This window comes from Centropristis striata, chromosome 12 (genome assembly GCF_030273125.1).
Source record: "Centropristis striata isolate RG_2023a ecotype Rhode Island chromosome 12, C.striata_1.0, whole genome shotgun sequence".
Taxonomy (NCBI): Eukaryota; Metazoa; Chordata; class Actinopteri; order Perciformes; family Serranidae; genus Centropristis; species Centropristis striata.
Window position 1 is genome coordinate 33,914,754 of NC_081528.1, and position 62,664 is coordinate 33,977,417.

At 41.3% G+C, this 62,664-nt stretch overlaps 2 protein-coding genes across 3 annotated transcripts; one reads left to right on the forward strand and one right to left on the reverse strand.

The window, feature by feature from the left end:
- Window positions 1-44,320: 44,320 nt before the first annotated feature.
- gpr101 (G protein-coupled receptor 101) lies at window positions 44,321-48,349 on the forward strand. Its single transcript, XM_059346196.1, has one exon. The coding sequence runs from the start codon at window positions 45,096-45,098 to the stop codon at window positions 46,437-46,439; it is 1,344 nt and encodes a 447-aa protein (XP_059202179.1). The 5' UTR covers window positions 44,321-45,095; the 3' UTR covers window positions 46,440-48,349.
- A 1,436-nt stretch (window positions 48,350-49,785) lies between these two features.
- tm9sf5 (transmembrane 9 superfamily protein member 5) lies at window positions 49,786-60,556 on the reverse strand. 2 transcript variants are annotated; one of them, XM_059346656.1, is made up of 18 exons: window positions 60,273-60,556; window positions 59,617-59,684; window positions 59,415-59,508; window positions 59,184-59,311; window positions 58,888-59,017; window positions 57,996-58,123; window positions 57,734-57,848; window positions 57,517-57,596; window positions 57,296-57,401; window positions 56,674-56,724; window positions 56,188-56,320; window positions 55,103-55,222; window positions 54,950-55,007; window positions 54,604-54,763; window positions 54,351-54,502; window positions 54,146-54,257; window positions 52,446-52,617; window positions 49,786-50,480 (listed from the first exon to the last, which is right to left on the reverse strand). In XM_059346656.1, the coding sequence occupies exons 1-18, from the start codon at window positions 60,408-60,410 to the stop codon at window positions 50,413-50,415; spliced, it is 2,013 nt and encodes a 670-aa protein (XP_059202639.1). In that variant the 5' UTR covers window positions 60,411-60,556; the 3' UTR covers window positions 49,786-50,412. The 2 variants fall into 2 exon arrangements, with proteins under 2 accessions (XP_059202639.1, XP_059202640.1); XM_059346657.1 differs by lacking the exon at window positions 56,674-56,724.
- Between the last annotated feature and the right edge of the window lie 2,108 nt (window positions 60,557-62,664).

Genomic DNA, 62,664 nt, shown 5'->3' on the forward strand with positions numbered 1-62,664 from the left:
ACCCCGGTTGTTTTAAATGTGCTCTATAAATAAAGTTTGACTTGTCTTGATAAGCTGACGACTGAAAATAGACACTTAATAGGTCAGGGAGAGGGCAGAGAGTAGAATGGCTCTCCTGTAAACCTTAACCTATTAAACCCAATCCGGCAGCTGTTACCCAAAGTATTTTATATGAATCATAAAATACAATTAAAATTGATTAAAGGAATAGTTCAACATTTTTTGGGAGAATTTATTCACTTTTTTTTGGCCAAGAGCTAAAAGATCAACATCACTCGTGCCTGTGTGTCAACTACTGAGCTAAACTGGTAGTCAATAAAGCAAAAAGCTAAACTTGCTCTTCATGGTGAGTTCACACTGGATGAAAAGCAAATTTTTTCAGGTGGCAAGTCAATGCAAAGCCCCGCAGGGCGAGGCAAACGATGCAAATCCAGTAGCACAATTTCAGGATACAAATTAATCACCTCTCTTTGCAAAAATCTGTTCATAAAACATAGAAAAATAACAGATGAAGATATAACCTCCTTAGGAGAGAGCTGTCAAGTAAAAGTGGGGTAAATGTTTAGATATTTATAACAGCAGAGCAGCATATTCTGTGTTAAAGGAACAGCTCAAAGCACAGCTGTAACTTTGCTACTGTGGAGTTGTATGACAAAGGCAGGGGACGGGGGTGCATGACACCTCTATCTGTTGACTCTACACGTGTGTAGTGTTTAATTAGCTGTAATCCATTTGAGGGATGCGGCTTCCTGTTAAAAGAGGTGCAAAGGGTTGAAATAAACAGCTTACAAGACTATTAAACACTAAAGATTCAGCCTATAGGAAAACAAACCTCTGACCTTACTAACACACTGAGCCAGTCCTCAGGTGTGACCTGACCTCAGGAGCTGCTTCGTGTTTGTGCTGCTTTAGCTTTGTTACAACTATGAAAGACTTTTTCCTCATTATTAAAGCAGAGAAAATAGGAAGAGAGACACTGAGAGAGGAGGGGGATTGAAGGATGAAGGAAAGATCTGTCGCATCTCACTTTTATTGTATCTTCTCAAGATGGTGGGAAATAAAGCAAGATCAAAAACTATGTCTGGCATGTGTTTCCAACTAGAACCCCAGCGTGTGAAAAAAACAGTGTTATTAGGTCATTATGATAGTGATCTCTTTCTCTCATCAAAGCCTCTGTTTCAAAACCACCCATGAGCCAAAGGTGTCAGCTTGTAAAGACTCTCTCCAAAGCTCATCCAATCAGGCTCAAATCATCATCCAAGCCCCATATCCTGCAGATAAATGAAATTCAGTATACACATGATTTAGAACAATTGGTCGGAGAGGAACAACAGTTGGTTGATGCAGAAGGCATGGGCTTTTTTGAGGAATAAATAAAGCTGAGTGGTCAAAAAAAAGACTGATTGGAACATGGCTGAAAACCATGGCAACAGACTCCTTAGTAAACAGTTTATGGAAGCCCAGTAGGAAACCCGGTGGTTGGGTAAAGACAGCCTTGTGCTAATCAGTGCATACCAACACCTCCAGCGCCCAAACCTCCATGAATTTCTCAGGAACAGATGTGTCAACTGTGCCGGCCCCTACACTGTGTTGCTGCAGCCTCTTATTCAATCAGAACTGTCTTTCTCAAAGAGAATGCTTGCATAAATGATTGTGAGAGTGTGTGTGTGTGTGTGTGTGTGTGTGTGTGTGTGTGTGTGTGTGTGTGTATGCATGTACACATATTGGTGTACAGTAAATTTTAATGTATTCAGACATTCTGTCAGTATCAAAAGTTACCCCATATCAGTTGAAACGAAATAGGACAACTCCTGTATTTTTTGCAGTCAGTGATGCATCTTAAAGGGACAGTTCACCCCCAAATCAAAAATAGAATTTTTTTTATTTGACCTGCAGTCTTATTCATTATTCTACCTTGTTTTGGTGTGAGTTGCTGATTGTTGGAGATATCACCTGTAGAAATGTTTGTCTTCTCTCAAATATATTAGTGCTAGATGACACTTGGCTTGTGCCAAAAAATATATTTGAAATACTCAACTGCAATGTTTTTTTTATTTCTTTAAAAATCATGACCGGGGGGCCTGTTCCACAAAGTAAGTTTAGCAAGGCTTATTTCGGTTAGTCTGACTCATTTACAGTTGATTCGGTTCCATAAAGCTAAATCAGCATAGGCAACCTATACTGTGAACTATCTTGAATTTGCTTTATGGAACCAAATCAAACTGAAATAAGCCTGGCCCCAGGTTACTCAAGATAATCCACAGACCTTGTTGTGAGCCGTGTAACTATTTTCTTTCTGTATCACCACGCAGGAGGAAGTGTGCATCTGCTCATGGACAAGAGCATTAATGTAAACATTAATTCATTGGCTCAGCTGTAATTCTAGTTAGCTCAGGTGAGCTTACAGTATTGAAACTTTCCTTCTGTGCAGTGATGTGTTTGCTGGGTGTAGTTTGGTAAAAAAAAAAAATAGTTTCTACATTAAACTGGTAACAACGAGGTCTGTGGACTATCTTGAGTAATCAGGTTATGACTTCTGGAAAGAGACATTCAAAAATACTTTTTTGGTCTTAGAGCACAACAAGCCGAGTGCCATCTTACTCCATTGAGTTTGGGAGAAGGGAGAGATCTCTAATGCCAATATCTCCAACACTTGGCAACAATCTAGATCTAGATCGATAAAGAGCAAAACAGGCAGAGGAAAAAGATGTACTTTTGATTTTGCCTTGAACTGTCCTTTTAAGTCTGCAATGGCAATTTGTGCAGGTATCATCTAGAGACAATGTCAAGGATCTGTACAGTAAGCTTTGGCATAATTGTTGAATTTGAATTACAAAGAAAGCAGAAGAAGAAAAAAAATCCCATATCAAGTAGTTATTTTCTGTCTGCAAAAATTACAAGAAAAGCAAATGGATAGGAAAATGTGAGAGGTACTTAAAAGCATATGTTCAAAGAAAAATGTAAGAAAAAGAAAAGTAACTTGACCTATCTGCCTATAGTGAGCAGTCATGTCGTTAAATGTAATATTGCCACTCGCTGCGCTGTGATCAATAAGCCAGCAGCAAGACCGAAGCAATCTTACAAGGTACACTACAAACACAACTCATCCAATCATCTTCAAAGTTTTGCCGCCCAACACAAACCCTGAGACCAGCCCTAAATCAAAGACTATCACTCTCCAACAACCAGGCTGACACAACATCACATGTGCATCTATGTACACACACACAGACACACACACAGACACACAAACACATGCAGATGTGCACATAGACATGCACTCACTCATGCAGGCACTCCCCTCCCTTAGCTTTTGGCCTGCTCTTTATTCAACATAACCCACAATATATAATTCACTCCTATCATCTATCAAAATAATCATCCCCTGGTGCAACCGGAGAAGCTTGGCGGTGAAGTGACACATCTGAGGTCAAGGGGAATCATCTTAAAGGGACTGCTCCGCGCTGTGGGTTGTTGCCAAGCCACCGCACTGGATGGTGAGGTGGCCGTGGATGGGAAGAGGAGGTGGAGGGGGGGGGGGGAGGCATGGTGGGGGGGCTGCCAGTGCAGATGCCCGCAGACAGACCGCCTTGCCTGAGAGACACAAGAGCTGCCGGAGCCTCAGACAGCTCTCTCCATCACCCCCTCCAACTCCCCCTCCCCTCCCGTTGCCATCTGTGAAGCACACACACCCGCACACACACACACATATAAAAAAAGACGGCACCACTAACTAAGAGGCCCAGGGACACTTAGCCACGTTAGCAGCCTTACTAAGACCGCTGTGCCCGGTAACTGCTGACATGCTTTAAAAAGACTAAGAGAGAGTGAGAGTTAGTAGAGAGGGAGGGAGAGCTGCTGAGGCAGATGGTTGGTCTAAGCTAAGCTAAGCGCCGAAGAAGATTGAGATACCAGCCAGGTGAATTCTCCTCTCCATTTTTTTTTTTTTGACAGGTGGGCAGAGAAGAGCCGTCTGGGGTTCACAGTGCTGCCATGTTTTCAATAAGCAGTGTATGTGTGTGTGTGCGCGTGTGTCCTACCGTGTGGCATGTGCAGCCGCGCTGATTGTGCGACCATTTTTTGTATGTGAATATGTATGTGTGTCTGTTATTCTGTTTCTGCGTGTCCATATGGGAAGTGTGTGTGCGTGTATGGTCACATTTTGTTTATTTTTTTAATGCATGCGTGTGTGTGTGTGTCATGTATGGTAAACCTTGGTGGTTAAGCCCTGCACTTGCACCAATTACAGCGGATGGTGTTGACAAGTGTAATGACAGAGTTAGGACCTCTAATAGACCAGACTGTGTCACGGAGAGGAGAAGCTACTGTTTTCAGCACTGCTCACATCTCCTTTCTTCTCTTCTCTGTGCCATTTCTTACGTTTCCCTCTCAGCTTTTCCACTATTGGCTTTTATTTTTACTTCTCTCGTCTGTTGTCGGGTTAAAAAAGGTCACATGGTGAAAACAGGAGAGAAGAGGTGACAATTTATCAGGATTCTATTTAAAGGGACAGTTCACCACAAAATAAGAAATACATGTTTTTCCTTTCTGCCTTCTCTCAAAAATAATGATATTTGATGGAACTTGGCTTGTGATGCTCAAAGCAGAAAAAACATTTCCAAAAACATTGACTGTAATGTCTCTTTCCAGAAACCATCAACCTGTTACTCAAGATAATCCACAATAATAATAATAATGTAATTCCCAGATGAATCAGATCACAAGGTCTGTGGATTATCATGAGTAAACTGGTCAGGACTTTTGGAAAGAGACATTGCTGTTGAGTTTTTTAAATATATTTTGGTGCTTTGAGTACCAAAAGCCAAGTGCTATCTAGTTCCATTATATTTAAAAGAAGTCAGACATCTCTAACTATACTCGCACCAAAAATGATCTAGATTGATGATCTACATGTAAGAGGAAAAATGTGTAGTTTTGATTTTGGGGTGAACTGTCCCTTTAAGGCTTGTTGAGCTTTTTTTGTCTCACTTTCAAGGATGAAACCAAACTTTTTTTCTTTCAAAGTCCTGATCTGGAATCAACCACGCTGAATCTCTTTGATGGTGGGGAAGGTAATAGAATTTCACTTAAAAGTAAGTGGAAGTATGAAATGTCCCTACACTTTGATATATTATTCAATCAAAGGAGTATGGCATGAAAACTGTTGCAGACAAATCAACAACAGCAAATATGGGTTAGCTTTAATCACAATTTTCTGAGTGTGGGACATCAAAGCTCAAGGTACTCTAACCCCTGACCTTTGATCAGTTTCTCCATCAGTGAGTCTTTTCTCGACACAAAACATTGAAAAATGACATTAGGAAAGCTCACTTTGAGCTAAATGAGCTCACAAACTCAGCAGTAAATCTTGTAGCGATTGTCAGCCGTTAACATAAAGAATTTTCAATTGATTTTCATGTTTGAAAAAGAGCATTCTTAATCGCTAACAGTGGGTACCTACTGCATTGATCTGGGATGCCGAGTCAAATCTGCCGTTAATAATTAATGATTAGTCTGAGAGAGACAAATGCATTTCGTGATCACTTTGGAGAACGGAGACAGTGCAGATTTGTTCATAGAGGATAAGAGTGCTCTTGCACAGATGAGCAGTGGAGACACACACCAACAGACAGACAGACGCACAGACACACACACACACACACACACACAGAGAGACACACACGTTTCTGTGCACACAGTTGCATTGGCTCTAATCTGTAATGCATCCAATATGTGGAGCTATTGGCCAGCGCTCCGGTAGGCAAAGCTACATGGCACACAGAAAACCTGCACGCTAGTCTCCATACATGTATCCAATCAGCATTTTGCCTGGCTCCCGTGCCAGCGGGCCAATGAGATGCCCCAGATGCAGCCCACTCCCCAACCCCCCACGGAAATACACACATATCTACAGTAAACACACATGCACACACATCAATCCAGCTGTGATTCTTGGACATAATCCAAGTCGGCTGTCTGGTGTTTGGTGCAAGGTGGCGTCTGTGCACGTGAAAGAGATGATCTTCCGTCATAAAAACAGAGGAGACTCATACCGGCGATCACGGCAAAACAGAGAGGAGGTGAACACTGAGAGAACCCAGGTCACCCCGCAAGATGGCAGAACAATACACATAAAAGTGAGAACAAGAGAGAGACAGTAAGGGAGGGAGAGAAAACGTGACTGAGAGCAACAGAAAAGCAGGCAGTCATTGAATCATTCTCACACACAGAGCTTTGGCCCAGATCAGCCAGAGAGATAAAGGAAAAGGATTACACTGGCTGAAAGACTTGGAAGTCTCCTCTGACTCTCTGCCACTTCTACAAAGTCACCTCTGACAATGGAACTATCTGTTTGCACAGAGAAGGATCAAAAGCACACAAGTGCATTTGCAAAGTCCACTGTATTGTGTGTGTGTGAAGATCCTTCAAAGTTCATGCTTCAAAAGATGAAACATAAAGAGATGTATGTTACAAAATAGGCATATGGGCAGTGTTTGTGAGGTTGACTATATATCCATAAGGAGATGGGAAAACGGGAATTATTTGCCCACGATATGGTCAGTTTACAGTGTGGACAGGACTCACCAGTTCGATGGCATCCAGAACTGTCCGTGCTGCAGGGAGACAATCAGCGTCTGTCAGGATTAAGGACAAAAAACAATTACAGTTATTTTCACCTTAAAGGGATTATTTTGCAGCTTGGTTATTATTTGCATAGCTTTGATCAGAGGCGTAAATATAGACAGCACAGGTAGTTTTCCTCCCCAAGAAACTTGCGGGTCGGGGGGCCATAGAGAGAGTAGGCCCCTCAACAATGTGTTCAACAATAATGTGGCTCCTGTAAATTATTCAGATTGCCACCCCAGCAATTAGCCAGTGCTCAAGAAATAACTCACAATTTAAGAATGGTGCAGTTTGCTATATATGTCCTCAAAAAGGTAAACCCATCTCCTTCGTGGTTTTATTTTTGTGTGTGTGTGTAACATAGTAAATAACAATCTATAAGACAATTATACACCTTTTCTACATAAACTGTGGAAACTTCAATTAGATGAACATTGAGTTTAATTTCATCATATACAGATATGCAATGATGTTTGTTGGGTAATATGTAGGTGGATGTTGTCCAATGACAAGTCTCTAATTCATGAGATGATATGACACACTAGTAGCACAATGGCTAGGCACAAAATCTGTGCTAACTAACATGCACTTAAGTCCTTGATAATAGGATTATTTCGGGCCTGTTCCAACTACCTTATGCCATTGGCTTTGGCCATTATTTTGTATCAGTTAGGATAACATGAATTTTATCAAGCTTATTGCTGAGATTTGGAAATAAGACAACTTTTCCACAACAAAGTTTGACAGGGCAACATCCCTTATTGCACAGGAAAACAGTGTTAGCTGTTGTAATGGAAAGTTTGTCAGTAAACTACGATGGGCAGTTTCACCTTCATCCAAATAGGTTTGGCTAATTTGGTTGTTTGTTTATAAGCATGTGTTTCTTGAGGTTAAAATCATTATGATTGGTAGCCATTGTGCAACATGTGTTTTATGCTAATGGGTGCTGATTGTGACTGTTTAAGGCCTCCTGACATTAGTGCGTTTGTATGTTTGCACAGTGTCAAACAAACATGTGTTTCTTATACATCTGGTATATATTAACATCTTTATTTAATGAGCATGTTTGATATTCTTACCTCTCCTTTAGACAGCATTTCAACATGCTGTTTTACACCCAGGAAGTGGCAAACCTGGAGCAGCCTATCTGGGTTGTTTTTATGGGGGTGTTCCTGAGGGAATGCACCAACTGTGGTAAAGGTGGAGGGGGAGTTGTAATGTATTTTGAGAAAATACTAGAAATGTTTTGTTCTGATTATACTTTTTAACATGTTTAGTGTGATTTGGTGACTATCAACTGATTATATTTATCAATTTCCAAACAAATAAATGACTGTTATGAGTTCATTTTCTTTAGACAAGTGTTTTGCCTCAATTTAGTAAATGTTAATAATTCATTGTAATGGCTGTAAATTTAATAACACCATTAAAGTTTATATTAGTTACCTGTGAGCCTCTATTTCATTACACAGTTCTGTCTGCCACCAAGTTCGATCTCCCAGGAAAATGAAGGCTTGATTTAGGACACAAAACAGGATGAGAACAGCGCTTGAGTGGCACCTTTTCGTATGAAGGTAATGAAATAATAACACAGAGGCTCCATAGTGTGAACAGAGAGCAAACTCTTTATTGCCACCCACATTGTCACCTGCAGCGCATTATACAGCTTCACTCCTTCTGTTCTTACCTTTTATAATAAAAGCCCTAGACATATACACTGCATCACTGCTTACAAGAGAGCATTTCACAAAGTGGCAGCTCAACAAAATAGCTTTCAACTCAACGAAAGAGCTAACGATAGCTATCCCCAGGTAGTGGAAAGGTTGGAGTACTGTGGAAACTTAACATTACCCAGCAAAAGAAAAAGAGCCCTGTTGACAGAAGTAGCAAAGCAGCGGAAGAGGGAGACTGATAAAAACTGTTATTACAATTACTACTACTGGGTGCTTTACTCTGCCTTTATTGTAGCACTCAAATCAGTTTTCTAGTTCAAATAGGGATTCTAATGGTTGCTTCTTGCTTGAACAGTAGCCAGGCTGCTCGCAGAAGTTAACTTTATATGAATAAGTAGACCACATGACTGGTTCGATCTACTTGTTCATGTGAAAACCAACCAACAGAAAATAATATATCACCGTCTTTCTTGTTTGGAGACATACAGTCCAGGCCAAAAGTTTGGACACACCTTCTCATTCAATGCGTTTCCTTTATTTTCATGACTATTTACATTGTAGATTCATCAAAACTATTAATGATGTGGAATTATGTACTTAACAAAAAAGTGTGAAATAACTGAAAACATGTCTTATATTCTAGTAAGCAAAGGGTGGTTACTTTGAGGAATCTAAAATACAAGACATGTTTTCAGTTATTTCACACTTTTTTTGTTAAGTACATAATTCCATATGTGTTCATTCATAGTTTTGATGCCTTCAGTGAGAATCTACAATGTAAATAGTCATGAAAATAAAGAAAAACGCATTGAATGAGAAGGTGTGTCCAAACTTTTGGCCTGTACTGTACATGTGCTGGTATCTCTGAGGGAAACTGAAAGGACATAGTTGTAGGGACAGACCATCAGTGCCAACCCATAGTGCCACATAACTGGTGTGGCTAAAAATAATTTCCTAAAATTGGAATTTCTTTGTGCAGGCTGTATATATCATTCTGCAAAGTGATCCCAATTTCACTATTAAAGTACTAGAAGCACCTGCTCACTGTGTGTAAAAACCTGAATTAATTAGCTGCGAGTGAAGATTTGCATCTTTTCCAAGTCACTTCTTGAGGCGGCAGTAAGAGTTTTTTTCTTTTCCCTCCAGTAGCAGCTGGATGGCAGTGATGCAGCTTTCTGATGACCTTAAATAGCTTATTGATTTCTGCACAAGCAGGAATGGACAGACTGCAGTTTTTTTCCTGCCCACCTCCTTTTGTGTTTTTTTTCTCTCTCTTCCGAGCCATTGGAATTATCAGGGTCAGATTTATTGTGGTATAAAAATACTTGTTTACTCACTCTGCCTTCTGCTGAAAATAAAAACAAGAACATACAGGCGTAAACAACCCTTGCAGTGGTGTGTGTCTGCTGTGTGTTTAAGGGCGGCCGTCGAGTTACTTATCCAAAAAGGTCAAAGGCATAATGGGTTATAATCTCCTTGTGGACAACCTTCTCACCCAACAACACTGCTACTTGTAACAAAGAGCTTGGCCTCGGCCCTCAGCTGTCGCTTCCCCTCCACGGTTTCCACCAGCAGACCTCAGACGACTCGTCCATTGTCGTATTGCCTATCGACTTGTTAGATGAATTCAAATTTCACATGTCAATTAAATGAGTGTTGCCCTGGTGATTAGCAGATCCCACTAATTGTCGCTCCCTCGCTCCCTCCTCCTCTTTCCTCCACTTTTTTTGCCTCCTTCCCCTCCTCCTCTTGCTCTCCTGCCATTTTCCACATGGAGGAGCAGGGAATGGGTCTTTGTGCCGTCGGGCCCCATGCCCCATGTCAAAGATGGCTCCTCAGCCTCTTCCCCCAGCCACGCTCCTCCTCTGAGACTCCCTTCTCTCAACTCGGAGGTGTAAGGACAAGATGGACATAAAGAGTGTATATGTGTGTGTTTGGGGGGCACATATAGATCACACAAGCGTGACGGAGTATATAGGGTTGAGTGGCTATGCATTTCATCCTGTTTGGGGCTACAGCATCAGGACGCAGGGCGGTATGCTCAGAAACATCCAGAGCTTAAATCCCACGCGCACCTCACAGACATGAGCAGAGAGACGAGGCCGCTCTGACACACGTGCACCCTGGCAGATAATTACCCCAACAGCCTCTGGAGAGCAGAATGCCCATGTGGGCCCCATAACCGCTTTAGACAAGGGCCATGGCACACCCAAGAACCTCCTTCTTTGTCTGTCTCCAAAGCCATGTGTTTGTTTTGCTTGACTCAATGAACTTGATCTGTGGATCTTCACAGCATTGTGTTCCCTGTGCATCCCAGTTGTGTTAATAAATGTTTAAGCAAATCATGGAACAACTCTGAAAATGCCATAAGCCATTTTTGAACTACTTCAATTTGGAATTCCCGGCTAGGGACACTGAGACTACTACTTAATTGACTCACAATCTCTGTAATGGATTAGAATTTGTACTCTTTACTTTTATTATTTATCTATTTTTGTTTTGTTATTGTTGTTTTTACTATTGTTATTATTATCATTATAATACATTTTCTTTTTTATACGTATATGTTTATGTTATTGTTGTGGCTTTATTTTCCATATATTTGTGACTGCTGTTTGCGGTCTTGTTGATTGTGTTGTATGTGTTTTCAGCATAAAAAGCCAATAAAAATATTTGAATAATGAAAATGCCATATGCAAATGTTTCCCCTCTCATATATATCATGTTTTTCTATCTTTTTTTCTAAGATTTGACCTTCTTGTGTTTTCAACTCCAAGAAAATGATATACCTTCACTTTTATTTACAGTACAATCCTGGTCCAAAAAAGTTGGGACGTTATCGAAAACATATCGACATATTTTTAATTGAAAACTGTACAAAGACAATATATTTAATGTCCAAACTGATAAACATCTGTTCATCTCTGAATTTGTATTTTATTTTTTACATTTTACACATCATCCTAACTTTTTCAGAATCTGTGTTTTGAAAAATCCCAATTTTATTCTTAACCAAGGTATGTATACAAATGTCATACTATAATAAGTTAAGTCTTAATGTGTTTTAGAGCCCAATGTACTTATCGTTTTGCCAATTTTAGTGGCCAATATTACCCTATCTATATATGTATTTATATATCTATTAAATCCATTCATCTATATCTATTGGTATCTATCAGTTATATTGTATGTGTTGTCTGATATGCGCTGATATGAACATTTTTTATAGAACATAAAATGCTTGGGTTGATTTAGAAATAGCGTTACAGATTGATTTTATTTTTAATTTCTTCCTTATTTTCTCCGTTTTTTTCTTAGAAATGTATTCTAGTTTTATTTATTGTTAATTTTAATGGTCAGCATTTGACTGATGTAGAACATGTAGTGCTGATGTTAATTTATTTAATTTTTATTTACTGTTTATTTATTTTTTATCTTTATTTTTTTTTCTCCATTTTCATTTCTAGAAATGGTTGGCAATGTAATATGTCATATACATACTATATAATGTATTCTTTATTTTAATGGTCAGCAATTGACTGATGTGGGATACATATGGTACTAATGTAAATTTAGCTATTTATTTTTATTTCTGTATATTTTTAATTTTCTCAGTTATCGTTTCCAGCATTGGCTGACAATGTAATACACTGTATGTATATTCTATAATGTTTAATAATGTTAAGTTATTTGATTAAAAAAACAGCTTCTGAGTACCTTTGCATTGTCATATTGGTGCAAAATCTGTGCCCAATCCACATAGAAAAGGCCTATTTTTATTCCAGTAAAAGAAATTCACTGCAACAATCTGTAATTGGTGAATTTTCTCCCTCTTATATCACTATCGGTATCGGTGCAACAATCCCATATCAGTCGAGTTCTAATCCAATTCACAACATTTTTCTTAAAATGAACACACTATTTAATAATATTTCCATACTTCACTCCTTGGAAATGTTTCACCACTTCATCAAATAAACTCTTAAGGTCACGTTCAAGTAGATGTTTGCTTCCAGCTTGGCTTCCTCAAATTCTAGGAGTATAAAATCTTCACCAAATTATTGCATATTTAGTGAGTCACTCTTTTCATTTCCAACGTAAGTAGTTACTGCAGGTGTTGGATGAATGCATTGAAGTAAAAACTGGGCTATTTCCCGCATGAACATCAATACACCCACTCACATATGCCCTGCTCTGATCACTTTGACAAGTGTGTCATGTTGGCGCTGTCTGAGAACTCTACAATATTGGGATTTTAAAACCTTTGAAAGCAAGCAAGACAGAAAACTCTCCTCCAGTCTTAAGCAGAGCTCTAATCATCCCTCATCACAATTAAACACAGCGGACAGCAGCTCCAAACACTGGGTGACATCTTAAAACTGTGTGAATGGTCCCTACCCCCAGCAGTCCCCCCCCCAATCACCTAATGTTCAACACTAACCAAGCATCACACAGACCTACATTCACAGCTACAATGGAAAACACTGCAGCAGGCCAGTGCAGCCCAGACGGTTTCGTTTGCACTTTATCAGACCATACAAAACAGCAACGCCTCATTGAGCCACAATTTGCTGCTAGTTTCCTACAAGAAGCAAAACAAAGAATGGGGCGGCCTGGCCTTCCTTTTTGTGCCAAAGCAGCGGACCAGAGAGAACACACACACATATACACACAGCCAGAGTAGAGGAAGTACAGACAGAGAGAGAAAAGTGAGAGCAGCAGAACAACACACTCCAGAACACGTCAGTCACATCCTTCAAAGCACAACATGAGTAAGCGGCTGAGCTGTACAGCCTTTAAACAGCCACTCAAATTAAAAACAGTAACATTACACACCTGCGACACCATCAACAAACATCTCATTTTATTCTTATTAGTGCACAAAGTTAGTAAAAGTAGACGTGGCATATAAAAATGCATGCTTTCACTTTAAATGAGAAAACTACTACAACTTTTATTCCTTCCATGGGCCTTGCTACAGGAGGGAACAATGGCTTGTCCTCATGACTGGGTCACGGATATGGCAGCGTTTAAAATCGCTTGGGGACAAAATACTTCTGTTGGGGCAATTGCTCTCCTTTTTTTCCTCCCCCGTCTCAGTCTATCTTTCCCTCTCGTTTCCTCCCTCGCTCTTCCTCTCTAGCTTTACTACCACGATAATTCCTGAGTGAGTAAGCGAGGGTGTTTTGTGTGCGTGAGCCAGTCAAGGCTGAAGTCCTGTTTGTGCATTTGTGTAGTCATGCGAAAGCGCGTGTGAATGAGCGCGCTGCTCGTGGATGAGTGCAGCGGCAGCGAGTGTGCTGAGGGAGACAGAAGTCTGCGAAACCAGACGGGCTTACTTACAGTCAGGCTATCAAATAGGCAAAAACCCACAGTTAGGAGTTGGGCTGTTTCTGCCCCTGCAACACACACACAACACGGGCAAATTAAAAGGAAACTCTGCAACCGCTGCAATTATCTTTGGAATGAGGATAATGCAAATGACACAATAATGTCTGAAGGATAAAGGCTCCACGTATCTAAATAAACAAAGGCAAGGAGTTGCTTTACAATGCATACATAAGACCAGATTCATTAGCATACAAACTGAGATCAAAAGGCTTTCTCAAGTTCAGTACATCATAGCCTTCTCCTCAAAGAATTCCTTATCAGAGTGCAGTCAAGTGCACCCCCCCCCCCCCCTTTACTGCCAACCACCACCAGCATTACAGTGCAATTTGAAACAGAGAAGAACAGCCCCTCTGGAGGAGAAAATTACGTCGCTATGACAACGCTGAAGAAGTTCAACTACTGACAAGAGGGTGCAGATGATGTGCTGATAGTGTGTTGTGTGTGAGAGTGTGTGTTGCCCTCCCTTGTTCCACCTTACACCACCCCAACCTGCTATACCCTCTTCTCGCTGGCAGCTGCTGGTCCTGGTACAGTTTGGGCGTGTGTTGTTTTGTCTGCCTGCGTGTGGATAAATAAATAATGAGAGTGTCGATCTATAAGACAGGGCAAGGCTGTTGGTCTGTCCCCGTGCAGCTTTTCTGCCCGTCGACAAGGCGGAAAATAAAGGCCAGAAATGGCCGCTAATTGGAAGTGGCGAGGTGATCTGATGACACTGCAGGGATACTTTGGTTTGTCAAAACGTGTAAAGGCCCTCACATTTCAAGGGTGGCTGCTTTCAAGGAGGAGTTAATCAATGCACAGCTTAACGCAGATTACTCTGGACAGAGCAAAGTTGCTGGACCCGGTGCAACTGGGGTTAAAATCAGCCAGACGTTTCAGGAAGAAGACCTTCACTTCCCCCGCTGACTTTGAAGTTATTACTACACAGAAACTATACCTTCAGCAATACATCACACAAAAAACTGTACCAATATATTATGTCAACACTGTCATTAAATTGTGATTTTGGTATTTTACCTCAGCCATAACTGGATAGCAGACAGTACTACATCCTGCAGACAGCGATGATAGAGAGGCTGTAAAAGAGAAGATAAAAATGCATAAGCTCGGAGCATCAATCATGGTCAGAAAAAAAGTGATTCCGCACGCAATCGATTTCCATGGTATCTTCACTCCCTACAGCACATATGATACTAGACTTTCTTCACACAAGCGAAGACATTTGATATGGGGCACAGGGAGATGAAGGAGGAAAAAGGATGTGTGGGTCTGGGTACATGCCTGCGCCCAAAACATGTCATATATTCACATCTAATTCCCTTCTAAAGTAAAGAGCATCAAACATAATATCTATGGTATGTCTAAACCTCTCGCTCTCTTTCTTTTTTCACTCGTGCTCTCTCCCCCTCTTTTACACACATGCACATTAACCGCCACCCTTTACGGTGCGATACACTGACTTGTAAAGTTGTGATTTACACTTGTGTACTAAAAACAGCTTGAGACAAACAAACACATTAAAATCACAAATGCTGAGGTCTTCAAAGTGTGCCAGCAGTTGGGCTAATTTATTGAGGCTCCCTAAAAGTAATAGTGAGGAAAAATGTAGTTGTTAAAAGCTATTGCACTAAACAAGGTTTTTTTTCACATAATACACTTTAACTTCAAGTGGAAATCTTAACTGAGTTTCTAAGCATCTTTCGACAACCCTCTATCATACATGTCACCTGGCCTGGGTCTCATGTATATGCTCCCAGACCACCTTTGGTGCGTCCCTTGGTGAAATTAAGACCCTTAGAAACCAATTTACATTGTAAACACACCATGCAAATCTTGTTTACCATGTTGGGGGTCTGTAGGCCAACTGTGGTGGTTGGTTGTATGTCTGAGGATGGAGATCTAGGGAATCTAGGGAATCTCCCTGGACCACCACACAGATAGGAACACACACGGTACTCACCCTGCACCCACTAACTGCATGCCCCCCCGGGGAGAGCGCCCACCTCCTGACCTCCTCCAACAGCGGGGTCAAAGGGAATTTAACACAAGGGTCCCACATTCCTCCAAGGTGATAATTGATGTAGCTGCTGGCAGGGGGTCACCAGGCGCAGGGTAAACAAGCAATGACTTTCAATGTGCCCTCCCCTCCATTCCCACCCAGCTAAACAGTATGCATGACTGTGACCTGGGTAAATTATGCCATCAAGCCTGATGTGACAGCGTGTCACCCATTACAGTGAACTGGGTTTGCTTGGTGTCTTAGCACCCGGGTGTTTTAGTTTATTATAAGTAAACCGTCAACCAGACAGGCCACTTCACACATGCTGTCTAACCTAGAGGCTCAAGGCTAGCTGCATTAAATAGACTTGACTTAGACAGCCTAACCACACCTCTACAGCTTCACTATGGCTCTGTGATGGAGAGATGGAAGCAAGGAAACACTGCTCCATCTTCCTGCTCTCATGGTGCCTTGCCCTCACCACCAATATGTTACTAATTTATAAGAAGAGGCTGACATTTTTATTTATAGTGTATATTCAGTACCTTCTTTAGAAAATAAAAAAACTAAAATCAAAGTGCTTCAGCACAAAAATCAAAGAAATATTTAGGGATAAGGCTGGTGATATTATATGTTTTTCTTATTGTCACAGAGTATTTTCTGTAAGGGTGTCACAAAATACCTGTATTAACATGATATTTTAATAAATAATATTGATATAATGTAAATACTACATATACAATAGCGTCAAAAAAAGGTAGGGGTTAGGTTTTAAGCACGGCATATCAGTTCATCACTATCCAGTAGGTGTAATTGTTCCTTTTTCACGCTTTACTACAGTTATGGTGACAGACTCTCCCTCAACTCCATACACTCTTATTTTGAGTGATAAAATACAGAAAATGCATGAAAATGTTAATTTAAAGACACCTTTGACTGATGCCATTTTTTAAATTCTCTATAGATATCACAATAATATCATTACATCAAATTATTCTGGCCATGATAATCATGTCGTGAACATCTGATATCATGACAGACCTAATTGTCTGTGCCGCCAAAGCCTGATGTATCTTATTCCTCTGAGCCACAGACCTCCATTGTTGCCAATAACTATTAAAAACACATCAATGTGCCACACCATTGCATTGAATTACATGCTCCATGATTATGTTGAACATGGGCACTGTAGTTTAATTTGAGTGCCACATACATCCTGCTGCTGTAAATACTCACTCAAGTGCACCAAATGTGTATTCATCCATGGACGAAAATAGTCCCAAAAAAATTGGAGTAATGTTTGCTGAAAACTGCAGCGCCCGGCTGTTTTAGGACATTTCTTAACCTTATACCACATTATAAGAATATTATTCATTTAAAATTTGTTTTTTTAAAAACAGATAATATATGTGCTGGTGTCCTGTGCATTGTCAGTTGTGGTTAGTTTAGATAAAGGGGGGGCCTGGCAGAGCGGTTATTTCCTGGTTTCTGCCCACATGTGGTTCCCCCCCAGCCACACACTAAGGCTTGGGGAGGTTATAAAAGCCGAGGGGGTGATTAAGAAGCAGGAATAATGGCCTCCACAAAACTAGGAATGTGTTTAACTGCTACAACGGCTCCGGAATCGTTCTAAAATCGGACTGCCGCCGTTAATATCAGGAATTATTCTGCTGCTCTTGAGCAGAGAAACGTTACAGGGGTTTTAACATGATTTTCAAAAGGAACTGGCCCTGGGAAAACATGAGAAGCATAGGCAGGATGTACCGAAGGTTTATGATTTATGTCTGAGGGTGACCCTGGAGGATTTAGGGAAGGTATATCTAGAGCTATGCCGACCGACCCACCAGTTCTGCATTGTTGGAATTTGGTGGATCCTTCTAAATCCTGGATTAGAAAAGTCAAATATACAAACACCTTCACCTCTCCTCTTTCTCACATACAGACACACCAAGAGGAGAGAGAGGTAGAAAGAGTTAGCTGCTACCTGCCTGCTAAGCATGCCCAAACCCCAAACCCCATCACTTTCCTCATTACTGGAGCTTCATGGCTTTTTAGGGCTCTGTGCTTTATCTGGGATTTCACATTTCCCAGCCTGCCACTTGACATGGCTCACCCAGCTGCCAGCAATCAAGTAGCAGAGGGCAGCAGTTGGGGCCGGCTGAGTCTTCAGGGTGCACCTTGATTTGAGAATTGCACATCACAGCCACTGGCCCCGCTAAGCTTCGGTAATTACAGGCCACACATCCCATCATGCCTCCAACCCTGTTTCTACCCTACATCATACACTGACCTGGCATAATGGGTGGAGGGGAAGAGGGGGTGCATACAGAGAGATAGAGATGGTCACGGGTCAGGGGTGATTCTAAGGATGTGGATCTGCGCCTCAAAAGGCATAAAGTGTGTGACAGTGTTGGAAAAGCAGTGAGAATATGCTCCATTAGGCATCCACACTGTCAATCTCAGATTGTTGCGTGTATGAAACATCCTCCTATGTGTATTTTTATGTGTTTCTGTGTGCATGTACATGTGCACTTGGATCTACAGTACACACGTTGTATGTGTGTGTGCCTAATTGAGAGGTAAGCAAAAAAGTTGCCTTTAAAGTTGCCAATAAATATCCTGCCAGTAATGTTAAACACCTGCCCGTAAAGCCCAGAGGAATGCTAAATGAAACCAAGTTGCAGAGCCTGTCTCCTGTCTGGGGTCTCAAGTCAAGACAGCAGGATTTGTAATGGCTGTATCCAGGATTATCGAGTTCAACCAGAACAGCCAGGAAGGAAGAAAAAAAAAACATGACAAGGTCGGCAACACTGCTTTTCCTCTAACGGCCAGTGCAACGACTCATGTGTGTCCCCTTTTACTGTACAGAACAGTCTACATTATTCTTCAATGTGATTCCACAGCAGAATCAATACTGCAACTTTTGGCATCAAAAAAATGTCAAAACACATCATGGCAGGATTTTTTTGCCACCACTCTCACAGCTGAGTGATCAAAGCTCCTCATGGACTGTTGTATAATACTAGTGGACATATGGGTGTTTAAACAAAAAGTGTTCCCAGTGTTCTTTGTGCGAGTGTGAGCTAGATAAAGTAAGACAGATGATTACCGCAACTCAAAACATGCCCCCCCCGATCTTCTCGCCCCGGTGTCACACAACCATAAAACACTCCACACACACACACATACACACGAGCGCGCGCGCATTTACGCACACATGCCTGTACACGCACAAAGATAACCGTGAACGTATGCACTAATGCACATACATTCACAAATATATAGTGTCATGGCAGGAAGAGGCTCTCGCTGTGCTGTGGAGCCTCCAGGGGTGAAAGGGAGCATCTGACCCCAGAAGCCAGGGACGTTGCCGTTTGGCCTCTTCTCTGGTTTCGATTCCCTAAACTCCTGACGCCTTCCTCTCACTGCACCTGTCGAGAGCCAATAGACCCCCTGCCCAGACCCTTTCACCACAGAGAATATATGGCCCTGCTCCCTGGTCCAGCCTAGCTAATTGCTACTGGCCTCAATCTGGCCCCAGACGCTGCGATGGGGACGGGGCATTTAGCTGCTGTTGCCACCCTGAGGCCCTGCTCAGGAGTCCTGCCGCTCTCTGGTGCCCCTCCATTCCTCAACAAGGGCCAGATAAGGCTGACCAAGCACAAGCATTTACTTCCAGAGTTACAGGCTGCCCCATTCAACTCAGAGATTAAGCACTGCTGTCTACACGCAACCATGAATAATGAAGCTATCACTCCAGACAGGCAGGCAACAGCAGCGTGAGTTATATACACCAGTAATCCCATAGGCAGCTGCACACACGTGCCCGACGTATACAGTAGCAGCACAACTGTACAGCTCATGCATTATTTCACATTGCAGAAGACTTGTTTAGAGCCAATTAAAGATCTTCAATGGCCTCAAGCTTGAGAATAAGATCTTCATCTTGGCTTTACGATCATGGTACAATAGGACAATTCATTGACGTGAAGAGCCAAGGGGCCCAGGTGCAAAGACGGGTTTCATGGCCCCACTGCACGCTAATTTTACACAAGTGCCTTTGGAAACTACACCAAGTAACAGCATCCTGTATTCTCAGAGCCTGTATAGAGATTTATGCGTTACTATGCTTGCTGAGTTAGCACTGAATGCATGACTGTTTTGAAAGCAATCAAGACCATATAACTGTGGAAACATGTGCTGCTATATCTATAAACATGTAATTCCAAATGTTACATTTAAGATGGTTATTTGAAAAAGAGAAACATAACATCTGGCCAGTAGCAGTGATATCAATTAGACAGAAATGCCATGGTATAGTTACAGATGTGTCTGTTTATTATCATAAATAATATTATCTGTAAGGCTAACTATGACCTCTCCACCTCATGTCAGGGCAAGTCCTGGCAGTCAGGACAGCAGGTGGCGAGGGGTTGGGAGCAGCTTGTTTATCATCTTCAAAAATAATGTCCATCTGTTCATCTGGCTTTGATAGGCGGCTTTTTTGTGATAAGACATCTGAACAGGAGACTTTTAATGTAGTGTAACACACTTGGCTGTGCAGTAAGGTGTAGCCTAAGTTTCGTGTTGCACATTTATCAATATTAATCATTTATTTTTCTGGGAGTGAAGTTGGATTAGAAGTGTGTATATTATAGCTCTATTTATATTATATTACATTATATTATATTAAGTTCTTTATATTTAGTTTTTTATGTCCAGTAACAATATCAACATGGTATAATATTATATTTGAGTTACATGCAATTTTCTTATCTTTCATTGTGTACAAAACCCTCCCTCATGCTGCCTCTTCACAGCAGTAGGCAGTACCTGACGTGAGGGTGGATAATAGCAGACAGCACGTGACTGCAGCACTTTCTGTCTGGACGCACGGCAGGTCTGTCAGAGCCTCCCTGGTGAGGACGACACACACACGCATTGGACGGATAAAAATAGACGCCATTCATGTTTTGAGAGGACGCTTACAAAGCTACACGATACACATCCAACTTGGTAAACTTCATCACAGCCGCTTGTTTTTATTAGTGGTAGCGAATAAGCCTTTTAAACAATCTGTTTATTGTATCAAAATGCGCAAAAGCGCACAGAGCAGCGCAGCACGGATCTCTCTCCTCCCTCCTGCACTTGCCATTCCAGTCAAAACAGTGGTGTTTTCTGTTCCATCGCACCACACACCTCTCCCCCGTCTCACAAGAGCGACACCGACGCGATTCATTCATTCACACAATAAGTCGTATCGCCTCTGCTATGAACTGCGTCACTGGCTTCAGACAGGGGCAAAGTATGGCACCATATCTGAACTTGCATGAATGAAAGTGACGGAATTACAGCACTCAGTCAGCAGGCGACTCACTCAGCCTCCAGTGCGTCTGTCTGTCTCGCCTGTGTGGCGCTCTCCTGCATCCTTCAATGAGCATCACTTTGTTGGAGCTGGTGCGAGGGATCCTTTACAAACACCGGGTCCTGGACATCCTAGACAGCCCGTCCTGCGACATATTTTTAGTTTGGACCCGTTGATGTCACTTCCTGCTTGGGTAATAGCCTGTACAAATGAGCACAAGGATGTGGAGGGGTGTTCGGGGAGCCGTTAGAGGGGAGATTTCGAGGTCACGCGGCAGGCAAGTTCACAAGGTCATGCAGAGGCGAGATTTCCAGACGGAGACAAGAAGCGCGTTAGTTTTTAAAATGACAGCCATCATCCCATCTGGCTCATTGCAACTGTGCCCTATACTTTTATATAACCAGTCACATCCACATCATCCTACCCCCCTGTGATGCGCCGGCGAGTTTCATTTCCTGGTACGTTGTGCGCATTTACGGCCACGGTTATGCAATGATGTAGACGGCATCATCACTTCGGCTGTTTTTACTGTGCATCACAACCGGTGAGGATATGATAAAGCACATACAGCTGCTCTAAAAGCTATAGTTCAAAACAAAGTCATGGGACACCTGTTGAAGTCGAATTTTTTTCTTCTTCTTTCAAGTCGTAGTTACATTCAGGTTTCCTGTTCTTATTCACTTTAGCTCACAGTCCATAGGGACTTTATTGCACACTGCGGTGTTTAAACTTCAAGCCAATTATAACTTTAACGTCTCTGTGTGCTTTGACACACATTAAAGATTACCTGGAATAGTCATAATGAGGGCACACATATTTTTATTCTGGCTGCCTGGCAATGACTGATTGCTTTTGTGTGATCAGAGGTTAGGTGCAGGATAGGTGATGGAAGCCGGTCTGAGAGTCAACTCTAAGAGCACTATCCTCTTTCCTCACCCAGGTCTCTCCTCTTTACCTTTGAACCCAGGCCCAGCAGCCCATCTCTGATCTACAGAGGGTCTACTCTTACCCCCGTCCCCTCGCAGGCCCCTGTGATAGATGACCATCAGCATGCCAATACGGCACAATATTTCAATTTCCTGCCCAGGAAGAGGAATTTAAGGGGTTGAGTGAAGTTCAGAGACACAGTGTGGTGCCTTCAGCTCACAACCAGCCCCCAGCCTCGTACCGAAGACCCAAGATCCAAACATTCGGCTGAGAACATTCCAGAAACCAGGTCCTCTCTGTGTCAACAAAACAACCCCTGCTGCCATCATTCTGCCTGACAGACAGCAGCGCAGAGGACACTGACGGGAGACCCGACAGCCTCTGTGAGTGCAACATTACAAAAAGGAAAGATTGTTTTATTCAAAAGTGGATGTCTCCAGGGTTAGGCTGGTTTGCCTAGTAGTGGCCTGTTGTAGTCAGATATGACAGGTTTCAGAGAATTCTGGATCAGGACAAAATTTGGTGTTTTCAATTTTTATTTTTTTTAAATTATATTTTGGGGGAAATTGTGAAATTCGAGCAAAAAATATTATTATCCCAAAAATATTTTAGCTCTCACCAATGTCAGTAAAAAAACAACAACCTTAAAATTCCTGACCTACTTAACCTTGAAACATTTGTACTTTTTGTAATGGTCACACTGCAATTATTGTCACTTCTGAATTATTATAACACTAGACACAATTTTGTATTTGTTGAGTATAAAAGTTGAAAGCAACAGTTTGATAAATAAATAAAAAAATCCTAACTCCAGATCCCTTTTAATAGCTTGTGTTGGAGCTTTCAACCACATGTCATACTTGTTTTTTGCCTATTTTTTTCCTGCTCCAAAAAAAACAAAAAAACAAAAAAAGCTCATGACAAACAACAGCTCTAAAATAAAACCATGAAAAAAGAAAATAATGAAGAGAAAAAGTTGAATATTTTCTTCTCTTCTAAGTTTTTTTTTCCATTTACAGTAACAATATTCTGAATGAAATAACACATACATGTTATGTTATATTTATATGCCACGGAGATTCAAACAAACAGGATTATGAACATTTATCAGTGTGAGAAAGGCGGGCATATATCCAGTAAGTGTAGGACTGTGCGGGTGCACGCAGCCTGTACACAAGTATACATTCATGTGTGTAGTGTAGTATTTTTTGATAGGAAGACTCTCTCATGTGGCTCTGTTGTAAAGGTCTACGATTGGTTGGATTAGTTAGAGGGCAGTGGCAAGCAGGAGGAGAGGCAGGCAGTGCGACCTAGTGGTGGAAGAGGAGTGTGTGGTGCAGAGGAGAGTGCACTTTGCATCACACAGATACACTCAGAAAAAAATACACACTCCTTATCTTGCTCAAAGATACACACCAACATGCAAACATGTACTCACAATGAAACCCCCATGCTTTGTTAATTTGCTATATAGTAATTTATCTCTTTGAAACACATGCTCTTAACCTCTAACCCATGTATTTGATCTAATGTCCTCAATACCCAACACAGTGTTCCGGGTTTAAAAATAACGCATAATTCCTTGCAACCCACCCACATACCCGACTTAACGCTCTCTAACTAGGTTTGTACGCATTTGTTATGTCAGCCCACCATTCCCTCCACCTTACACCCCCCTTTCCTACTTCTGTCCTCCCACAGCCAAGCCTTGCTCTTCAACCAAATGGCACTGATGGCAACTTCAAAGTCAGAAGCTCTGCGACTACCTAACCTTCAAAAAGAACATCCCTTTGCCTCTGCCATGAAATATTAGGGAAGTGCAGCCAGACCAGCTGACTGAGCAGTGGTGTCCGCTTTTTTTTCCTATCAACCAGCTGACACTTAACCAGGCTGTTTTTGGAGATGTTGGGCCGAGGATAACACTTTGCCCCCCCAACCCCCCAAAAAATTACAGATTACCCAACCCTTCCAGATGTGTTTTTTTTTTGTTGCAGAGATTGAGGGGGCCGAGGGAGGAGCTTTGATAAAGAGGGGGCAGGGTGGGTGGAGCTGGTCAGCAATTTTGGGAGAAAGAGCAGTACAGCGTGGACAAGTAAAGTCCCAAAAGCATGGTTTAGCAGGGGCCCATCTCTACCAGAGCCACGTCCCATTTTTTTTTCTTGAAGGGGATTAATAATGAATAAAGACACTCCCACTCCCCTTCTAAAAAGATATTCATGCATGCTAATGCATCCATTATTTATAGTGTGCATAGAGGCTGGCTAGTGGTGGCCACATGCAAGTGGGAGGGATGTAAGGATGGAGTGAAGAGGTGGGGGTCTCTTCCCCCCGAATGAAGCTTCGAGGCTCTGGAAGCAACATCCGCCCATTGTGGCTGGGCTGGAGCTGGGTGGGGATGGGATGGGGACTGGATATGGACAAGTAGGAGGAGGTGGGGGATGAGGGGGCCTCGTTGCCAGACAGGCAGCTCGTGCATAAGGAGAGGGCCGCCAAGTGTTGTGGGGGGAGGGGTGGATTAAACAAATAAATACATGATAAGAAATAATCATGCCAGGGAGGGAGGGCGCGATGGAGACAAAGAGGCTAAGAGGGACGAGGCGGGGAGGTTATTTAAGTCAGACAGGATTTACTGTCTGGACGAACCCATTCTTGACCAAAAATGATGCTGAAGACATGACAACTTTTAAGGAGGTTCTTTTGATTTGACGGTTTGGTTTATTAGTTTGTTCTGATAATACCCTCCTAGAGAAGCTAACTAAAGCTTTTATACTTTGTCAGGATATCAGAAAATTAAATAAACTAGATAGAATCCCATTGAGCTTCTTCTTATGATTTCAATGCCAGGTCTAGCACATACAGTGTTACAGTAAGGCAGCAGTGGGTGATAATTTAATAAAGCATTACAGAAGTTGATGCGGTGAAAGCAAAAGTTGAAATGTAAAAATGTGAAATAAAGAAGAAGTGTGAAGGTGAGAGATGGAGGAAGAGTGAGAAGAGGATGTGCTCTTTTCATGTGCCCAGCATGCCAGGTATGTTGTGATGCAGTGAAGAAAGGAGCAGGGCGAGTAGAGTGATAAGATAAAGCCAAAGCACGAACCAGATGAGCTTTCTACTCTACTGATCCTCATATTAGCATAGATACAGTCATCGGCATAGCAGGGGACTGGTGTTGTAGAGGTGACACCAGGGCCGTGACACCCCCACTCATCTCCATAGATATGACTGGGGCCATGCAGGTAAATCAGGCTTATCTATGATATGACTAGTGCATGACATTCTGCCAATAAGCTGCCACCTTAAGTTTCTGTAATCCTTGTAAGAGATTCATTTCTAACATTACTTCGGTTGTCCCCAAAACGCAGAAATGAAACCCATTTAAAAAATCCTGGTGAGGCCTAGAGAGTTCAGTGTTTTTTGTATTTGCTTCTTGCTTGCATGAATACACATCTGCTCGAGATCTGGTAATATCTGGGGTAAGAGGTTATCACTGTGGTTTTGCAAAATCCTTTTTCACTGGGATTGCCCTCCCATTTCAAAGTGCTGGTGTGCCATTATATCCATGACATGCCAGTAAAGTAAATCCCCTGATATGATGGGTGTTATAAACGGTTGTACCATAAATGCACCAAATATTGTTACATAAGCCGTATGATTCAGGAACAATGCAGGTAACAGCCAGACATCCATTAATAACAGACATGCAACATGTTTCTCAACAAGTAGCACCGGAGGCAAGACCTCCCAGAAGTGACAATCTGCATTGTGCAAACATTGCAACCTTTGTTCCCCCAACAAACACAAGGTGAGCCACTTAAGTGTTTTTTAATACCGAAACCTCAACCACACACAGGAAAATCCATAAACATTGGAATGATGTCAAAACAACATTGTGAGGTTTGACGGTTTTAATTTTCCACTGCTCAAAGTAAAAAATGGCTCCTGCAACATTTCCTGCACCCCCGGTGGTTTTTATGACAAATACAACAGCAGCTTAATTATACATGCGACCACCGCCATAAAAGCAAAACCATTAACTACCATCTTGTTAACACAGAGGACCTGCCTTGAAAGTGCTAGAGTCGCATTTTAAAATCTTTTCACTCAGCGCCTGTCTGTTGTGGCAGATTGGCACCATTTAGAGGAAACATAAAAATGAACGTGGCTGTATGTACACGCCTCGTGCATGGGTATCTGGTTTGAATGAACAGGACAGTGACCACAGAAGGTACTTTTACAGCCTAGTCTCCAGCAAACAATGTTGGCATTGTACTTTTCTGCAAACCATAGAAATGTTAAACCGCAACCTTTTTTTTGTCAGGTGACGAAGCAATATGATGTTAAAAGCCTACGTGGAGCTACGATCGGGCTGAGGAGAGTTGGATGGCACCAACAAACCCCAACTTTAAACTGGAAGACTAGAGTTTGCATCCCTTTGTTAGAAGTTTTGTTCCAAGGCATTGCTTTTTAAGCCTGGTTCTGATGCCTGACCATTACCAAATTATTTTTAAGTGTTTCTAAATTGTTTAAAACAGCAACCTTCTGATGTTTACAACTTGTTGCAATCATCATGGGTTTGCAGCGTGTCTAAATCATTGTCAGTCATGTGTCACAATGAGAACAGGCTGCAGCTATATGCATATATATTCCACATATCTGTGGTTCAAATTTAATGTATCTGTGGTTTGCAGTAAGAACAATGGCAACATTTATTTTGGCGACTGGGTTGTGTTGTCATTTTAATGACTTATTCTTGATGTACTGGCTGTCAGTCGAATACCCTCTTAACACTGACATATCCAAAGAGAAACACATATACTTTCACTGACTTTGAGTTCATCCTCCAGCTGCATGGATGCAGAAACAAAGGTGTGTCCTGGTGTCCCTGACCTACCCCAATGTGTCCAAGGAAAACGCTTTGGAGTTTCCAAATAAGAGTGAACTTCTAACCCTCTCCTTTGGTTAAATTTCAAAGGCTTCCTGGTTTTACGTTACTGGCCAAACACGCCCCAGCTGTACACAAAGTGGCCACTCTCAATGACACCCTATGGAGGCAAAGGGAGATCAGACACCCCGTGACGTAACCAAACATCCCAGTTAAAAGCAAAGTGAACAGAGGGAATTCCATTGATGTTATTGCTTGCTTAAAGGGGTCAGATATTACAGAAAGTAATATCATACTTGTTAGCAATGGTTCATGCCCAGGGGCCTCTAGAAAGAAAATCCGAAGTTTGTCCCTGTCATAAAGTAGAGCGGTCTTCTGAATATTTCATACTCAGTTCTTTAATCTACCTTATCCTTAAAACGTCCATATGGTCTTTATAGAATGTGTCAATCTCTTGAGTGATAGAATGTAAAACCCACAAACACCCCCTAAATGCAATCCCATCAAGCAGCATTCACCAAGAGATGTATAGCCCTATGTTAAGCAAATGGGCAGAGAAATGGTGACCCACTGAATCCATTATTTCTCCTCCTATCTGCATTGTCTTAAAGCCTGCCTTATGTGCCCGAAGTGCCTTTAAAGACATGTTAAGAGAAAGGAGCTCTCTGCCCTGGAATGAGCTAACTTAATTATCATAGCAACTGGCAATGCTCTTTAACATGTCAATGGTACTTGGCCTGCATGCATAATTTTGCTGTGTTATTGTGGTGGCCTCTGCGTTTTTCACTGACAAAAAACCCAAACCACAGGCACGGGGGCCTATTGTCATGGGCGCATCCATCTGGATCAAGGCCATTAGAGGATATTTGCACTTCCTCTGTGGCTCCTGGCACTTTTTGACATGCGGCAGAAGGAGCAGGCATCACCCACCAGTGCAGGGCCAATTGAGGTGCAGATTGACCAGAGGGACAGTGAAGAAGGGCAGCCAGCAGGGCAGTGCTCCTGTCAAATCCAGTGATGGACACCCACGTGGGGGCTGGTAGTTGGCCTGCGGTTTCTGAAGTCTTATAGCAATTGATGGGACATGACGAGGCAGGCGCCCTGGTTTCATTCTTTTGTCCCTGGGGATGTTGTAGGGTGTACCAGAGTGTCAGAGGCTCTTGGCTACAGCACACTTCTGGTGTCAACTGCCTACGATATACAACTGCCCCTTGCCTGCCCACACATACACCGACAAGAAAAAAGATATTCAAGAGGCTGTGACGTACAGGTATACCGTGCCTCAGAAAAGAAAGAAAGATTTTCTCTTTTGTTCAACCTCCATACATGAATAAAACATGAACGTATAGATCCTATATGCTGTGAACAGAGCACAAACAGTCTGAACACAAATGCATAAGTGATGCCCTTTGAAGCAGTGGAAACATGCTGATAAGGCACGCAGATGGGTCTGATGTGGTTAACACCACGGCATTAACAGAGACCTCTATTGCGCCTTCCTGTGTATAGGTACAGTACATGTGTGTGCGTGTGTGAGTGCACGCGTGAGAAGATTAATAGTAAAAGCACAGATCTCTATAAACATATGGGGAAACAGCTCTCAGAAACATATCAAACAGAACCAATTCAGATCCAACACATAAACACCTCAGCTGTCAATCCATATCTCCCCACATGTAACTTATATGCTTGACGCTGCATACGCAGCCCCTCTGAGCTGTGCTGGAATGCTGACAGCACAGAGATATGAATCTTGATTTGATTAAGAGTCAGAGTTGAGGGTCTAAACGTTGGAGTCAATATCAATTGGAGTGGGTGGGCAGGGAGACTGTTGCGAAGGAGGTGAGGTGGAGGGGAAGGGGCAGGGTGTCATGGCAAGGAGGGGGGGGGGGGGGGGGTTACCTGTGGCCTTGGCTCCAACTGGGAGTAATTTGGAACAGACTGCTCCCAATGTGTTCATTAGGTTGTGATTGGGCTGAGCGCAGGTGGGGAGGGCCTGCCCTGCCTGACGCTGAATAGTCCTGATTGTGCCCAGCATAAAACACCATCTGTTTCAATGAGGGAATGAGGGAGAGAGAGAGAGAGACGGGCATGAGGAAGGAGGAGGGAGTTACCGGTGAAAAGTCATGTTTTATGATGTCTGGACAATTTTGTGTACTAACAAGGGGACAAAAATTAATGGGAAGAAAAAGCAACGTACAGCGACATTTAGCAACTCTCTTGCTTGTCTTTTAAATTTACGAGTAGAATTAAAAAAAACTCGGCCATCCGTTTGGATCCAAAAAGCCTTTAGGTCAATAAAGAGAATTAATGACTATAGGTGTGAAAATGACTGCAATTTAAGATATCTTGGTGTAAGAGCACAAATAGTGACTTATTCTAGACAAGAGGTAAAATGGCGTCCAGCTTAAATGGCAGGTTTCTGTCTAGCTGCGGCTTGCCACTGTGAGCAGACGGCTAAAGAGACAAGGGGATTGGAGATGGGGCAGCAGAGTTTATTTATGGGCTTTCTGCTTCAAAGCTGGGATGTTTTTGGTTAATCCTGTACTCATACCGAAGGCAGACATACAAATGTTAATCTAGGTGTTTACATGCACATTTACACTGACTACTTTGCCGTAGACACAACATTGGCCAAAATCACATTCATAAGTCTAATGTGGGTAAAAACACGGCAGACAAAAATATCTTTTTACTCAGTCAGCCTCTCTTTCTGTCTCCTTTTTTCTCTCTGTCACTGCAAGGTCCTGGGAAGAAAAAGAGGAGCGCAGAAGAGAAGAAGGCCACTGTTTGCTGCTCGACTTTTGAAGCGTCTTTATCGGGCTTGGCAGCGTGGTCCTGCGTGTCCAAGCCTCGTCGTGCTTTTCATCCTTTGTGCTGTCCAAGGTGTGTCCAATGCACTGGGGCTTTGTGTGGGGAGGGAGACGACACATCACATTCTGTCTTCTGTCCCGAGCTGGGGGATGGGGGGATTTGGGGTGGGGGGGGCTGTACAACAGAGGGGGGACAAAAAGCAAACTTATAGAGGGCCACGGCTCTTCAAAGCCGCGATGCACAAAGGCTTATAAAGCGTTACTTCATGTAGAGTTGTGCCAGATGTAATTGCGGGGTTCCTGGAGATAGAGAATCACATGCAATGCTTAGCCCCGCCCCTGACACCATGAAAGGGCTGTGAAGCTTCAACTGCAAAGGGGGGGTTACGCAGAAAAGTTTGCTTCACTTTGATGCCCAATAAACAAGTGAGCAAATAAGTTATCGTAAAAGGTCCTGGTACAAATCCACCGCTTGCTGCCTTGTAAAGGATAATTTCATGTGCAAAGCTTGATGGATGCAGGACGACTGGCTGTCCCCATTAGAAATCAGGAAGTGTGGAATCTGCACCAAGCGACAAGTGATCCCCCTCCCCTTTTTTTGCTCCGCCATCAGCGTCATGGTACAGGCTCTTTCAAGTGTGAATTGTGCTTTCTACAGAAAATTACATTGATTCATTGTTAATAAGCCCAGACGTTGTCAGTGTGAGCACTGTGCATGGCAAGTATAGAAAGGCTATAGTTTTCTTGATCAACCTGACTAGTCCTCATCTGTTTCCTGTGGCCTCCTGCTGAGACGGTACGGGTGTCGAGTGTGCATTGTTAAATATGTTCCAGGGCACAAACACTGCCACTGTCAGGTACATCTGCACAGCCGGCTCCCTGCTCGATGTGTGTGTGCAAGTGGGTAATCACATGTGTGTGTGTTTGTCTTAATGACAGTGAATGGTGATGGGTGTGGAGGAAAGGGTGGTGCCATCACTTTAGGCCTGCAGATGGGGTTCCCAGAGGAGGGACACGCCCCGGTGTTTGCCGAGACAGAGACGAAGGCAAACATGGCGGCAGATCCATCTTTGCATCTTAAAGGATCAGCAGATACTTCTGTAGACATAGAACAGTAAGTTCTTGTTGTCTCTTTATGTGTCATGTCCAAAGGCCTCCTGCTAGGGCTGCCGAAACTACGGCGTCTGTATCCACAAGGTCAAGGCTTAGATGTCTAGCACAAAGATTTTCCTTTAGCAGGCTTCATTTTTAATGTAACAGAGTCAACCAAGTTGTGTTGAGCTCCATCAAGGTGACATAGAGCGAGCACAATAATAGCATATAAATGTACCTCATCTTTGGAGAGTGGGTTTACTCAGGGACTGGTGTTTGTTTTACAGACGTCTTACTCGCTGCTATGGATCAGAACTCAGGTTTACTTTATGTCTTCATCGCCGTAAAAGGGCCAGTGTTTGCTCTATACTACCAGAATTACAATGGGTGTGCATGGCGGAGTGAAACCTTGCCGTGATTAGAGTGGAAATGAAGGATCTTGTGTATATCCAAGTGATATTAAATGGCACCTGGCAGAGCAGGGGCGCTAAAGCCTCAGCCGGCCCGCCTTTGCATATCAATAAGTAAGCACTCCCGTGAAATGGAATAATTCGACCACGCGTGTTTTTGACTACAGAAATTATTTTTGATGCGCGAGCCACAACAGATGAAAAATATATAAAATAATCACCACAAAAGAAAATTAATTACAAGTAGAACTGGGAGAGGGCATCCAAACATGTTGCCACTCCTTATTTTATATCATTTGTAGTTAATCCTACAAAAAGTAATTGAAGAAAGCACTGAATTTTGTAGATAGATTTATGAAACAGCCTCCTAAGGCTGGAGGGGACGTGGACAGCATAAAAAAAGTGACTTTGACCTTCTCATTGTTCTATGTCACGGACAAAACTGTGTCTCTAAGTAGTTATATGAAGTCCATCTCGGTTCTTTTTCTGAACATTAAACTTGTGGTTTTGTTGCTTAAACTTAATCAAGTTATTTTGGTGCCTTAGCCTGACCAAGTAGTTCTGTGTCACAATGTTGTTAACCTGCTTAATCTTCCTGTTGTCCTCTGCTTAAATTTGACCCAGTTTCGAACAGGTTTTTTAGCAGACATATGGGTCTCTTTAATCTAACTGCCCAAAAATAACATGGAAAAAATCCCAAATTAGGTGTAAAACTTCTAATTAGTTGGAATAAAGTTGGCTAAAAAGGTGTAACGGAATTGGTTGATAAAATATACTTTATGCCTTCAAACAAACCCAGGTCGTTTTCAACCCGGGAGGAAAAAAGTTGCATGATAGAGAGGAAGACAATATAAAAACAGCGATGCTCACATGTTTAAAAGACAATTATTTCAAGAATATCATACAAACCATGTTGTACTGCATTTTCATTAGGAATCATATGAACCCGTACATGAGAATACGTTAGTTTGTAATGGCTGCTCTTAGCGCGGATGACTGTGAATGACAGTAAATGTTACATGCAGCTAAACATATTGTAAGAACGTGCTAAAAAGACATAATGCCACTTTAGAGTAGGCTGAAGTATGCATCACACATCTGGTGATTCACTACTGCAGCGTGTGTCCAGATGAAACTTTTGGATTAGCTGTAAGCTGACCAGTATCTCTCCACATGTATGCACCATTCTCAGGTCACAGAACAAAGCACAAGGGCCAGCGAGCAGGTGTCAGGGGTCACGGTATCCCAAGGGGACCTTGAGTCTCATCCCAAAACCTCTAACATTTTTCAAAGCCCTCCTGCAGCCTAGGTCCTCATCAGCGAGTGCCCCCAATGGCCCTGTGCACATATGCACTACCCCAAACTCCTCTCCGTTGGGTGAAGGGGGAACCTGAGTGCATCACCTGGAGCCCCCAGTACGTGACGAACAGACTTGGTCTGTCCAAAACCAGCCTCAGACCCAGTAGGGGGGGCAATAATGATGCAGAGGGGGCAGAAACACATACAGGGGGCAGATTTCATTTTCTCTATATTTCACAAAGGCTTTTCGCACATTCTTGGTGGACTCAAAGTCTAGCACGAGAGGGTTTCACCCCATGAGAGGTAATTACTCATAACCCACATGGCCCTGTTAGCTTGGGTTCATATACACGTTCACTCAAATTTCAAATGTTCTATCACCTCAACTCAAGCAGAGCCAAAATAAAAACATTTCAGTTTGCTTCTATTTCAGAGCGATGTTTTCTGACTTTTCCAACTTTTTTTCCAGAGACACTGACAAAGTTGACCGCCGCTCGCTTTGAGAATGAGGACAACGAAGGACGATGGTTTAAAAAAGATAGGAATACTGCTCATTCTAATTCTGCATTAATTTGATACGTGCGTGAAGGTGTCAATTGGGCCTTGATGAAGTGACGTGGTTAAAACCGTTGATGCAGCAAACTGGAACCTCACCACCCCCTTGTCTGCCCAATCTACCATCGATAATATCTGTCTTCTTCACTACTGAACTTGGCCAAGCCCAATCTTACATCGGGAACCAGACGCCATGGCAAGGCGCTATGTCACATGCAAGAGGATGAGAAAAAATTAAGGTGTTCTATCTCTCAGCAGATTATACTTTATCCGAGATGAAGGGTTGAAAAAGAGCGAGTGTAGTTCAGTCAAACTAGCTAAACGGGTGAGAATTAAGATGTTGTAGCGTGGGATGAGGCAGTTATGCATACATAACATGTTGAGGCTGGGACCCCCTACTGGGGAGAGGCACGACAAAGCCTCTCAAACAGCAATACCTCTGGGACAGCTAATGATTAATTAGCTTGTGTCATTAAGTGAGGCAAATGTCACCCGAGCTTCCTGGGGAAGCTGTCACACCATGTGTAGGCTACTCACAAGTTTCCCCCTCAGGTGTTGGGGAAGAGTGGGGGGGCATTGTACCGTTACTAGGCAAATCCTGACATCTAGTGGTCAAATATAAAACTGCACCATTCTCTAGCTGCCACAATAATAGCAAATCCAGAAATCTATTTTCTTTTTCTTTAACAAAGTCTCATAATAAAACAGACAAAATGTAAACTAAAAAAATATAACCTACGCTTTTTCTCATTTCTAACAATAGGTTGTTAACAAAGAGGATATCCAGATTCAGCTTTGGGATTACTCCCTGATCACTCATCCCTGATCACTAAATTGGGTGAGGTGACCTCTGACCTTTAAGTGTCATTCACCTTTTTGACCGTGGCACTGACGTCAAAATTAAAGAGCCGGTGCTTCCTCACAACCAAGCTCCTGAGGAGGCATGAGCTTGCATTGCATGCTTGGCAAGACAAACATTTTCATAATTTCAAGACCTGGCTGGCATCAGATAAATAATTGCCCGACATTTAGTAAATTTCACAAAATGCAGAGTAATTATAAACGTTAAAGCAGACAATTTGAATTTTTCTTACCAAAGATCCGAAAGGCAAGCTGAGATGACGCCTTGCTTGCAGAGCTTGGAACTAATCCAAGAGAGGCCGCCGATATGGTGTTGAGAATCAAGTAACTTACTTTAACTGCTACTTACATACTATTTTCTACATAGGCTACCGCTGACCTTTCACTGCACACATGCTCACACTTTATTTCTCTCTCCCTCAGTTAATCTGAGTCTAATGAAGGTCAGCACTGAATCCTGGCCTGCTAGAAGACCAGACCAAGAAGAAGTGAGAAGGCCCCTCTCTGCACCAGGGAGTGGCAGCGCAACGAGTAGAGGCTTAACACGCTCTCAAACGCACACACATAGACACCTCAAGTCTGTGTTTATTCACATCCGCAAGTGCACGTGCACACACACACACACACGCACACACAATCTGCCTCACCCTCACATAGACATACGCATACAAAAGCACACCTGTCAGGGCCTTTCCACTGTGTGAGCAAAAGCAAAGAAGTCTGGCCCCCCCTCTGTCTCTCTGTATGTGGTATCCCATGTCTGTTATATTAAAGCAAATCCATTCAGTTCCCACTTTCTCATCTGAAATAATGGCATGAGCAATTTTCACATTTAAGCAAGCAAGGACACATGCAGTCTCTCGCTCTCTCTCTCTCTGCCTAATGAATGGAATCGGATCTGGGCCCCTGTGGCTGCGGTTTAATCTGCCTTTGAAGATTTTCACAATTTCCCGATAAAAAAAATAAACCCGAACCTTCTTACACAGTTGTATTCTTTTGCCAAATACACCCGGAAATAAGACATCGACTCATGCCTACTTATACATTTACTCATATCTACAAGTGCATGTGATTTCTGTTATTTACCTCGTCTAAAAGGGCCCGAGGCCTTGCCAGGAGCCTCACGATTGTGCCAGTCTACTGGTGTGTGACGTCCATTTGAAGGGGGAATTTGTCCAATAGAATGATTGAATTAAAGTGCACTTTGGTCCGGAGTGCTCTCTCTTTGCCACTTTGCACCATAACATGTCTTGTCCTAAAATAATTAGATTGAGGCCTTGGGTGGTGGAGTGGCCGGATCCTCAATGGTCAAAAGAAGGAATGGTCTGGCTTTGAATGGAAGCCTCCCATCTTAAAAAAACACTTTATTTCTTTACACTTGAGGTTTGTTGTCTTTTGTGACTATTATCCCCATTCACCATTTGCTTTCATGCAGCTGTGCCCCTCTTAAAAAAGTCTTTGTGCCGGCACCATGAATACAGGGAATGTGTCCATGGCAGGTAGCCCTTATTGCAAGTTAATCTCCTGAAAGAGCCTCATACAAGTACTTTTAAATTCTCCCCGAGCCACAGAGGGCTCATCATCAATCGAGCACTTCTCCCCTTTGTAGGGCTGATGAGTGTGGTGCCCGGCCGGTGACAATGGCTGCCAAGTGTGGCAAAGTAATCACCTTCTGGGGAAAACACTAGTAATTACTTCTAAACTGTTTGGGCTTCGGAGACAACTGCTATTGTGCAATAAAATGAAAGGCTCCCTTTAGAGAGCAGTGCTGTGATGGTTGCTCTCAATCTTTTTGTCATCTGTTTGTTTACAGAGACTTCTCTTTGCAGTTGACCACTACAACAATGCTTTATCATATACGTGTTTGTTTGTGTGTCCCCATGCCTTACGCCCTGTTTTTCCAACCAGAGTCAAAAACATGTGGACATTCAGACACGTTGAATTATATAACGGCAAGAAGAGTTTCTTACTTTTAATTACACAATTAAACAAGTGTAATGTCCCATCCGTTTCTAAAGAGTATGTTAATTGAGCACATTCCTGCATTGAACCAGACCCGTATTCATCCTCTATTCGGCTCTGAACAAGAGCGATGCAAGAATGTCTCTCTCTATTTCTTGAGCCGCACTGATGAGATAGTATAGTTTTTGTTGATGAAGCATCGGTCTCACTTCTGATGCCTCCCATGACATCTCCATTTTAACTCTTGCTGCTGGAGAACAGGAGCAAGATTGAAAATAAAGTCTATGAATTCTGAAACAGCCTTTAAAAATACGTATATCACTCAACCTGAATCATTTAAATATTATGCATTGTAGAAATACTTTCAAAAGAGTACAGGATGCTTTAAACATGCTTCCATTTTACGATTTTCAGCACCACTAAGGCATTTTAATGGCTCTAATAACCTAAAAGCTTATTTAAAACTCTCATTGCTTGTATCACATTATATCCAGGAAGGTAGCTTAATTTGTTTCCACAAGAGCTATAGTAAAAAAATATTTATCTTACCAGGTCGGAAGCTCGTAGATCAGCAGAGCAGCTTAGATAAACTCCTGGTCCCACAGTACGCAAACACTGGAAATTAGCACAGCATTTATGCATTAATATGCATGTAGTAAAGGGACTTATAGGTTTTTTGCTTTGCTTGCACTGTCAAATTAAATAAACAAAGATACATACTAGAGCCACAACACAAAATATTATGAATTGCATATAATATTTATTAGTTTACTCGCCTTATATTCTACAGTCAATTTAAAGCATTAAGAAACACATTAGTATGTGTGGGCACACACAGCGATGATGTTAAGCCTTCGCTGTGATATCATACATTTTCTTCAGGGCTTCTTGGGGTAAACACAGATATCTTGTAACATTATCAGTTAAAAAGGAGCCTATTTGTCTGTGTTGCCTTTAGTTTATTGCATCAGTAGGAGATACTGTTTAAATTACTGTAACGGAGACACTAAGACATTATACATTTTTTGGAAACTCTACCCATCCCTACAACAAGAACATGTTTCTAATGTCATAAGACCCTAAATAACACTATATTCACGTTTCTGAATGTGTGTGAGACAGAGATAATCAATTATAGATGCAGTCTGTGATTCCAATCCAACACATTTTGTAAAATTAAGCAAAATCTACTCATATTCTGTTAGCTGCCCATTCTGTGTCTGTGCTGAAAAAAATCAGAGCCACGCAATGGTAATTCTCGTGCGCGGGACAGGGAAAGGCCGAGGACATGAAGAAAAGCAGGGGGAGGGAATGGGTCAGTAAATCTGGAATATGGTAACGTTCCAGAAGAGGTGAGAATTTGTTTAAGGCTTGAGTTCAAATATCTACTATCTCCACCTTTAATACAGACAAGAAATAGCATCACACAAATCAACAATCCTGGTCTCACAAAAGCAGCTTTCATTCCACTGTTGAAGGCAAACACATCAACCAGTTATGCATACTAATCATGAAAACTGAGAGAGAAACAGACAGAGTTATGGTTCTTTCTCACCTGCAGCAATTATATGGCTATATGGTAGAAGTTTCCTTGACCGTTCACGCCAACAGCTTCGTTGCTGTCATAAGCAGAGGGACAAAGATGGTTAATGGTAATAACCCTTCACTCAAACTCAACTTGTCCTTAACAAACCATTAATCAATCTTTATTTGGCCAGCAGAGGGCAGAAGACATCAAAACAAGCTGACAGATGACAGTACAATCACACAGCAGATTGACAGTGTAAGTAAAGAAAGGAAGAACATTTAGTAGGTGTAAGACCAGTGTTGGCTCCATGAGGGGGCACATGGGGGCAGTGTCCTCCCACTTCATTCCCTGTGCATTTCAATATTTTCTCAAACATCAGTGTAAGTCTATTAATGATTGTAGTTCATGAAAATCCATTGTAGGCCCACTGAAAGCTTCTGATGCACGTCTTTTGAAGTACACCTGTTGTATTGTCTTTCAGGTCAGCTGACCAGCTTCTCCTGAGAGTGCCAAGAGCTAGGCTGAAGCTCAGAGGGGAACGAGCTTTTGCCATTGCAGCTCCAAAACTTTGGAATGAATTGCCGCTGCACATCAGACAGGCCTCCTCACTGTCTCATTTTAAATCTCTTCTTAAAACCCACCTCTCCTCGTTGGCTTTTAACACCACGTAGAGTGTTGATTTTATGTTGATTTAATGATTTTATGATTTTTTGTTTTTATTGTATTCATGCATATTTTATTTTGTGCGGGCAGTACATTTTACATTTTATTTTATTAATTTTTATCCCATTTTTAATTAATTTTATCTTATTGCATCTTACTGTTCTATTGTTTACTACATCTCTTTGTATTGTGTTATGTATTTATTGTTTGTGCAGCACTTTGGAAACCTTGTGTTTGCTAAAATTGTGCTATATAAATAAAGTGGATTGGATTGGATTGGATTGTTGAATCATTGTGCTTTCACATTATGAGGCGCACCGTACCTGACCTTGTTTGGATTTTGCACTGTCAAATGAGGACAGAGGGACAACAGCTAATATTTCTTCAGCAATTTAATTAATTAAATATATCCTATCATATTCATTAATTTATCCTTTCAATTCTTCATAGCCCAAAGAGCTAAGTTCTAAGAGCCCCCCTTTTTTTAGGGCCTTTGTAATAATAATAATAATAATAATAATAATAATACATTTTATTTACAAGTGCCTTTCAGAACACCCAAGGTCACTGTACAACAAAACATAAAATAATTTAAAAACAGTGGCAAATAAAACATCGAACAGTATTGACATGGTGAGTGGGTGATTAGGTGGTGTATGCTTGTCTGAACAGATTTGAAAAGTGGCAAGGAGTCAATGGTGCGGAGGTCAGGAGGGAGAGTGTTCCAGAGCCGGGCAGCAGAGCGGCTGAAGGCTCAGTGCAGCCAGGTTGTGAAGCGCTTTGAAAGTGATGAGGAGTATTTTGAAAATGATCCGGTGTTTTATTGGAAGCCAGTGGAGTTCTTGGGGGTGATGTGGTGAACGGTGGGAGTCCGGGTTATGATGCGTGCGGCGAGTTCTGGAGGAGCTGCAGTTTCTGGAGCGATTTGTTAGGGACACCAAAGAGCAGGGAGTTGCAGTAATCAATCCGGGAGGTCACGAGACTGTGGACGAGGATGGCAGTGGTGTGTGGAGTGAGAGAGGGACGGAGACGAGAGATGTTGCGTAGGTGGAATTATGCAGACCGGGTTAAGTTATTGATGTGTGAGTGAAAAGAGAGAGTACTGTCGAGGATGACACCCAGACTCTTTACCTGAGGGGAGAGAGGGACGATGGAGTTGTTGATGGAGATGGAGAAACTGTCAGATTTGGAGAGAGTGGAAGAGGTGCCTACCAGGAGGACTTCAGTTTTAGAGCTATTAAGTTTGAGGAACTTGGAGAACCAAGAATTAATTTCTTGCAGACAGAGGGTAAGAGAGCTAGGTGGAAGTGATGAGGAGGGTTTGGTAGAGAGGTAGAGCTGGGTGTCATCCGCGTAGCAGTGGAAATGTATGTTGTGTCTGCGGAAGATCTGACCGAGAGGGAGTAAGTAGATAATGAAGAGGAGGGGCCCCAGGACAGATCCCTGGGGCACACCGGCAGGAACAGGGAAAGTGTGGGACTTGTGGGTGTGTGTGTGATGCCTATGGATGAAAGTCTGTCCAGGAGGGTGTTGTGTGAGATGGTGTCAAAAGCAGCTGTGAGGTCGAGAAGGATGAGTATGGAGAGAAAAGCAGAATCAAAGGCTATGAGAAGGTCATTTGTGATTTTGAGGAGTGCTGTTTCGGTGCTGTGGAGGGGACGGAAACCGGATTGAAACTGCTCATAGATATTGTTGGTGGTAAGGTGGTTGTCTAGTTGAGAGGCAACAGATTTGGTAGATTGGAAATGCGACGCAGATTATAAAAATTTGTGGGATCAAGGCCAGGTTTTTTCAGAATGGGTGTGACAGTAGCTGTTTTTAGAGAGAGGGGGACAGTTCCAGAGGTAAGTGAGGAATGGATGATGTTAGTGATGAGGGGAGCAAGGGAAGGAAGGCAAGTTCTGACAAGAGTAGTGGGAAGTGGATCGAGCGGACATGTGGAGGGTTTAGAATAAGTTGAGAAATGGCTTGGAGAATGAAACTACTTGTACCACCTGTTTTATAGTACGTAGATACATAAGTAATACTACATAAATGTATCATGATTGGTCAATCACAGCCAATGCAGCACTAGCAACTACCATTTTTTAAAAACCTGTTAGCCATGTAAACAACAGACACCACAAAACCAAAACTACAGCTCCTAACAAAAAAAATGCCTGAAAGTTTGTATGCCTTAAAACACCTAAATATACAGTCATGGAAAAAAATTTTTAGACCAGTTGTTTTCTTCAATGTCTTGTTCATTTCAATGCCTGGTAAAATAAAGTTACATTTGTTTGGACACATATAATGATAGCAACAAAAATAGCTCATAAGAGTTTAATTTAAGAGCTGATATCTAGACAAAAAATTATTTAGGCGATTATTTTAACAGTGTGACGATATCCATTGTAGTATCATTATTTGGCAGTATGGGCTGTGTAACCATGTGTGTAACTATCAGCTAGTATGCAGTCTTCTTCTGCTCCCTAGCGGTCAAAATTAACAAAATGCTAACATAGGCTACTAAATGGCTAGCATGACAACAAACGTTTTCCAGTATGCTAACGTTAACTAGCTACTTTCACTTGAACACAAAAATAAAAAATGTACTCACTGTTTAGCGCCGTTTTGTCTCTTTAGCTTACGAGATAAGTTTCAGGGCACTGAGTGACTTTGTTTGCCAGTTGGTGTTGGGCAGGTAGTTTTAACATGTGGCGAGTTCAAGCTCAAGCTCAAGAAATAGGGATTTTTTTAAGGGGCTTTCAGCAAACTGTACCATTGTACACTGAAGGGGAAAAAAGCAATGTTATAGAAAACATCAGGCTGGAGACCCAGATTTTTTCTCAGGAGCAGGTAGGCAGCGACCACAGGCAGTTGTTTTCATGTCAACCAAAAAACCTTTATAAGTTTTGTATCATGTCTACATTCAAGATACAAAGTGGGAAATTAACTACAATAGATCTACAATCATGTAATCAAACAGCCTCTTGGATGAAACACTATCTAGTCAATGGCCATAAAAAAAATAGCTCAAATGTGATATGGTTAATATGGTTGTCACTTTTTGATTTTTTGAACACATTTCTGCTTAAAATCTGAAGAGGAGAATGGAAAATGTCCTGGTCTTTAAGCAGTGGCGGTTCTAGACCAATTTTACTGTGGGGGCCAAGGAGGGGCCAGTGTTTAATCAGAGGGGCACATTAGCACATGAAAAAATGGCAAACATGATATTTAAGCATTCAAAATCTTTGAATGTTTTGAAAAAGACACAAACTGACCAAAAAGACACAAAATGAGAAGACAGAATAACAAAAAAAACCCCACAGAAGACATAAAAATGACCAAAAAAGACACAAAATGACCAAAAAAAGACAAAAAATAACTAAAACAGACACAAAAAAGACAGTGGCCCCTGGAGGCCCCTGTGTAGAACCGCCACTGTCTTTAAGGGAGCAGAGACTGTGATAAAGATGACAATTTATGGAGGATAAATAGCTAGAGAGAGAAAGAGAGAGAGTTTAGGAAATTCAAAATTTAGATGTAGCCCCTAAAGCTAAACTAAACTGGAAATAGAAACAGCAGAGACAGAAAAAGAGAATATGTTATGCAAGTTTTGTGAGCTTGCAGTCTTTCCAGCCCACTGTGTGTTTATTTATTGGCCCATAGGTGTCAGTGAGTGACAGTGAATGAGAGAGAAACTGCATGACTGAAGCTAAAGACAGAGAGATGGGCACCGGAGGCTACTGCACATTCATGCTGTATTAACAGTCTAATAATCCTGTGAGGCAGCGGGCCTGTGGATCTCCCTTTGAATCTCCGTCCATTCAACAAAAGAACAGGGAAACATCTCACCAGCATTTCATTTGCAATCTAAATCTAAAACACAGGGTGCTCGAGAGTCACATCAAAGGGCTTTTTGATAGCTCGGTTAGAGCAAAGACTTGAAATAAAATGGCTAATTATGAGCGTTGATTAGTAGGCCACAGAGCTGCAGACTAATTGGATTATGCAATGTAGTACTGCTTTTGTTTTCTTTGAATCTTAATGAAGTCTTTTTTGCTAGAAAGGCTGAAATGTTGAAGCATTTTTTGTATGTTTCCAGCTATAAATTGTGTACAAGCATTCATAGGAGCGAGGTATCTGAGCTATCCACATATCCATAAACTTTAAATGTTTTTAGGCTTTTTTGTGTTAAGAGAACCGTCAGAACTTCCATGTAAATACATCACAGCTTGGTACAATGGGGCTCTTTTTATCCATTCAGTCTCTGTTATATTTAGAATAAATCAAGGTCTAGTTTTCAGATTCATCCTGCCAGAGGTTGAATAATGATGCCTGAAACCGGTGTAATAGAACAAATGCAGTTGATTTCCTTTTTACATCACTACATAATGCTTTTTAAGTAAAAACAAATTGCTTGTTTGGCAAATAAATTATTTGACTTCTGCCAAATGCTTCTTAGAAGGTTGTATTGATCTATGTCTGCAAATATTGAGGTTAAAATAAAAATATTAATAAGCTTCAGGCACTTTGGTATTGTATCTGTAACACCATGGATCAGTTAAACCAGTGCAAAACTAAAACAGGCAGTGTAATGTTGTCCTTTGTCTTCTGTCTGTATGAATAATCAGGAGATCAGGTGGGAGAGCGTATCTGAGGTCAGAGAGAAAGAAGGGATAAGAATGTAACTGGTCAAACTTCATCTTCTGATGAAGATACTGTGATATGATTTAAAGCTCCAGAACAAGTAGTATTCAGAACTAAACCTCTTAATCTGACAACCAGTTTGCATGTCCAGCTCAGTGAAGATCCTGGGATCATATGAAACTAGAAGACCTGAGGAAACCACTGGTACCAAGCACATTGTGATATCTTGTCAGGCAGGGGGCTAAATAACACTTAAGTTAGTCTACATTTGGCACGGGAAAACTGAAGTGGGCATTTTCAAAGAGGTCCCTTGACCTCTGACCTCAAGATATCTGAATGAAAATGGGCTCTACATGTATTCATCAGTCTCCACTTTAAAAGAATACCCACTTTTTTGATCACCCCATGCTGGTTAAGCCAAAAAGCTGTTTTCTCTTGCAGTATTTATCTGTTATTTTACTGAAATATTCAAATATTTCTGCATACTGGGGTCCCTAATTGCATAAATTGGATATTACTGAAAGCTGAGACTCCGGCAGACATCTCCAAACCATCAAAAGTGTTTGCTAATAAATCACAGCATGAATTTTCTATCAAGATCTTAGTGTCTTAGTGTTTGGAAGGCATTTTCGACCATTTTAGTTAATTTTCAAGTTGTTAAATTTAGCTCCAAATTTATTTAACAAATGGTATCAACCCGAAAGTTGCTGCAACAACTTATCAGACATAATTGGGAATGGGAATGGCCATAATATACTTTCATTATAATGTTACTTGAGAAACAATCTTCAGGTCCCCAGCTTTCAGGTGATTCTATTTGCAGAATTATTATTCTATAACATCTATTTGGCAACTGCTATTGACCTTTTATCTACCCCTGAACATCCTTCGTTCTCCCACCCCCACCTTTCTAAAAGGGGGTCCAATTGGTAACAGGTAAGGGTGAGATTAAGAATGAGCAATTGTGAATTGTAGTGTTTCAGAACTCTTTCAAATGGAAAGTCATAGTTTGTATTATATTTTTTAATATGTTGCTTTCATAGTGCCATAAGGAACCATAATATTTCACAACAAAACAGATGCATCATCTTGGATGTTAAAATACTGATAATCGCTTAATAATATAGCTCCAAAGTGCTGCTGGGTGCCTGCAATCCTGGAGGTTTTGGCTCTCCACCCTGACCACCATCTAGTCATGTGAAGACCTCATAAACAGCCACCTGATTGAATCACTTGCTGTTACTAAGGAGATCTATGAGGCTGGCTGAGGTACTATAGGTGGGATGGAAAAGCAGGTTTTTCTTGTGGGCAGCAAAAGACTACATTTCTTGTGAACTGATTATATAATGATCTATATAAATAGGACTGGATTGTGCTTAAAGGGAACAAATAATAGAGTAATAAAGCCTTATTTGATTGTTTTCTTCTCATTTTTAAGATCATAAGAATTTATTATTATTATTTAACACAATGGGAACATGAGGATAACGGTTGTATCTATTCGACACCATGTATAAAAGTGTCAGACAGCGTCGTGTAACGCACTTGCACATTCACAACAAAAGGGAGAGCGCTTAGGAGGGGGTGGGTGACACGCTCCAGCGGGGGAGATATTCCAGTGCAGGTGTCCTTGTTATTTTTTTATTTTTTGTCTGACACCTCGGAGACAGGACCCGGCCGTAAGTAGCCTAAGACTGCTGAAGAGGGAATCAGAGCTGATAAAATAATAAATGTTTGATCTGCCATGAAATCCGAGAGGAGGACAGATATGCCCGTCTGGATGAGAGACCCCCGCTGGGTGAAGACACGCAGCGTATGTTAGCTGAGCCGTGAAAGCTCGCTGCCATTGACTGATGCTGAGGCTGAAACGGGAGCGAAAAAAACGATGAGCGCACGAGAGTGAGCATCCCCGCGCCAAGCGTCGCATCACTGATTATTTCAAGGTATTAGACATCATTTACAGATTTGCAATAAGCGATAGTCGCCACTGTCTGGACGCTTTCTGTCGATGCTGGCAGGTTGATCGGCGGCATTTATGGTCGCCAGGCAAAATCCATTTTCACTCTGCAGATGTGGGCTGCGAGAAGACAAGGGCCTGTTCGCTGGCTGAAGGGACTGATCATTGATCACGATGAACAGCAAAACGGTGTGATCATGTCCAGTGTTACATGCTACAGGACTGTTTTGACGTGTAATGGATGATATGGCATGTTCAGGTGAGATGCATATGACTGAATGAGAGATTCATGTTGATTTGTGCACTTAATAAGGAGGAGCAGCTTCAACCGCTTATTGTCAGGCACCCTAAAAAAGCAAACAAAACTGGCACTGGTTTTCTCTCCTGACAGCCTGCTGATCAAGATGGGACTAACCTGATTTACAGTCAACACTGCTGGATGTGAGGCCACACATTCAAACAATGCCAAGCTCTCAGGCACCTGATATGGGCACAAATTTCACTGATGTTCCCTGGGAGCCTGGTTTCAGCGCTTCTAGTCCCAACCTGGTGTGGTCCTCCACCGTGAACAGTGTGGTGAAGATGGTGCTCATATCTCTCATCGTGTGTGTGTCTTTGTTTGGGAATGTGGTGGTTCTGCTGGTGTTCCAGAGGAAGCCTCAGCTCCTCCACGTGGCCAACCGCTTCGTCCTCAACCTCCTCTTGGCAGATCTGCTCCAGACTATATTAGTCATGCCCTTTGCCATCGCAGCCACTGTTCCAGGTGTGTGGCCCCTGGATGCCCGACTGTGCCAGGCTCTTGTTGTGCTCATGCATCTTTTTGCATTTGCCGGGGTCAACACTATTATAGTTGTCTCTGTGGATCGCTACCTGGCCATCATCCACCCTCTGTCCTATCCCACCCGCATGACCCCTCACCTGGGCACCAACCTGATCATCTGCACCTGGGTGCTTAGTTTCCTGCAGAGCACGCCACCCCTGTACGGCTGGGGGGCCATTGACTTTGACCGCCACCACAACGTGTGCTCCGTGGTGTGGTCCTCCAGCCTGTCCTACTCTGTTGTGGTGTCCACCTTCTCCTTCTGGCTGCCTGTGCTCATCATGCTCGGATGTTACTGGATGGTGTTCAGAGCGGCTCGACGGCAAAATGCACTTGTGCACCCCATACAGACGCAGTCCTACTCCCAGCCCTGCCCACAGGACTTCCAGGGACCTAGCAGTCCACAGCGGCAGCTCCAGCCCCAGCTCCAGCCTCAGCCCCAGCCACAGCCTCAGCCTCAGCAGGCCTCTTCACCAGACGGCCCCTACTCAGCCAGGGGTTACCCTGTCCGAGTCAGGCACAGACGCTTTCACTACCACTGCAAGGCCGCTCGTGTAGTTTTTGTGATTATGGCCTCATACATCCTCAGCATGGGGCCTTACAGCATATTAAACACTATGTCTATGAGTGCTAGAGCAGCTGTACCCCCCTGGTTGTCCTCTCTTGCCCTTGTGCTCTTCTTTTTGCAGTGCTGCCTCCACCCCTACATTTATGGTTACATGCACCGCAGTGTGAGGAAGGAATTCCTCGCGCTGCTCTGTGGGCTGTTCTGCAAACAGGGCCGTCCCAGCCAGAGCTCCGCCGTAGAGAGCTGCTTCACAACGACAGAGGGACGTTTCGGCGCTCACCCTCACCTGCCCAGCCTGACCGCTCGAGTCTTCCCTCTGAGGACTTGGGAAGAGTGCACAACATCCTCCTCTCCCACTTTTGAAAGGAAGTCAAGGGACAGCCGTAAAGAGACCACCTCTACCAGCGTCAGCTCTTAGAGTCCAAACAAGCACATTAACTGCCTTTTAGGAGTCATTGGCTAGACCGTGTGCATCATGCAGTGTGTTCACACATAAGTTAATATGCCTTCGTGAAAACAGGGTGATTTATTCTGAAGTTGCTGGCATTAGGAATAGTGGAACTACCTAGTTTATCACCAACATTTGATCTTTTGCTGTTTTATAATAAGGCTAATTAAACGGGAAAGTTGAGATTTCATATTTCTCTTGGGGGAAAAAAAAAGATTTGGTTCTTTCATTGTTCCATTATGAATGTATAGCTGTGTGGAAGAAATCTTTAACAGTCACTATTACTTTATTTTCATTTGGGGGGTTAATATGTAAATGCAATTTTAAGAGTGACAAATATTCTGATAAGTCACAATGTGCACAGCTGTTATTTATGTATGTTGAGTTATGTTTTGTCCCTACAAACCAGTGTTAGTGTTTTAAATGTATGCAATTATAGCTACTGTCACATAAAGGGGAGATTTAAATCAATCAAAGTTTTATAAAGATTCGAACTGAAGTAGAACAACGAAAACACAATTTAATAGTGTTTTCACATCTTTAACTGCAGATCTATTGTAGGCCGAAATGCTTTTTTTCTTTCTTGCTTTGTCAAGTTATAAATGACGTTGGATCAAAGTGGTTGTTGTTCCGACCACTTTGCCCTAATCATGGACCATAGGTGTCTCAGAAAAGGCATTGATCTGCAGCCTCTGCACAACTACTATCTCCTTGAACCTATTTGTGTGTTGTATTCTCTGTGATCCTGCCTGAAGGCACAGGATGTACTGTCCTTGTGTTAGTGCAAGCGAGCTTTGCCTGCATCTAATGAACTCAGGGTGTGCTTGTGGAAGAATGTACATTGCTGTTATAAAACTTGTAGAGCAAGTCAGTGAGCATATGTGTGTTTACGTCCCTGTTGCTGTAACTTGTTCTTAGTCTCAAAGCGCCTTCGAGCAAATGAGTAGAATAGAGATTTAATGTTGCTTACCAGTTAGAGTTGGCAACTCGCTCCCTGATGGGATGGCCACATTGTCTTAGTCTCTTTTTTTCCTTTAACTCTAGCTCAACCAAGGTGGGACTTTTGCATCTTGCCACTGTATATTTTGACTCAGTATCTGCTGCCTTTGTAAGCCTTTCTTTGAGGAAGCACAATATTTTTGCTGAAAGAAAAAAAAAAAGAATACAGAGCAGGGTAAGATAAAAACTTAAGTGGACTCGTTGCACCAGTTATTTAACGTAGGCTGCATGCGGCAAGACCTAATGTAACAGATTTCTTATCTTCTTCTGAGTACATGTAGATTTGTAAAGATACCTCCTGATGCAGTATTTGCAATGGAAAAACCTGTGGGCTTTAAGAGGATGAGTTATATGTGTTATATGCTTGCAGTGACTCATCTCAGAGAAAGGCAATCCAGTTGACCGGGTAGATGATGTGTTGCCAAAGGATGTCATTGGTGCATTACATTATGTGCATTATTTAAAGTTTGTCAAGTTCCCAGTTTGTCAATTTTTTGTAAACTTTTTGGAAAGAGTGTGTTGTTATTAATGATATTATTATTATTATTAGACTGTGATAGTTTTCTGGGAAACAATCCACAACTTATCGGACCTTTACTGGACTATTGTGGATTCGAGCCTTGGTTTATTGTATTATTCTATAGTATTATAAATGACAATCAAACTTGTGTAATAAGTTTGAGTGTTGCTCTGTAAAAGATAAAGGAGTAAAGTACAGTATGTAATTAAAAAAAATGTATCATCAAATAAGAGAAAATAATGTTTTTAAGTGCTTTAAAACTACATATTTTTGTGATTTCTATTGTGCTTTTGTATTATTTCTGGTTTCATTATCCAGCATAAGAGTTGTCTGTTGTTTAATAAAGGTGAACTTATTGTAATACGTGTAAAGTTTTATATTCAATTCAGCATGTCTGTATTTCATATCAAACTCTTGCTTCAGACCACAGGTGTGTATGAGTGTGTTAGGGGTCTTCCTTGCCTCCATCAACCAAAAACTGGCTTTTTATGAATATCTGAATGAGATCAGAGGACAGTTTTGAATGCACAGCAACTTTAAAAATCTGCAAACAAAAGCTGAAGGTTCTTCAAGAGAGGGTTTTGTGCATTTGGTGTAAAATTAGTGTAAGATTTAACACATTCATGAACATTCAACTACAGGTGTTGAACTATATAACTAGGTTTTGACACAGAGACTATTATATATAAATGCTGAATGTGGAATCCCATAGCCTTGAATCCCATGTAACAAAAGTGTGTCCTCTTAAATTCTGCTTTTGTAGGTAAAAAGGGATAAAATTAACCTCTAGGGTGCCCTTCTTGTAGAGGAAAATCATGATGAAGTGCGGCCGTTGATGCACCTAGCGTACATAAAATGCGATAAAGTGCCCTCTTGGAAGAAATGAAACATGATAAAGAGGCATCTAGGGTGCCCTTTCAGTGGAAAAAGAGATGCAGTGCATTAATGGGTGCTCTTTAAATGGAGAAAACATTGTGCAGTGCTCCCTAAGGTGCCTTTGCTGTAGATAAAGTGCTGTCCTGGATGCCCCTATGGTAGATAAAACTTGATAAAGTGCCTTTTAGATGCCCATATAAACCGTGATAAAGTGCCCTCTTGGATGCCTCTATGATAAATAAAGCGTGCCCCCTAGGTTGCCCTCAGTGTACAGAAATCATGATAAAAAGCCCTCCAGAGTGGCCTTCCAATAGAGAAAACATCAAAAATGCAATCTAGGGGGCTCTACCAGTGGAGAAAACATGATAAAGTGCACTCTATGGTGTCTCTGGTAAATTAAATGCCCTCTGGAGGGCCATTCCAGTGGAAAAAAATAGATGTAGTAGAAAATAGTGAATAACATAGTAGAAAACCTTCTGTGCACTAGTGCCTGTTACATATATTTATCATCATGCATGCATTCTAGTGGCTAAAAGAGAAAAAACGTGGCCTTCATTTTGAATTAATTGCATTTATTTGAAAAAAAATGTTATCACCTTGGGTGATGACTCCACACTGCTCGAAGCAAAAGGCAGCAGTGTTTGTTGTCATTACAGTTCAGCAAACTGCTTTTTTAAATCTAAAAGGGTGCGTCTTAACGGTGCATATGTACCTTTTCGATAAATTTACAGACTGCGTTATAACTAGGTGAGAATCTCTCCGTTGGCCAAATAAATCAGGCATGAGAGATCATTCTTCATGTGTAACTTATCGTAGCTGTAGCATACTTTTTTATGATACAGATGTGCTTCTTAACAAAGAAATCCTTTGTTTCTATGCAAACTTAAATGTAGCCATCAAAAACAAGAGAATGGACATGTATCATAGTAATGTCAGTGTTTTATATAATTTCTGAACTACATTACAGGCTGATATTTAAGGATTTATAGCCCCATCTTCACCTTAAAAAAAAAGAAAGAAAGAAACTCCTACAGATGATTCCGTAATGGTGACAATCTTTAAGTAGCATTCTCTCGCTCACTCTTTCTATACAGTATATGTACACACACTTCTTCATCATTACAATACAGGTATGAAAACAAAACATTTAGCCATAAGGGAATAGAAAAGCAAAATACAGAACATTGTATTTTCTTTAGAAAATTAAAATAAAAACATTTCAGCTTTTCTTGTTAAACCCACCAGAAACAAACTGCTCACTATGACAGCTAGATAGATCATTGGAACCCACACTGATTTTCAAGGTGCCACTCAAAATATTACTGTTCAACAGTGAAGAAAAAATTATATATATTAAAAAAAAAAGAGAGGAAGAAAATAGCAACATGGGTTTAAAGCACAAAAGAGGACGGGCTCTGCTCTTCGGGTCTTTTCTATGATAAGTGATGGTTTCAGTTCAGGGCCATTCAGACCACTTTATCACCCAGCCAGCACTGAGGAGGCCAGAGCTGCAACAGGAAGGAGTCAGTCTATCCCTCCCTCAGTCCTCTAGTCCACCTTGACCACACTGTAGATCTTATTTACAAACCAGAAGCAGGCGAAGAAGCCAATTGTACCTGAAAAGGGAAAAGACAGGTTAGAGGAATGATTTGAAAAGATAAAAACACAAAAACCTAACGTAACACCTAAACAGGACTAGCTGCTTTTAGGAATCTGTTTGAGTGAATATGTATAAAGGAAAAAGTTACTGAAAAGCCACAAGAACCAGAAATAAATGTACTTTTGGGCACAAAAAATAACCAGCATGCCAGCATGCTGTCGCAGCAAATCCAAATTCCTTCCACTAGAAGCCTGAATAATAACTTTTGACAGTTGGGGCTGCGATCTCCACGAGACCGCAAACACTCCAGCGCTTCATCTTGTCAGCACATACTCCACAAGTGTTGAGAAGCCAGATTGGTCAAAAAATCCTGGATCAATTCAAGCGGGTGCAAAAGTCCTATCTGGCTGCTCAACGGGGGCCGCGCAGCCCGATCCTGAATTAAGTTGTGATCAAAGTTGGGACGAGGTGAAAAAGACCGACAAAAAAATACAAACCTAAATATGGGGAATGAGAGAGATTAGGATTATTTAGATTAAAACTGGAGGCAAGAAGGGAAACTAATAATCTTTTCCTTGAATCCTTGGATTATTTCTTAGTGATAATCTTTTGACATCTCGTCCTCTTGCTACTTACAGCTCCGTCTTAAGATAGTGTCAAGCAGGGCTACAGGCTAACTTTTATCAGGCCTAATGACGACATAACACCAGGAAAAAGTGTCATCGTATGACATCATGGTGAGCTGGGTGACATAAAGACTAGGCTGTTATCTAGTCCTGTATATTATCCTATTTCCCACACACACTCCTTGTCTCATTTGAGTGGATGTGCAAGATAGGTAGACAGGGCTGAAGAGTGCTTTAACTGTGTCAACAAGTGACAATCTCAGTCTCTTTTAACATGGAAACAAAAGCGGCAACAATGATTTGTTAATTCTAGCTTTGTGCAGATTTGTGTACCGCACACGTTATCACAACCGCAGTCACACAGCTGGACATGAAGTGAAAACACAGAGAAATTGTCTCAGCAGCTACAGTCAGGAATCCTGAGCGCATATAGACTTATTATCATCCATGGCAATGAGTGAAAGTGGGGCCTGTATCTTTTTATCTACAGGGTAAAAAAGAACAAAAAGAAAAGGCGGGGGAAAGAAACCCATGGTAAAACTAGGCTCTGGGTTATCAAACAGCTAAGCACAGACTGTAAAATTGACCCAAATAAGTCTACAAAACTGGATCTGACCAAGAGGGACTTTGAACATTCTAGTCTAATTTCCCACAGTCTCTCTGATTTCCATTAAACTTTGATCAAAAATGACAGTACGAATAGGACCCTTGCAAATAAATGCTCTTAAACTCATTTGCTCATTTGACACAGTGCCTCTGTACTACCAGTACAGCCATAACAAGACAGAGGCTTGTCTTTAAGTAAATAACAAGGGGGGGAAATATTGCACAACAGAATAGACTGCATCCTGGTCCTAAAGCTTCTCAAAGCAAACAATGACATTCACATCTACAAACTACACACCCTTTTCTACTCAGCACGCAACCATCCGTCAGTCCATTATCCTTAACCGCTCATCCAAACTCAGGTCCCAGGGGACTAGAACCGATCCCAGCTGACATTGGGTGACTAGCGGGGTACACTCTGGACGGGTCGCCAGACACATAGAAACAGACAACCGTTCACACTCTCAGTCACACCGCAGGACAATTTACATTCACTATTAAACCTAAGCTGCATGTTTTTGGACTGTGGGAGGAAGCCGGAAATATTTCACGATGACACGGGCTGAATATGCAAACTCCACACAAAAGAGACACAAGCTCTGAGCTGAGTCCAACTGGTCTAACCACTTCACCACCGTATAGCCTGTCATAATGCAGCCACTCTTCAATGTCTCATTGCAATGTGACAAGAGGAGAAAATCGCTGTGACTGCTTAAAGAGCTTACGTGTCACTCATCTCAAAGCCTCACCTGTGAAGAGGAAGAAGATGAGGACCATGATCATGGTGTATCCAAAGTAGAGGATGGTACTGGCAGCTCCAATGATTTGCAGCTTCGAGAAGAAGTAATGCACAGCGTAGACAAACAGGTAGACCGCTGTGAAGCCGCTGGTCAGGAAGGAACGCCACCACCAGTGGTAGTCCTGGAAAAACATGACAGAAGGTGTTAGGATATGTTAACTGAAATAACAAAAATGTCATCTTAATAATGTGGTCCGGGCTGTGTGATGAAATGACTGTTTTTTGCTGGCATTTTAGCTGTTAATATAATAATAATTAACATATAACATAACAATAAAAAAACAGACTCAAGAACAGCTTCTTTCCCAAGGCCATAATCACCCTTAACTGCAGTATGAACTGATCTTCCCTCTAGTGCAATACCTCCAAACAAGTGCAATATCTCACATATATATGGACCATATTTATTTTTCACTGCTGCAATTCAAAGTGTGCACCTTATGTCTGTTTGTATATTATTTGTATATTATTATTATTATTTCTGAGACATTGTCTCTCGCACTGACTTGGTGGTGTTTATTTATCTCATTGTACCCAGGTACAGTGACAATAAAAGTGATTCTGATTCTGAATTATATTCTATATAATAATATTCCTGAATTCTGGCCTTATAGAACAATTTTTGGAAGATCGGTAAATAGGCATACAATAATCTATTATTGCCGCAAAACCTGCATATTGATATCTGTCTGATACAAAGCAGCAGTATGCACAATAAAACCTGGTCTGCACTTAAAAAGGCTCAATAGTTTGTGCATGATTATAGGACATGGGGTTGATCGATTCTCTTCACTGAGGGGTCCGCAGTAGGCTTTATGTCAGAATACATTTTATATAAAAAGAAAAAAAAAAGATGTGAGGAGGCTGTCTTGTAGCATAAACAGACATTTATTTCTAGAGCCCTGTGCTGTGACCTCCTGACATCACAGCTCCAGTTACATTGTGCATGTGTCATAACCAATAGGGTCAGAGAGTGTAACTCAGCCTTCATTTAACAGCCTATTTATTGTGCATTTTTATGTGCTACAGTGGCAGCAGTGTGTTAGTGTCTGTTTAACACAGACACACACACACAGACACACAGACACACACACAGACACACAGACACACACACACACACACACACACACACACACACACACACACACACACACACACACACACACACACACACACACACACACACACACTATTTGTGGGTGTGTTTATTAGTGCTATATAATGTAACAGCAGTAAATCATCATAAAATAATAAGCATTCTTATGATTCAAGGCTCTCTCTACCACTTCTGTTCTCTCTCTCTCTCTCCGGCTGTTTAGCCAAGGAGGCGGGACTAACTCTGAATGCTGTTTGTTTACAAACACCAACCCACATTTGCTACATGTTACACATTTAACGGATGCCTTTTTAAATGTATTTATTTGGCATATTTTCTAACAGACATTTTGGCCTTTAATCATTTTATCTGCCAGACATTTATATGTGGTATCTGAAAAAAAAGGCATATACCTGCTCAGATGAACTCTTAAATAGAACTATTATAGTTATAGTATGTGCTATTAACAGTGAATTTATCTTGAAGTTGAAGTCATTCATTTTTCCACACGCAAATTTGATCAACGAGACAAAATTCTGTGAACAATCAGGTACCTCAGCACATAGGTGGAAGTAGCAGAGCAGAATTGTGGCCTCGGAGCATGTGATGAGTAGAATAATGAAAACCAAGAACAGGAAACCGAACATGTAGTACATCTGATGAGACCTAAAGATAAAAATAAGATACAACATGAAACAAAGAGCTTGTGCTTGTGGAATTGCAGACCAATCAGGAAAGACAGCATTCCTGTCTACTTACCAAATGCTGTTGAGGATGAAGAAAAGTTGGATGAAGATGCAGCCAAAGGGCAGGATCCCACCCATTACGATACCAGGGATAGGCTTCGTAAAGAAAGACTGCTCTGGAATTTGACGGGGGATTTGGTTTGTTCGCACTGGTTGCTCAATTGCCTTTGCAGGGGCAGAAAGAGAGGAAATTATTACAAAACACACACACGTTTAATCTGCAATCAATTTTTAATATAAAAGACTATTTAGGATGCCTAACTTACAGCTTTCTTGAATCCAAAGTAGGCACCAATGAAGGTGAGGGGCACAGAGATTCCAAACCACAGAGCCAAAATGGCCACCAGAGTGCCAAAGGGGATTGCTGCTGAGGAACCCTCCACCCAAAGGATCAGGTTCATCAGGAAAAAGTCTGCAAACACAATACTAGAGAGGAGACGTGGACAGATGGACAATGGCAAAGAGAAAGAAAATACATGTGAGAATGATTAAAGCTGTATTCAAGACATTCTAAGGGTATATAACGTTTAACATGCCACTCCAGGGCAGAAACAAAGTACAAAAATGAGACGAATGAATGAAAAGCTAAGCAAGTAAAGAAAATGAACTCACCCTGGGCACAAGAGCGCCGTCAGCAGGACGTTCGTCTTCCACTTTTCACCTCCAAAAGCTGAGAGCAGAGACAGAAATGATGAGAACGATCACATTGACTGCAACAAGACTTTACTGAGAGATTTTGCTGCAACATTTTCCCTGGACTCCTACTTTTATAAAGGCGTGCAGACACGTAGCCGGCAGGAGTGCCCAGCAGAACCCAGAGGACCACGGCACACGTCATGAGAGCCCCTCTGTTGGCTGGAGACAGGAAGCCCAGACAGGCCAGGACTGCAGAGGACAAACAGTCATCAGTGCACTAATTCAGACATCACAGCAGCATTGCAAATTAAATACTGAAATATCAATATAAAGAATACTTTAGACTAACTTTAGACAAAAGAACTGACAAAAATGTACATAAATGCCTTTTACTGCATCTTCTTGCTTGATATTAAGCTTTGTCCCAGCATCCATAAGACTTCTGAATGGCTGAACCCCCTTTTTTCAACTGTCTCCTCTCTCTTTTAACACCTTGACTTTTTTACTTTTATCTTTTTAACTGTTATTTATTGCCCCTCCACTATGGAGGTATTAGTAACTTATTTATTTCACTAGGCTCAGAAAAGATTTTATTATCTGCCATATGTCTAGTGTGGGCTGATGGTGTGTGTGTGTGTGTGTGTGTGTGTGTGTGTGCGTGTGTGGGTGTGGGTGTGGGTGTTTGTTTATTGTATGTATTGTTGCTGCTCCTCCACATATGAAGTTCCTAACGGAAAAATAAAGTTCTTTGAATTTGAATTTGAATATGGTAAGTTAGTTCAATATATTTCAGTAATTTCAACAGATGGGCCTAAATGTTGTTCTGAACTCTGGTGGGAATATTTAAACTTTAATTGTTTACTTTCATGGCTGTCGGGATGTTTTGGGAATTAAACAGTGTATGTTTTGGGAGATGAATAAAGTTAAAATCCAAATGGTTGTCTTGTATTTAAATTTTGTATTTAAATTAACACAGAGTTGCCGCATAAACTCTGTGTTAATGATTTCTTTTAATGTATTCATAACAAATTAGCAACCAATTGCTTAAGTGTGTGTGCAGAAGGAAACTGTGACACAGGTGTCACTCCTTGATGCACTTTATGTGCTGAACAAAGGAAACATGAAACAAATTTTAGTTTTAATGAGAAGGAAACTATAATTCAGGATGTGTAGCTGGTGTTAAGTATGAAAGCTTAATTCAAAGGAGTACTTACAGAGAGTGATGAAGGTCATGATGAAGATCTGGGTGCCTTGTCCAAGGAACACAGAGAGCAACATGCCTTTCCTGGGGGGACGGAAAATATCTCCGTGCACCTGTTTCCAGCCGGACTCCTCCTGTGCGTCCTCCTGTAAAAGAAAGCAGAAACCAATAAAGCAAGAAAATAAAAGAAGTACTTAAAATATGTAAAAGATAAAAGTGAAAGGTGAACCCGCCACCAAGCAGTGAATACTACCTCACCTGTTAGCATAAAACAACAGAAGACAGATAAAACTGGGTTTACCAAAAGCTGATGAAAATGTGGTGTGATAACTCCTCAGTCAATTCACTAACACCCTTTGTTAAAAGTTGAACATTAAACAATATCCACACCACATTTTGGTCTCCGTTCTAATGTGCCGGTTTGCTGCGATCACACACCCAAACACCTGATTTATTAACCACAACATGTTCTGTTTAAAATAGCTTTTGGCAAGCTTACGTAGAGTACAGAGGATTTTTCCTTGGTCAACGGAACCTTTATCAAGTCTGCCTGTGAAATGTAACAAAATAATTATAATTATGGGTACTGTGCACCCAGTGTGCTGGGTGGCATTTTACATAGCAGAATTTATGCATTAGCCATGTAACTGTGATAAAGATGAGCAGTAAACACACAGTTACTGATGGTTGAAAACCTCAACCTCTGATATTTAGTTAAATATCTCAGCTAAAAGAATAATAATTTAATGATCTACTGTGGGATGAGAAAAACATACAACCACAGACTTTAAGTGACCATTTTAAACCCTAATAATAAAGCCTCAATATTGTACGATAATCCAGCTAAAAACAAGGCTGCTCATCACATTTCCTGGAAAGATGTTAGCTTGACTATATGAGGTTAGCACCATAATGCTAAACATCTGCTTTGAATAGTTAATTTGCATAGTGGCAACAGGTTGCTCTGCAGTACACACATAAGAGAAGAACTTATGATAATTAAATTGTATGCTTAAAAAACGTTACATGTTCTTGTTTTATTTCTAACAACTGCATTAACACAAAAGCTTTACTTGTATGCTTGGGCTTCATATACACATTTGGGTCAGCTCCAACTTTACCTGGTCCACCTGGTTGTATCTGGCGATGTCCTTGTGCAGGGTTCTCAGCATGATCATGGCAACCATGCCAGAAAGGAAGAGGACAATGACCAAGGAGTTCATGATGCTAGACAAACACAAAATACATACCATGGCATCAAACAACAAGCATCAAGACACAGGGTGTTTCTGTGGTGCAGAATGTGAAAAATATCTATATCTATATATATATATATATATACCTAAACCACTGGATGTTGGTGTGAGGCATGGAGACCAGGATATAATCCCATCTAGAGGCCCACTTGATAGAATTGTTTTCCTGCAAAACAAAGTAAAATTATTGCAAAATGTGTCACACACAAATTGCTCTTTTCCTTATTCTCAAAGTCAATTTTATATACAAGTTATGCACAACTAATCACATAATGCAACTCATCACATAGTTGGAAGGCCTACCTCAAATGTGACAGAGTAGGTGTAAATTATCGACACTTCACCATCAAGCTCTGCTGGGACCTCCATTGGGTTTCCTCCTTCACAGCTTGGGTTCTTTTCATCCGTATGTTTGATGCTGTTGTGCACAAAACGCACACAAATTCATGTTAGTTAATCAATAATCCTTGTGTTGGTTTTGAGTGTCAAGTTTCAGTTTAAATATGTTGGAGGTAGATTAGACCAAAAATATGTTGGCGTCTAATCAATCTACTACCATATTTACCTCTTTGGCTCCAGAGTGGCAGCGACCAGACGAGCCCCTCTCCACCCTTCTGATGCTCCACTGTGGTAAGTGATCTTAATGTCCACATGGTTGAAGACATAAAATGTGTTCTTCTTGTTGAACTCAGACTGAAAAAAAAATCATGTTCAACATTAGGTACTCAGATTCCTCAGGGTGAGATTTGTCAACAAACATCTGTACAATATTAAGTAATTTTATACTGTAATGATCTAATTTAAAGCTTTTTAAAGCATTTTCCATTTTAATATCTAACACCTTTTTGAAAATTGTGCTATTGTGTATCCCTGTGGGCTGATCCCATCAATTCAAATGTTGTCATATTTTGGTTACATTCGATGACTTCGCTTCAATAATTGATAATATGACAGATTGTTACATAGGGTCATATCCATATATTGAACAGTATCGGCAGTTGTGTTTGTTTACATCAGAATGTCACCATTTTATCAAGTACAATGCCAGAAAAAACCATTGCACAACAGTGTCTGATGGTGATAGGCAGATTATCATCCAATCACATAACAGGTATTTCTTGAAAGTGTCTGCCCTTTTACAAAGACAGCAACAAAATGTCATCCAAAAAATTGTGGTTATTGTGGCATGCCAAATATTGTATCCACAAACGGTATCAAATATGCTCATAACTTTAAATAAATACCCACTAAATTATACTATTATCAAAAATAATTAACTTAATTATAATTAGTAGGTGTGAAAATTAGTATATTGTTCTGGCCTGGGACACTCTTGACAAAAACAAGGACACCAGGTAACTCAAAATATCAGGATAAGGAATGCTTTGCAAACAGATGACCAATAAGGTTAAAGTTAATGTGTTAAGTAGACTACACATTCAAAGATAAAAACTCACATTGATAACGCAAGCATCTTTGGCCCGGCCATCTGAGGTAACAAGGCAGCCAATGGGGAAGCCTGGGTTGCAGTACTTCTGACCATCTTCCACATCATAGCACCATGTCACCGGCATGTTGTCAATGATCCTAAAAGGAAGAAGAAGTTCTTACATTAACAGACTTCCTAATAAATAGAGTGCTTGTGTCTGTTTGCTTTACTGCTGTTTTTTTTTCAACAACACCAACCTTCCTATAAGGAATAAATAAATAACAATACAGAATATCAAGGCAGGGCAGTATGGCATTTACAAACCAGTGGTGCTGGTAGTTGAGCTGCATTCCCATCTTGAGAAAATCCAGTTTGGTTGGATCGTCCTGGTTACCTTTCTTGTAGGTTTTTGTGCACACCGCACTGCATTTAACATCTTGTTTGAAGTTAACCTGTAGGAGGAAAACGGGAGTCGTGTTGCATCAATATCATACATTATATAAACTTGAATGGAACCTAAAATAAGCAGACTGAGATTTTCTGGTTCACACCCACCTTGTAGGGTGAAGACTCAATTCGTTCTCCAAACAGCACCTGTCCAAGGTTCTCAGAAGGCCTCATTTCCTTGTCATCTTTGCAAAAGTCAAACCTGTAACAAATTTACAGATGGTCACACACAATGAGAAAACGTCATTGAGATCGAATCATTTCTGCACATTACACCTGCGACATCAAGGGGAAACAAAACATTACTTACACATCATACTCATATGGCAGGACGGACTCCACTGAGTCCAAGCGATTGACGAACAGCTGAATCACAGTCTGTAAAGAAGCAAAAACAGTATATTTATTTAACTGCAAAACGCTGGCACACTCCGGCCAAAAGCTGACAGGCAGCTCATGTGTCAGTTTCATTCATACACCTAATGGTTACACAGAGTGAATGGCTCAGTTGTAAGAAAAGACTAAGGTAGTTTGTTTAGCTGGTTATGTTTGATCGGTCTCTAAATGCGGTGAATGATTTGCCAAATTTCAACATCTTGGTTAAGTAACGTAAGAAGAGCAGTGACCGGTCAAGTACGATGATGATGATTATATTTGAGATACTTCAATATTAGAACCAGTGTTAATGTGCTTACAGTCTCGTGGTATGCTCGTAAAAAACAACAACACATCAACAAATGTACATACAATGACAGAGAGAGCCAACAGAATCAATTAACAATGCATATACAGAATATTATGGCAGAAGTCCGTACTTCCAGGTAATAGCCGGGGCCTAAGGAGAGGGTTGGCTAGCTAGCAAGATGCAGGAAGATAACAAATTGAAATGAATGTGCCAATTCAAACTGCATAAGTATGAGTTAACTACATCATATAAGAATTGTGAATGCCGTGAATTCAACGTACCTGGCAATCTTCACCACCTTTGCCTGCTTCACAAAAACTCACTGGAGCTAAACCCGGAAGATAAAATGCCGAGCACGAACAGAAATACGAGACTAGCGAATAAACCAGTACAGAACCGAAGTGTATCCGCCTCTTCATTTTATCACGGTTTCTTCTACGATTACGTATACTTAGGTAAAAGGAGTGTGATCCCTTTTTTTTCTGAGGAAATGAGATGTTTGCTAGCTATACACTGTTAGCTAGCTACGTCTTTCTACTCGGGACGCAGTAGCTGAGCTGACCTGCCTGGCTCAACCGGAGTGACGTTCAGCGCCGTCAAGCTATGCGGAAGTTAAACATTATTACCTTCAAAATAAAAACAAATAATAAGTCATATGTTTATTATGTAATAGTATCACATTTCTAGCTGATGTTAATGCACCCATGCCATATTTATAAATACACTTTTTGTATTCTTATGGTTACAAATAGTTTATTTTTCAAACTGAGCAAGGCGTACATCGCTTATCATTTTAATTTGAAAGGAGGAAATAGGACGTCATATTTTGTTCTGAGGGACTTGACACCGTGGAAGTAACAGTGACGTTGCTTATCGCAAACATCCTTGTTTTCTTAATCTAAACAAAAACGACACTCTGCTTTATGCTGCTTTATTAAAATGTTTTATGAACGATTAGCTTTTGAAATGCTATTGCGGTACTAAAGTAGAAGAGATTCCAAAGACTTTTCCAAAGTCGTGGGGAAAAAAGGGGGGAAATTAAATGTCCATAATTCTGACTAGTAGAGTTCATTGTGAGAGACGACTGACTAGAAAAACCGGAATGGTTGCACTCTGCATCAACTCTGTCTCGCTCCTGTTGAATGTCACTTCATGTGCAGTGCACTTGAGTACTATTTTTAAGTACTTGTAGGCTACTATACTTCAGTATAGCCACACAATGCTCCATTATACTTCTACTTTACTACAATGTATGGATACATATTCCGCTTTTAACTTCACTGAGGTTTCGTTTTTGTTGAATGACTTTGCAGATACAGATTTTACATTAGAAAAAAGACAAACAAAATATCACGCATGAAGGTTAAACTACCCAGCAGTACATAAAGCTTTTCTGGTCATTGTACCTCCACCTAATAGCTTCAAAATGCTGCTTACATGTTAATGCATCAATATTGATGACATAATATGTATATATAATCATGGTACACTCTGAAGGGGCAATTGAAAATAGAAGGTGGCTTTTGATAAATATATCTTTTTATGTTTTACACAAGTAAAAAATTGTATCTTTTTTATAAAGGTATTGTACTCGTATTTTTTTTTAGAGGTTTTAGCTTTATTTGACCTAAATAAGAAAAGGTTGTAAATAGAGTCACATGATTTTAGAACTTTCTTAAGGAAAGAAGAACTGGTGAAATACAGAGATGACAAATGACAAATTAAAAAACAAAAACAAACGTTTAGTATTGAGCCACAACAAGCTTCCAGAACAACTTCAATGCACCTTGCCAAGTCTCTGAAACTCAACCGGAGGGATGAACCGGATGAACACCATTCCTGCACAAGATATTATTACATAGCCAGATTTAAATATACAGCCTGTTTTTTTCCCGGGTAATCTAATTGAAAAGGGCATATAGCATCAAAGACACAGACATCCCTAAAAAGTTTTGAAGATGAAAGTTTACATTCCATAAAAAAATCCTAGGCGTTCAGCCTGGTTAACATATGGTGATTATAAAGATAGCTGCATTTTATTTGTGTCATACTCCCCTAATCATTAACTGAGCCCAGGTGCATGGAAGCACCCTCTGTTAATGTTTATCCAATATTTTATTCATGGTGTTCATTTAATTCATACTTCCTTGTACCACCATCCTGACATGTAAATGTGTCAATTCCAGCATGTCTACCATACCAACATGTCTACTTATAGAAAAAGTTTAACAAACTAGGTCTGGGCAGGTCCACTTGATCTAAGGGGAAAATTTAGGTATGCTAGTATTTTCTTTTTTTTGACATGCCTTTGTGGCAAATGAGCTGAATAATCTGTCACAGGAGAGAATGCATATCTTACACCTGGGTTAGGTCAGGTTTAGAGAAGGCACAGTGAGCCAACCAGACTCATATCAAATAATTAGTTTCTGACTGATGGATTAAATACATTTAATAACAGCTACCTTCTAATGATTTGTGTCCATCTGTCTCTCTAATAAGTAACCCATACACTATTGGCTACTTTTGATCTGCAAAAAAACTTTAAGTACCCATCCACTTCAAACAGTATTTTGCTTATTGCTACTTCCCTTGGATGTTTGATCATAGAATCCTTTCTGTTTTATACATTTGTCTGTCTGGGAAAAGTTTCTTCTTACCAAATTTAAATAATTT

Bases quoted from the DNA above. Each gene is read 5' to 3' on its own strand.
- gpr101 (XM_059346196.1), top strand. From the start codon at position 45,096: ATGCCAAGCTCTCAGGCACCTGATATGGGCACAAATTTCACTGATGTT.
- tm9sf5 (XM_059346656.1), bottom strand. From the start codon at position 60,410: ATGAAGAGGCGGATACACTTCGGTTCTGTACTGGTTTATTCGCTAGTC. The intron at 57,597-57,733 runs GTAGGCCTTCCA...TTTGTTTTGCAG, and splicing joins CCTACTCTGTCACATTTGAG to GAAAACAATTCTATCAAGTG. The intron at 55,223-56,187 runs GTAAGTACTCCT...TGTCCTCTGCAG, and splicing joins CATGACCTTCATCACTCTCT to TCCTGGCCTGTCTGGGCTTC.